Raw genomic sequence first — 72089 nt, 5'->3', positions numbered from 1 at the left:
AGCTGTAGGTTACTTCTGTGAGGACTAAGAGGGTTGAAATAAAGGCTGCGATATTCAAATACTTAGTTTCTTTTTGCATTTTTGTTTTCTTGAGGGTTTGCACTTGGCACTCAGGTCAAAGAGAATAAATGTATTGGTTCAGCAGCCCTCCTTTTGGAGGGGGTGATGGTGGTATGGGGTTTTTTTAATTTCGTTTTGGGGTGAGGGTTTTTGCCTTTGAGGCCGGATTAACTGGACATCTGGTGCTGGAGATTGTTCTCCTTTACATTAAAGAGACATGAGTTGCTGCCATGCCAGTCTTCTGATGTTTGGCCAGAAGATTGTGTAATCACTGAGACACACTGAGTTGCGGGTTTAGTTATCCTGGCAGGTTGTTAAAGACAAAACAAAGACTGGAATTGCCACTCTGATAATGGAAGCCTGTACAGAAAATTCTCTAAGGAATATATAAAAATGTGAACTGCTTAGTAATACAACATCATTTCTACTCAGGAGTTGCCTAAATGTTTCCTGCATATTTCTGTGAATTCCAGGGTTGTGCTTATGTTTACTTTTGATGCTTAATAGATACTATTAAATGATTATTTATGAGGTGGAAATGAAATAAAGTATTTACATTTGATTATCTTTTTTTGTCTGAACAGCAGGGAATTGTTAACTGATGCCAATCAAATTTGTCACTGGTGTCTACTGGGTTTGATACATTGTCATTTGCCATAAATATGTTGTATTATATATTTTATGTGTCAACTGAACACTAACATTTAAATAATGCTGTATTTAGAATATAGTTCATGTTATTAACTACTGTTAAACCTTTCATATATAACATGTCAGTGTTAAAGCAGGCTGTAGAGCTTAGTATGTTTCCTGGTTCCAGCAGTAAAATCTCTTATCTCAAGGTCTGACTTTAGGCTAACGATCTCAGTCTATCCCAAACAAAACAAAGGCAACTAGTCTTAGTACTAGGTTTCAGTCTACTTTGTGGACCTTTTCTTAAGGGTGTTTTTAGGTCTGTGCTCATGATAGCAGTTTGTTGTTGGTTGATTTTTTTTTTTTTCTTTCTCTTCAGACCAAAGTTTAAGAATTTGTCTGGAACTGGTGGAAGCAAATGTTAGCTTTTTTGCTACAGTTAAATCTAGAGGAAGGTCAGTGCTTTAGAAAGTAGGTCTGAAGAGTAGGATTGACTGCTGGATTGCAAGTCTGTAGGCCTAAGACTGATATTTGAAGGGATGAGTGTCTGTTATGTTAAGGTGGAAGTTAAAGTAAATTTTCAAAAATTACAAGATTTTTGTAAGACTGACTTGGGATCTGCAGGTCCTCAGGACTGGAATTAATGCCAGATTGAATTGCTTCTTGTTAATTCAAGTGAATATTGTCCCTTGGGTGTGTTTATGACAAGGAATGGCTATAAAGTTTGGGATAATTTGGCTCAAAAAGATAAGCTTTTGATAAAGACCTATGGGACAGTAATGAGGGCTTGAGCTACTCTGGCAAAGGGGTTTAAATTCTTTTGAGATTAGTTTTAGAAAAAAAAAGGAAGCTTAAAATATAGAGCTGAAATCATTCAGAAACAAAACCAATCCAGCAGGGATGCTGGTAGGGTGCAGGCCTTATTGCAGAAAAGTAAAATGGTAAAGAAATGCAAATTGTAACATGTTACTAGGAGGCATGAATGAAGATTTTGAAATGTAAATAAGAAAATTTGCATACTAGAATACTCTAAAAGAACAAGTTTGACTAGAAAGTCCAAATACTGTTGCACTTCAATCTTGAATTTTGGATTGAGCTGATTTTTCTCGTAGAAAGTGTAATTTCTCTGAAGTTGAAAAGAAGAAAAAAATTCCACATAAGACCAAGAAATTTTTGCTGCGTACATATTTATATGTGCTGTGTGCTCCTGTTCTGTACATTGGTCATAAAGTTCCTGACTTTAGTCTTACAAAATTATGCTTCAGGATTGTCCAAAACTTCAAACTATTGAATTTGGAGGACTTGTAGGTTATGTTCGATATTTTATTAATGATTTTTTCAAGATTAATTAACTTGCCATGCAGTCAAAAAGTAAATGTGTTTTATGGAATTGGGCCATTTTTTACAGGGAGCTGTCTGATACCATAAAGGAGATGCTGTAGTACAGCCCCTAGTAGTAACTCATACTGACTTCAGTTTGCCTCTCAAATTATGTGCAGATGTTAGTATTAGCTATAGTGGCTTGGAAGGCGTTTTCACTGAGATGTAAAACCATGAGTAAAGAATAACTGCTTTTGTTAGCCTTATATTTCATTCAGAACAGAATTACTCTCCCAGTAAGAAAAAAGTATGATGAATGTATTTACTATGAAATGCTGGCAAATGCACCTGCAAAGTACAGTTGAAGTCTGACAGACAATGATGCTAAAATTATGTGACTAAGTAAACCATTGCAGTTTCCCCCATATTCATTCCATGTATCCTGGATAGCCCTAGCTTTACAAATGATAGGTTCTAAACAAGATCTTGGCACTTCTCATGGCTTATTGCAATTACGGAGAACAGTGCTTTAAAAAAATCCAGAAAGACAGACATAACATTAAGATTTATTAGGAGTTTAATAGAGACTGGAAAATTAAAAACATCATTATGTACCTCTCTAAATCCATACTGTGTAGGCTTCTCATGTTGTCTGTTGGTTGGATTTTTCTTGTCCCAGGTTTTAGTAGAACTGGAGGAGATCTAGAGGAGAATGTTAAAGGATAATCAACAGAATGGAACTTTGTTTTTAAGAACAACAACTCAGTTACGCTGCGAGCTTAGGCTGGAAAAGAGATGACAGAAGTATGAAAGACATGGAAAAGGAGAAGAGGAGGTAGTTGTCTCTTCCAGTATGAGAATTAAGGGCTATTAAATTCAGTAAGTGGTTGTCTCAGTGTGATTAAAGAAAACAGTTCCTCACACAGCATGAAGTTGAGCTGCGGAAGTCATTGATCCAGTGCATTGTATGTAGATACTGAAATTTGTGGGGGTTCAAAAGCGATTGGACAAGTAGGTAACAAATTCAAATTATTAGAACTTCTTGTATGCAAAGAAATTACTATTTTTCAATAAATTCTTGACCCACAATTTTTTTGGCTTGTAGAACATTCCCACAGAACACTGTGTAGTCTATCCCTATATAATTGTCATGATCTGACAAGCTTACTCAGTCATCTGTTGGCTGCTGCTGGGAGACAGAGTATTGAACTAGATGGATCTTTGATTTGACCTTTTATTTCTGTTCTTACAAATTAGATTACTCATATGTATCTGTTTTAAATAAATAACTTTAAAAATCTGAAAGTGAAAAGGGCTAATGTCTACTTCCAAGAATAAATTAACAACTAAAAAACTTAATACATCTTATGACTCCTTGATTCTGACATCATTTCTTGGACAAAAATCAAAGCTGTACTCAGACTGAGATGCCACATTAGATTAACTGGGAGTGCTAACCCAACTTAAACGATTTTGTTTTTCTGAAAGAACCTGGAAACTCTGCATTAATTTTTAATCGAGATCAACAGAGGAATTCAGGCAGCAACTCTTCAGTGACATCAACCTGTTGATAATTTATGGGCAGGGATTTGACAGAATCGCTGATGTGGGAAGGGACCTCTGAAGACCATTGAGTCCTGCCCTTACTCAAAGCAAGGTCAGTCAGAGCAAGATGCTCAGGACATTGTCAGGTTTTGACCTGACTCAGGTTTTGAATACCTAGAAAGATGGAGAGTCCACAACCTATTCCAGCCTCACTTAAATTAAAGTTTTAAAAAAAAAAAAGAGTGGTGGCATGTTTTTGTGGTGCTGTTGGGTTTTGGTAGTGGTTTGGGGGTTTTTTTGTTAAGGATAAATTGAATTTCTTGTATTTCAATCTTTGCCTATTGCCTTTTGTCCTCTGACTGGTTACTACTGAGAATAGTCAGGTTCCAACTTCTTACATCCTCACACTAGATATTTACACACTGTGATAAGATCTCCCTGAGATTTGACTTCTCAAAGCTGCACTGTCCCAGCCCTCATGACCTCTGGTTGTAAGACAGGTGCTCCAATCCTTTAATCATCTTCACAGCCCTAAATTATAGCTCTGAACGTTAATGGGATTTGTTTAAAGACAAGATCAGAGGGAGCTGATTGGTCCTTTTTTTTTTTTCTTTTACTAAACATTTTTACTGGATTTGTATCTGATTTGACTAAATGGCCATGTGAAGGAGATAAGAGATTTCTTGGTATTGTGCTTCTTGTAGATAATGTGACACATTTAACAGGTGCCTTTATTTACGAAGATAGAATTGTGGTATATCATGTGGGCAAGCAATACTAAATGTTCTGAATAGGAACATGATCTATTTCACTTAAACTGATAAATGCATGTATCTTACAAATCAGTCTTTTTGATTGACATAGATTTGAGCTCTTGTATAAAATTTGAGTTTGCAGTTGTCAGACCTGTGAAAGATGTTTTTTCCTCTGTGGAACAGTTCTGAGTATAACAATGTCTGTAGCACTGTTTAGTGTTTAATTATATATTCAACACTTGGTAAGAGAAAGGTCTCTTACTATCTGTAGAGGTATGCAGAAGGCTTTCTTTCAGTATACCTCTTCTTCAGAAGACCTTTAGACTACTATGACATGTTTGACTTGTTTTAGGCAATTCAGTTTAAATGCAAGCTATTGCATGCTGTGTATCTAAGCTTCTGTACAGTTTTGATCAAATACAGTATAACCTTAATTTTCTTCGGGTGGCATATTTTTCCTGTACTCCTTGAACTGTTTTAATATTCCTCTTCAGCAGTACTTGCTTTCATGAAAAATCAATGTCTATTTCTATAAAAGTAGCGAAATTGCTAAAATCTATTGCACTGGTTAAAGATTTTTCACTTATTCTTGCCAAATATTAGCTGACTAATTTCAGAAAGCTAAAAACCAATAAATATAGTTCCAGCTAAAGAAAAAATGTCAACTCAAAAAAGGAACTAATAATTATTTTTAAAGGAATATGTATTTCTTTAAATTCAGCTGAAATTATCCATTAAGTAGGCAGATATCTCAAAGATCTGAGTGTTAAATTAGAGGAAGGGAGTCTTGAAAAGGAAAACATTAACTTTTTTGAAAGATGGAGAGGTGTCACTTGCCCATTCTTCACTTCAGTACTACTTAATAATTTGATTCTATACAGTTTAAGATCAGGCTGCAGTTATATATTGGAAGTTAGGGATGGGGACGCTCCAGAGTGGAGACCTTTGGGTGCACTTGTAGGCTGTGGTGCTCCAGAAGTTAGGATAAGGGCTGCTATCCCTTCAGTCATGGATGTCGTGATCATTCTCTGAGCTCTGTGGAGTGATCCTTCCTCTGTTCAGTCAGAGGTTATAGAGTGGAGTTTAAGATTGGAGAAAAAAACAGACAACTTTGAAGGCTTTTATAAGTTGTTACATTTTCTAAGTTTGAGAGTTGTTCTTCCTTTGACAGCGGGCATTGTCTGGGTGCAAGTGAGTGCTGACGGTATCTCCAGCATCTGTTCTACCTTTTCTGTTACTGTTTTATAACAAGTATTCCCATATTTGAGGAATTATTATAATTACAGTACAGTCTGAGTTTGGCAGTATGGTAGGTTTGATTGTTATGGCTTCCAACAGGACTCTGTCAGTTCTTACTTCAAGGGCTGTCTCCTCTCAATGCAGTGTATTTTGAAATGCATAGAAATAGTCAGTGTCTATGAAAGAGACAGCTTTGAAGCCTCATGATTGTATTGCCTGGCATCAGGAATTTAAGTCAGGATTACGTATGATTCACAAGAGAATTCTTATTACATCTATTTTATTTGGTTTCTTTAGTTATATATCTGAAAATTGTTGGGAGGCACATATAAGATTAGTTACAAGACATGTTTGGGAAACATGCCCGTACAACTGGCTGGTATTACTATATCAGTAATATTTCTGATGGCTGTTCAAACTTAAGAAATTTTAGTTAAAAACTTCTGCAACAGGAACCTCAATTTGTGAATTTACTACTTTCTAATTAATGTGTTTCTTTAGCAATTAATGACACTGTCACACTCTGGTCTATGTTGAGCTTGACCACCTTAAATGGGTCATTCCCGTTGAGTTACACATGCTCTCATTTAGGTATTTGCCGTTACGTTACTGTCCACAAAATTATATTCAGCGATGACATATGCTTTTTTTCAGAACCGAATGTGTTATTACCATTGTAGTGATTAAGGGACACTTATTTCTTTTGAGATAGTATTTCTGAAAATAGATCATCTGGAGTAATTGTCACAGTATTTAATTGATTCATCACAATCATTACACCTTTGTCTGTGTTCAGGATTTACTGGTCATTCTGATCTCCATATCTTCCAGTAGTTCTCACTAATCAACGTGACTGAGTTTTAACTTGCGTGTCCATTGTTCTTAACATCTGGGTTTAAAGTACACATTTACTATCCCCAAAATGTATTTTAACTCTTGTCATACAAGTGTAGATTATCAGTCCTCTAAGTAATTGAAACAAAGCTAAGTACAACAAACAGGAGAGCTTTGCACCTTTAAATAATAATTTCGGTGGCTATAGTCTGTTTGGAACCATTTATTGACTGTTCTCTTTCATGTCAATGAAAATCAATGCAAGTTTTACAAAGCTGAAATCATCCTTGCCCTTCTATCTCTGTTACTATGCAGTAATAGCAAAACCTATCTCTGGAAGTTCATGAAGCAGAGTTTTGAGAAGGTGGGTAGGAGTGGGGAACTTACCTGTTGGTGCATTTTATTTAGTTATGTCCCTGTAGCAAATGGCCTTTAAAATTTAGGTTTTAGGACCCTACAGATTAGCAGCAACTCCTCCTCTAATTCTACCCATGCAGTGCATGTTGAAGGTGAAAGGGTCAGGTATAAAGGTTGCATTGTGTAGCTACATGGTTCCGCCTTCATTCTCAGCATGGTTGGATTCATGCCACCCCACACAGCAGTTGTGTACTGTACAGTTTTGATTGGTGGCAAGAGTGAGGTGAATCCCTGAAGCTTACCTATCTGGAAGCACTTGGACTTGGTGAAGAGAAAATTGATAGTGTTGCATGATCTCACTAAGCTTTTGTTGCAAATATCTATTCTGCTTGAGATGTTTCTGAGGAAAAGTACCTTTTAAATTAAGGGAATTGGTATTGCTATTTCTAGTTATTTTTAGTTCTCCATGACATTGATTTGTGGTTAACTCTGTCGTTAGGAAGAACAAAAACCAACCAACCAAAGACAACCTCCAGAACCCCAAACCAAACCCTTCCCCTCTCCATGCAGAACCAGCCCGTCAATATGTTAGAAGACCTTTGGGACAAAATCATATTCCCAGAAACGTTTTCAGATTTGTTTTTCTAATTTTCATTGGGTTTTTTCCCTTTGTCTTACATTTAACCTTATGTGGTAATTCTTTTCTTGGTCCATTTTTTAAATGCAGTTTCTGCCACCATTGGCTCTTAACAAGGTGCTACATAATTTGTTCTATTCTACATTACAAAAAATGTGCAGAGCCAAAGGCTGTGAGAGTTTTGTGATGCCACTAATGGAACATATAGCTAATTTTGAAATCATAGAATATTTTAACTGGAACTATTGGGAACTGTTTTGTTAGGTTTTTTAACAGCTTCTTACTTAACAAATATTTAGATAATTGTTAGTTCATATATATTGAATTTGGAGCTGTTGATCATATTACTTCACCCTTTTGTACTTTAATTCACTAGAAAACTTTTTATTTTTTTCAGAAAACTGCATAGTAATCAATATGATACTTGTTACTAAGTCTAGTTAGTATATTTTGCAAGTTTCATTAATTTTACTTTAATGAAGTCACAGAGGAATGGCCTTTTTTGAATTACATAATGCTTCATGGACTTTTTCTAACTAACTGAAACCTAAGAAATAAAAACCCCCATAGTTACATTGTTGTTAGTGTGTACTTTTGAAAGGTGTTAAACCCATTCTTTGAATGGTACTAAATTTCTGTAATGTAACCTGATGATAAAAGAAATACACAACTTTACAACACACAGGTTGTTTCTAAGGATTGGCAGCATTTGCAAATTGCCAGAACAAGTTGAAAGACCTCTGAAATAAGAAATGAGTTAAAGAAATTTTCAGGCACATTTGATGAATGTGAGTGGTATCATCATTATATATGAGAAGTTTTTTATGAAAGGAGAACCAAGAAGTTTAATACCCTTAAGTTATTCTATTTTAACAAGTAGACCAAAATGATACAGCAACCACGAAAATATAAGACAAAGGTATGTAGGTCTTCTACCTTGTAGCATAAATTCAATTAATGTATTCTGAATTAAAATAACTTGATTTTTTTCATCCAGATTGTCTTTTCTATTCAACAGTCTTAAACAAAGCATCCAGTAAAGATGATTAGTTGTCATTAACCATCCGTAGCTGCTCTAAATGGACTAAAACTCTATTGCTTTTTAGTTTAACTCTTAATTTGCATCTTTAATAAACTGATCTCATACAGGTTTATGGCTTTTCTGTTGGAGTCTGCAAGAGCAATTTTCATTATTACACGGTGTAAAGCATATTGGTTTAGGTATATTTTTCTATCATATATTAAATGCTGAAACAATAAGCTTCTTTTTCAAGAATTTCTTTTGTCTTTGTGACTACATCCTGTTGGATTGTTGGCATTTTTCTGGGTGAGAAAAGACTGATTTGTCCTCTTGCTCATAGAAAGAACATTCAAGGCTTTTATTATACTTGGTGACTGGGGATTAATCCTGCTTGTCTGCTCTGTAAGCAGTGTTATTTTTAGAGAAGTTCTGTCTACCCACTTCACAATGAGTGGTGACTGCTTATTTAAGGACTAAACATTTCCTCTCTTCCTCAGTGCTGTGGGGCTGGTTTTTTTGGTTGGGGGGATGGTGGCGTGGTGGTGGTGGTGATTCTTGAGTAGATGAATGAAACAAGTGGATTTCTGGTTGTTTTTCCTTTCTATTTTGGTGAGAATTTTATGGACCATAATATACTGAAGTAGGATACAATCCATACATAGAGTAGGAAATATATTAATAGGCTATAAAGACCTTTCTGGACATGCAGACTGACAAATCTGTGTACTTATCCTTACTTAGAAAATGCTATTGAATAGCTATTGCTTGAATTGAATTGGTTTTCTATGGAAAAGCAAATTGTTATAATAGTTTTGCAGTGAAAATTGCTGGTTGAAGGCTAATTTGTAAAAAGGATTGAAGTCTATTGAATTACTTTTCTAGCATAGTATGTGGAAAGTATTCTGGCTCTTCAGAAACTGTGAGGTAGAGCTGTAAATATGATAGCTGCATACAAATTAGTGCAGCAAGCTGCTTGTTTAGCTTCCTCAATATCAAGTGTGTAATCAGCATGTCTTTGAAAAAGGAGAGATTTCTGGTGATGTGAACTGGTGAGCACAGAGGAACCGATACTGAGCAAGAGGACAAAGCTTTATGATTTAACAGCGGCTTGAAGATGCTGACTGTTAATTTGACCGCGTGTATAGCAAGCTATCAGATACTTCACATTTGAGCCTTTTTTTTGTGCTGTCATTGTCAGACATACTAATTTACGACTTGGACTTTTTGGAATTCGTGGCAACAGGAAGTTGGGAAGGTTGTTTTCTGCTTATTCTGCTTTTATGTAGCCTCTGAAATTAAGCTTTTTGCTATCTCATTTATTTCAACAAGTAGGTGTGTCATGTGAAGTAATTCTTGATTTTCTTAGTGTTGGGTGGTGTGGAAAACCTTTCACTACTCTTGAATGAAAGTCACTATAGTGAGGTAATCCTCTTGGATACCTGGTAAGAGACTGATTCTAGATATGAGTGTGGGGAATCATAGTACCTGTTTTCAAGGTGAAAACCTTTCTCTTTGAAATTCTTTATGTTCTGCTTCATCCATTGTTTTATTTCCTTCATGCACGGGGAACAAGTTGTCATGAAGCCTTTTGGAAATGGTTCTATCAACTCTGAGTACCACAGCCCTGAGAAATAGGGTTCAGCCAGCAACTCACACATGCTTTCTCTAACCAGCTGAAGTACTAATGAGTAATCAGCAGAAGTGGACAAATTTACAGCAGGTCTGTGTTATACACTCAGCGTGGTGAGCAATATTTTGCTGCTGCTAGGTGTCTCTCAGCTTGACATCTGGTGATATATCTCAGATGTTTGAGACAAGCTGAGAGTAGAGAGATGGGCATCTGGGGTGCAATTTGCTAGTTTAGAAGCATGGTGTGAGGAAACCTTGACACCTGGAAGGGAAAATTTCCATTTTCTTCAAAGCACAATGTGAACCCTGGTGTTTTACTGTGATGGCAGATGACACCAATTTTATTTCATGTTATAAATTCAAGTTTGGGGAGCTGATGTATGGCTGAGAATATGGCTGCAGGGGTAGAAGGAATAAAAAGGCTTTCCTGTAAACGTTTAGCCTTAATTTATGCTTCCTACTGTAAACAATGAACCGGTTCTTCTCTTAGTAAATATTTTCAGTAAATATTGTTGCAGACTGCAATCATCTGAAATAGTTCTGGTACTGATACGGCTAGAAGACCACCAGCTCCTAAGCTTAGAGAAAGTGCAGTAAATGTTTCAGCATCCAAGAATGTGAGTTTTAGCAGGAAATGAAGAACTCAGAAGTGTGTGTTTTAGCTTTCATGTAGCTAAATATGTTGAACCACAGAGACTTGAAAGAATTTGATAAATAAGAGAAAATCAACTTCCCCCCAGCAGTCTAGCAAATCCCACTCCCTCTTAACTTGTTTTGCAGAGGGGTTGAATAGAAAGGCTGCTACCAAAACTTTAAACTTCAAAGTGAGCCAAAAAAATCCATCCAAATTTGAAGTGTTCTCACAGAGAGATGGAAGATTCTAGACATAATCTGTTCCCTTAATAATCTACACACCTAATGTCTTTCCTGCTGCCATCACAATGCTTCAGCATTGGGAGTGTAGCACTGTATGATTTATCAGGATGTCATGGCAGAAACAGTTGTACGGGATTAGAGCATATATCAGTTACCAGGATTTCCATATTTAAACCATTGCTTTTTGTGATTTTTTTTTTTAAAAATGTTGCCAGTTTGAGCATGTGTGATGACAGATTAAGCCAGCCAGGTTGTATACTGTGGACTTAGTTTCAACACCAGAAGCTACACTATCACAGAAGCAGTTTTAACAAAGACAGTATGTATGGAGAAGTCAGTAGGGGTACAAAATAATATAAGAGTACATACACTGATTGCTGAATGTAGACACAGTGGATAAAAATCAGAGTATACTAGGTATGTATTTACATGACTGTTTTTTTTCATTCTTGAAACGCAGAAAATGGAAAAGTATTTTGTGCAAGTTTTTGTGTCAGCTTCCCTAACATTATGGATCATTAAAGTGGTTGGCCTCTGTTCCCCACTGTTTTAGTTATTCTTGCTGCTGACACTTCAGACATTTGCTGTTTAGAGGGAAATTAAAATTGTAGAAATGTAGTAGGTACCACAACAAGACAGCAGAAAAAGCTAGCTCAGGATTAGGAGCGAGTGCTCTTAATGCATCTCTTGGCCAAACAATTGCATGTACTACTAGAGCAAACATGTTTCTGCTCTGATTGAATGTTGACTTTATGGGAAAGTAATCTCTTCTGTAACTGAAAGAGGTTTACTTGAGAACTTGCACAAAGCCCAAACATTGTTCAGCATTGTGTCATTATGAATGACAGCATGGAAACATTTATGTATTTCAAAAACTGAGATCATAGCTGACATTAAAGTTGACTTTCACATTAATTCAGTACAGTAGAAGAGGATTTAGTGTCAAAATTTATGGTGCTGAGAACGTGATGTCCATGCTCTGCACACTTCACAGGATCCAGTTTGTGAACTGGGTGTCTGTTAGTGGTTTTGTAGCATTAAATATGATGTTGGAGTTCACCTTTTGGTTTAGATATGTCTGAAAGGAATTCAGTTTGGGCATTCTTACACCACTGTACAATGCCAACCAGTGTATAAAAGGAGGCTACAAATGTGAGAGGTTGTTTTGTTTGTTTGTTTTTTTTTTTCTGAAGTCCTAGAATGCTGGTACAGACACACTTTTGAATCCACGTGTCAAATCTACTATAAGACTTTAAAAATGCTGAGTTAGAAATTGACATTGTGGTCCTTCATACCTTCTATTCAGAGTTCTGTAGAATTTTGTTCTGTGATGTATCAGAGAGGAATATTTGAATTGCTGACCATTAGAGACAGAAGAACAGCTCTAACGATTCTGTGGTTATCTATAACAAGGTGCATGATTTTCTTGTGTTTAGCTACCTAGTCGTCTTTCCTGACTGTTCTATGGTTAACTTTTGGCTTGGGTACTGCTCACAGAAAACTTACTATGTGCACTTGAAGCAACAAATGAGACATCAGGACAAAGGAAAGACTTCATTGTATATGTTCAGAGAGAATTAAATCAGAATACAGCCCAAGGGTGAATGTTTTCTGGTACTAGAGTATCATGAGCAGATAACATAAAGGCTGGAAAATACACCTAATAACAAATACTTAATATTATATAAACTTCTAGTTATCATCTTTGAAATCTGTCTCTCTTAATGGTTGGGAGCAGTAGGTTTGGGACCTTTGATGGACTTCTACAGACTGTAGTAGCACCACAAAGTGAAAATAAATTTGAGTGAATATTCTCGAGGTAGAGAGAGGTGCAAAGCCTTCATTGGATCTGATCAGTTATCTTCATGCGAATAATTTTTAGGGATTTAGGTATGAGTGGCTCTCATTTCCAGAATTCTTGCATATTACTGTCAGATTTAGATTTTAGAAAAACTCAGAAGTTTCTAAAGCCAAAAGGCTCACTACCTGTCCAGAACAAATTATAAATACTTAACACTTTTAATTCAGTAGTAACACATACACTTCAGAATTATAGTTAACATATGTAGTGATTGTCATATAAAAAGGCTTATTTGGGCATAGAAATAATTACTAATGATGGATGTCAATGGCTTTAAGTTTCAGTGCATAGAATTTAGCTCTGCTTATAGGATTTTGTTAACACCTATCACTGAAGATTAACCTGATCTTCATAGCACAGAATATTAAAATCTTTTGACAGTCATTTTAAGATTATGAGTAGGAAGGCACGATGAAGAGTCTTAGCCCCTTAGCATGCACCTTTCTCTTCTATTTCCTAGAGAGAGGTAGGAAAAGTTGTAGGGATTTAAAAAAAAAAAAAAAAAAGCCAGTGGTACTGACAAACAGCACATCTTTCATCTGGGTTATGGTATTTTTCACTTCTCTGTATGTTATTCGAGTAGCTGAAAGTGCTTTTATGTTGATAATTCAGCTTTCAAAGATTGTACCTGGGAGTAGGTAAATTATTTTAATTTTTCAAGAGTGTCTTAATCCTGGGGTAGTGCCCATAAATATTTAACAGTGGTTACTACAATGTGGTCTTAATCTTACTGATACCCACAGGCATTACTGCAATGCAGGTAAGAAGTGCAACACTGATGGGAATAGAAAATCTGGCCCTCAATAACTTTCTTCCTAATTTACTCTCTGTTAAAATTAGGTTTTGTGGTGCTTAGCTCCATCACAACAAAACTATTACGTTTCTTCTCTTTCTGAAGGTTCTCTTAAAATATCATCCAGCTTTTCTACTTTCTACTCCATTCTAAAAGAAAGAAGGCTGGGATAAAGAGTACCCCATGCTGTCATTGGTTACTGAAATGGTACTGTAGTCTTCTGTACCAGTGACACCCTTCTACTGCATAGCTTTAACCAAGAGCCAGTTTATCTCTGTTATTTTCAAGAATTAAAAGGAACTTGGTTTTTATGATTGTTGATGGGAAGCCTCTTTCTCCTGTTTTGTATGTAAATTTCTTGGAAATAATTCTGCAAATCATTATGTTATAAAGTTCTGCATTTTTATAACATTTTTATATTTTTGACATAGCCCGTGCCATTAAATAATGCTTGGATCTGAATTCTTGACAAATTAGGAAACTGAAAAGCTAGATTTGTCTTGTATTTGTAGGTCCCTTGCTTGTGTCTAGTATTGCAGTTGGAATTGCATTCCAGATGGAAACTGGAAATAGTTAAATTCTCCTTAGTAGTAATGCAAAGTGGGCAGTTAAAGGCACTTACTTATACCTGATGTGTCCTCTGTGTTTATGCTTGCAGAGTTATTCATCTGCTTCTCATGTAAAGAACTGCTCTTTCAATGACTATTTGTCCAGTTTCATGACAGTAAGTTGCTATAATTCATCATGGGCCTGGTTTATGTCTTCTTGATTCAACATGTAAAAAAATATCCAACCACCAAAATTACTAACAGCAGAAAAGATGCCATTCCCTTGCTCCTAAATTCTACAACTCTTCCCCCTACACATTAGGTGCAATTAAGTGGAATGAGGCATGGTGAGTATTGCTTTAAAAGCTTAGCTATGCCAAATTCAGTTCTCATCAGCTGCTATGAAATCACAGAAGGCAGAGCAAACAGTCAGAGTTTGAGAGATAACAGGTGCTGGTTAACAATAAATAAATATGGAAAAATTTTATTAACTTTAAAAAATTTTGTTTAAACATCACCTCAAATCAGATGAATCAGATGAGATGAAAACTTGAAGTAGAACAAATGGAGAAAAATAAAGTAAGGTCTATGTTACGGTAATTCTCTACTTTGATGTACAGTGTGTGCTTATGAGGTACTTAATAGCTGTTAAACAAGAAGGAGCAGGAAAAAAATCGGCCTCAAAAGGAAATTAATTTTGAAGGTCACATTCTTGAATGTCAGAAATTTAGATATATAAGGAAAAAATTCTAGTGTCAACTCTTAGGGGGTTTTGTACATGATCTACCTGCAGATTTCTTTGGTTGACAATAAAAATCCTGTATTTGTCATTTAGTGCTATTTTTCAAATCATCTGCCACTTCATTTTGTGCCACAGAAAGAAAAAGTATGATAAGAGGAAGAAAATAATTCTGATGAATGAGACGGGAGCAAGTTTAACCTTTCCTTCGACATTTCTATAAGAAATCCAGTTAAGTTTATTTTTTCACAAAAGTTTTAGAGGAGGAGATTGAATCTTTGAGGGGGGAGTGAGGGGAGCGAAACAGTTTTGAGGCACGAAAATTAGCCCACATCTTCTCTTAAACAAGCAGACTTTCTCCTCCTTAACTGGGTAAATTAGAAGCAACTCAAATCCCATTTACACCACTCAGCGACCAAGTGAGTGCCAAGAACCCTGTGCCTGCAGGCTCTGGAAATGGGAGTAGCAAGGCGGTGTCAGCAAGACAGAGTTTACTAGACCAGGCCTAACAGTTTATTAACACAAACGTTCTGCTCCCTGGACCCAGACTGGTGTTCTGCATCATGCCTTGGAATTTTAGCTCTGCCCTTTAGAGACCTCGCACAATTTATTTTTTTCTAAACAGAAGTGGACTTGAGCAAATAACCACTTTTTGAATAGCTTACAGCAACAAATATTTGAAACCTGAATTTCGGTTCATTATGCTAGCAAGTAGTCTGACAATTATAGAACACAGAATTTATAGCTGACCCAAACTGTTATTAAATTAAGAATCTGGGTAACTATCTAAGATGTATAAAAATCAGATTGAGACACTTCCACTTGGGACTGACTTTCTGGTTTTGAACAGATTGGAGCTTTAATGACCTCACAGATGGAAGCTGGAAATATGTTAATTCTCATAGATATTCTTATCTAGAATTTTGAGAGGCCTGGTTTCTATCCTAAGTTTCAGATAAATATGATGAAGTGGGAAAATGTGTTTAACTACTGAAGGTAATCTTTCTTGTTTGTCTCTTACAATTTAAAAAAAATATAAATGTTGGTCGTGCTGTCAGTCTCTCTGGTACTTTAGGACTATTCCTTAGTATGATAATTCATATCTAATTTGCATTGTCTATGAGTTTACCATCAAAGGTAGTTCTTGGCTTGACCAGATATGTTTAAGGATTTCTTCATTAGTTACAGATTTTCTTAGGCTGCAGCGTGGTTTTTTGAAAGAACTTTCTGTGTTAAGAACAAATCAACTTTCTGAAACTGATGTACCACAAATATTAAGCTTCAAAATAAACTCTCTCAAGTATTTATAAATATTCAAGTGCAAGACAGTCAATTATTTCATCAAAGAATTTATAAACTCAGTTATGTGATCTTGCTAATATAAACACATTTTGGTGTTAAAACCATGGAAAACTGTAACACAATCCAAACCCTGTACAGGTGATTCTGAGATGAGAATCAGAACCCCCCGTTCTGAGCCGCTGGAAGAAATGTCACAGCCTCAGTTCTGAGCCAGACGCTGTCTACATAGAAAATTCTCAGTGTTAAACATCTGTCTTTTCTTCACACTGAGGAAAGCAATCCTTGCTCATCCATGTGTTGGCAAGGCCTTTCAGCTAAGGACGATGACATTGAGAACTTATTTCCTCCTTTTGCTCTTTATCTGGCTTGCAGCTAATAGGGGATGTCAGAAGGAGGGAAGAGACTTACATTATGCAAAATCTGAGTTAGAAGGGAAAGAAACCAGTTCCATGGAAATTTTTTTTTTTTTTTTTTGGTGACCTATCTTGTCCAATTTTATTCAGGTATTCTACAATAGAATTCTATGGAAAACTTCAGAAAAATCTATCAATCCTAGTATAATTCTGGCATTTCTGTAGAAATTGATGTAGTTATTATTACAATAGCATTCAAGATGTACTGTATTAACTCAGCTTCAGGTTTAATTAGTTGAAATATGGGCCTGTGAAGCTGGAGTCAGGTTATATAACATTTCTGGCAAATGTCCTCTTTGTTATCAAAATCAAGGATTCCCACTTAAATTGCCACTTTTTAATGTCCTTTATAATAGTCTCAAAGCAAATGATACAGGCTGACTTTTTCAACTGTGCCTACAAATGATATGATTTTTCAGTGTGTACTGAGGAATATAAGTAGGGCAGATTGGGCCAGGGGAAGTCTTTGCTCCTATTGCTTCTGCTCTGCTTGTTCAGTAACTATTTAAGAGTTTGATTCCATTTGTGTTTGAATCAATATTGTTAATGAGTGTATGTGATGAGATGGTTAAGAAAATAAAAAAGAAGAGAAGCATTGAGGGGAAAAAAACCATACAAGTTAAGAGAATTTCATTCATGTCAAAGTAATATCAGATTTCATGCATGTCTCAAGGCTCCAGAGAATCTTACAATTCTTTAATTCTTTTAACAAGTAAAAAAAATAGAAGTATTTCAATTGGTGCATGCAAAGTGCAAGCTTCTTTACTAATCGAAAGAGCAAATGAGAACTGATAGAAATAACCTCTTCACATGAGTTCATTTTATCTATGAAATTAGTGAAAGCAGGTTAAAGCCCTGTCTAACATTCAGGAACAGTTAACCTTCTAGTACTTGTTTGAAACTTAGGCATTCACCACTTCAGTTGTATGGAAAAATATGAGGGAGGGGGTGGGGGGAAAGAAGAAGTTCAAATAGGAATCTGAACAACTGAAAGAAATTTGAAAATACTCCTCAAGTTATTTTTGCAGAGTCAGAAGTGTCATTAGCTTCTCAAATAGAACTGGTTTTCCATCTTTTGTCATCCTTTGATGGCAAAATGAACAGGTGAGACATGATGCATGTTGTATTCTGTTTTGCCCATCTTTTTAGTCTTACCTCCACCTGGATTCGTGCAGTATGCCAGATTAATGTTTGCTGTAATTAATTTTAATTTTGTTATGTTGATTTACAGTAATAGAGAGTTTGGCCTAGATTTTTAAAAGGATGGCTAACTGAAGGGGAAAAATGAATGATTATTCAAAGGCTTTTTTATAACCACCATGGAGTAATTGTAATATTTTGGTAGATTCAAAAGAATAGCAACTCACTAAGGGAATTAAACTAAGCTAATGAAAGAAAGCCTTTTATTTAGAACCAATAAAACATATTAGACTTTGTAATAATCTGTCTGAAGTGGTTTTGAAGCCCTGTGGCTTGATTTTATTCAAAGCTGAATTGGACAGTATACAACATACTGTGGGAAACTACCTTGAACTGGTGTGGGGAATTATTAAACTGTATGTCAGATATTTTTTCACTCAGCTCTTGCAACTTTGTATGTTCTCTAAGGGTGTTTGTTATCACTGTAATAATCTGCTTTGCATATTCAGAAGTCCTGGTCATTATTGGGAAGATATTGATCTAGATGGGTCATTGACCTTACTCTTTGCAGGATATCTCCTCTGGTCTGTGTGTTTTCTTCTCTTTTCTTCTTCCCTTCAAAAGATTTTAATGTAGAACAACACTGAAATTGTCCTGTTCAAGTAGTAATGAATGTTTCTATAGAGAACTGTGATGCTGCTTGACTTCAGGTTTCCTTTCTTGTTCCTCTGTTTCTTTTCCTCTGCTTACAGATAACCTGTCAATCAAAATAAGAAACGAATGATACAAAAATGTTCATTAGAACACCACATTTTGATCCATTTCTATTGTTGGGATCACATTTAATTTCAAAAATGACCACAAAAGTTTTTAAAACTTTATGAGCATTTTTTTTAAAGCATTTATTTTCTTTTTGGGTTTAAGATACTATTTTGTTTCATCATGACTTATTGACAGAAACTCCTGTAGAAAAATGACATCCATTATTAAGAATTCCCCCAGGAAACCTCTAACAGGCAAAAACCCTACTAGCTACAGCTATTCCTCCTTTGTGCTTGTCACAATACAAAATTTAATTCTTCATAATTGGAATAACCATAATGTATATCCAATAGCTTAATGTAAAATATTATCTAAATGCATTTATTTCATCACCTCTCTTAAAGTATTCTGCCTGCCTAAAGGTTGTTTCTGCCATGTCCTTTCTATAAGTAGAAGACAGAAGATTGGGTTTTGCATTGTCGGAATACCTGCTTTTCATATATTATGTCATACAGCTTTTTCTCGTGGTCACAATGCACTCAGAAGACAATTTGCCTTGAATATTGCATGGTTTTGCACTGTTTTACAGAGATTGTCATCAAACCCAAGAAGCCTTCTCCTAACTTTCCTGGCTTCTTAAGAAAAAATACTAATCTAATGAATTTTGTTTAGCATTGTTTGATGCTTATACTTGTATTTGCAGATTTCTGAAAAAAAAAAATTAGAAACAGAAAGTTTCCTAGTAACCACCACCTCCTTCAACTTTTATCTAACAGATAAAGTAAGGGATGTTTCTTCTAGTGTGCCTGTGGCTTATCAATGCTGTTGTCAGAAAGCAGGCACATTTTCAGGCAGGCTACAGGTGGTGTTGACATTTATGGATCCCATTTTCTCTAAATAGGCTGCTTTTGAATCAAGATCGTATTCAAAAGCTGCCTTTCAAAACAGTTTTATTTCTCTTTGAAGGAAGAATTTTGTGAATTCAGATAATTAGCATTTTTAACAGCTTGCACTTTAGAAAGAGGGTATGAAAGTCAGCACCCACAGTCCTACCATGAGGGATTAAGTAATTTTTAAACTGGAGGCATTCTCAGCTTGCTGTAATTAGCTCTCTGATAAAACTTTGCTCCAAAACTCAGTTAAAATAGCATTAACTTCGGCTAGTTCTTTTGAAAAATCCAGACCCCAGTGCAATGCTCCACTGTTCTGGCCTTGTGAGGAACATCATTAAATAAGAAAGATGACATTGCTTTTAAAAAATATTTTTAGTGAAAATTATTACATGCCAAAACAGACAAAACTTTTCTCTCTAATTCTAAAGGCCTCATTTTCCTGCCAGTCATCCCTGTACAGCTGTGCCTTTACCAGCAGCCGCCTTAGCACTGCAGCATAACCCATTCACTTGTTTCTGAAACACAGATTTTGTTCAGCATGTTTGTATGTGAGCATTGATGGAGCAATAGAATTTGCAGATGGTTTTAGCATATGGGGATGAAGGTGATGGGATGATAATACCTTTTAAAAAGAACTGACTTTTAAAAATAGACATGTAAAAATTCAGGTTTTTTCTTAACTGCTCTGGCCTGCATATTTTCTACTGCTAGGGTGGATGAACGAAGGAAATGAGGTTGGACACAGGATTAGTAAACACAGAAATCACATTAGTACAGCATGAATAGAGTACTTGCTATTTAATTAACAGAGGTAACTGGTTTACCTAACCTAGTTATGTGGGGCTAATCTTGCTAGACTGGTCGGGAATATTTGAAGGAGCAAGAGTAGTTTCCTTAGGTTGTTCTCCAGGGACAGCAAGACTGGTACCTTGTGTCTGCCATGTGGAAGTCAGAAACCTGTGAACATAAAGCACACTAAACCAGTACCTTTGTGGTATTTATGTCAGTAAAGGTAGCAATTTACTGTGCCTTTGCTGCCCTGCAGGAGCTGCCAGGCCCACGGTATTCTGTGGCAAATGCAATGGGCGTGGCGCAATATGTCCTTACACCTTCTTTTTAAGGATAGCTGAGAACTTAATTGCAATGAAGCACTATGTTTGTGAGACAGATGAGAACTTTTTTTAGCTGTGCTGTAGGAGAATGACCATTAATTCCCTTTATTTTGGACCTTTTCTTTCCTCTTGGCAAGGTGCACTTTCCCTAGTTGTTTTTTCTGCACTGGTTATAAAAGAACAGATTTGCTATGAGGACCAGGGCACCCAAAAGAATCTGAACATCGTCTTCTTGTGGAAGTCATTCAACTCGAAATACTGCACTGACCTTACATTTTATTTCCACATCATTAGATCTCTGTTTAAAAAGCACTTCTTTTCACTATGCCAGGTGTGTGTTGCTATTTCAAACATCCTTTTAAGGCATATTAATTTGGAGAACACATCTGAGGCACAGTTTTAATAGCTGAAACATTTTATTTACTTATGTTTTTGATACCTGGGTAACTCCAAGAATTGCGTAGGTTTTTTCCACCCCATTTAAAAATAAATTACATCTGGGTCAGAGTAAAATCTGAAGAGATTTTAGCCTAGCTGGTGTGTTGTGGTTTTTGTTTGTTCCCCACCCCCGGCAAAGTAATAAGTGAAGAATCATCTTGAGAATTGCTGAAGTCCTTTCCCATATGATATAGCTTAACATATTTAAAAATCATGGTATCTTGCTCAGTAGTAAATCCTAACATGAACAAAAGAAAGACAAAACTCATCTATGGTGTTATCACATGCCTCAAGCAGCATAAGAAGAAAGGGATTTTTCCTTTAATAAAGAAATTACTTGTTTACAAGTAATAAAAACATAAGACATTTCACATTGTAATGGGAATAGTAGCTGAAGTTATATTCTTTAAACCTGAAAATCCAGTTTTGAGAAGAGGAAGTCTCCAGAATTCTCCCTGGACGATCAAAGAAGGCTTATTTAAATTCCAGTTGTTTGAAATGCATTGCAATTTGTAAATTTGCAATATGAATTTGCACTTCTATTAAAAAATATCAAAGTTACATCCCAAGGCTCTTCAGGTGAGAGTATGTTTCTTTTAGATGGGCAGACTAAGACATGGAATAATTAATTAGTTGTTCCAGGTCAGTTAACTTAGGCCAAAACTATAATAAAAAAAAGAGAAAATCTCAAATGTCTAAATACAGCGTAAATCAGTAAAAAATGGTTTCTTACATTTTTTTGTTTTAAAACCATGCTGTACTACTTTTTCTACTTTTTTTGAGCTCTTTGTGCAGAAAACAAAATTTCTGCATTTCACTTCTGGCTCATGTTAAATGTTAAAATTTTAAATGGATGCTTGACTGTTTTTCCTTTCTCTTTCTTTCCTTGTACATGAACTAAAACACAGTAATCGTATGTGGTTTTGTCAGAGAGGCTGTTTAACCTCTGTGGGGTGAGAGAACTATACAGGAAATCAAAATTGTCTGCACCAACACCCCAACAATATGACTGTGTAACCTCAGCTATAAGAATTTTTGGTGTCCCAGTCCTTCATATGAAGGAGGACATTGGTGCGGGCTGTTTTCAGTTCATTACCAGGAGCAGTATCATGTTGGTAGCTTCTCACTCCTGGGTCTACTTTGGGACTCAACATTGTGTGGTTGCTGTTTATATGCTTAAGTATGTTTTATGCTGTGTTCTTCTGACACTGGTCTGCAAATCTGTCACGTCTGAATTTATTACACGTGTTTTACACATTGAATAGTTTATCTTTGTTCATTTTATTCCTGAAACTAGACATCTTTTTCCTAAGGTTATGTTGCATTTGACCAATAATTGGCCTAGTGCTTGCGTAGTCTGATTATCATCTTGTTCCTGTACTTTCAGGGCCTCTTCTATTATCCTATGGCTCTACTCTTTTACATTGCATTATTAGACTAGGTTCGTAGATAATTCATTCTGCATAGAATAATTATTTGTTGTTACTAATAGTCACAGAAATGTGTGTATATATAGCTATAGATGTAACGCCACAGTCATACAAAGCCTAAAACAAATTAGGCAGTGGTCATCAGACAATTGCTGTGGTTTAACAGGTAAAATCAATTCTTTTTTTTCAGGCAGTCCAAGAACAACCAGACAAAAACTGAGACCTGTGTTAACACGGAGCCTGTTGCCTGTTACAAGGAACAGCTATGCTAATGTCATTGGGCTACAAAGTTGCAGGCTCTGCAGTTTAGGTCATACTGTGACTGCTAAAAACTTTCTCTGATTTAAATTAAGTCAATAGTTCATTTACGTCAGTGTAAGCGTTCAACAGCAAGTAAATAGAAAATGAACAAAGGAATCGTAAAAAGCAACATCAGAATTACATAATTTTTTTTAATGTGTCCCAATTGATCACTTTAAACTGCTTTTTGTGTCTAGAAGTGATATGAAGAATATACTAGCTCCAGTTCAACTATATCACCTCACTATATCCTTGTCTGTAATAAAAAAGCAGAAGGTATTAATGTCAGATCTGTTGTAGCCTTCAGAGCAATTGCAACTCTACCGTTTTCGCCAAATGCTTCCAAAGGTATAAAGAGTGCTTAGAAATGCCTTTCATGATGTCTTTTATAGGCATTGCTGCGTAGCAGGTTTTGACCACCTTTACTAGTAGGGTTCTGAACTGCTTCAACTCTGGTCATTCTTCTATATTAAATACTTTGCCCTATACCAGGTCACAGTTGCTTTATCTTCTGTTTATATCTGTACCATCACAGCTGTGCTTCACAGGAAGGCACAAGATGAAGGAGGAGGGTTTTTTGTGCTTTCTCCCTACTCTCTACATACCTGCTCTGGGGTGGCTGTAAGGTTGCCCCTCCTTTTAAAGTCCTTACTTTCATGCGGAAAATGCACTTCCGTATGTTCCGTTGAATTTCTGTACTGTTGCCTAAAAAACAAACAATACAGCCTGTTTCAGAATTGCAAGGAAATAATTAAAAAATAATATAATTTTTTTCTACTATGTCTTAGTTTTGCTTCAAACAAGCAAACCAGATAAATCCAGGAAAAAGGTGGAATAGATCTGAAATCTCATTACTTTTAATTCTTTCCCCAAAATCTCCAGTACAGAGACAGCCTATGATAAAAGTTCATACATTTCCTAGAGAAATAGACATAATTGTTTCATTAATTTCAAGATTATAATTAAGTCATCTTCAGTGCTTTCAATCCTTTTCTCACAATATCTCTATGAATAAAACATCTCCCAATGGTATATTGTCTATTTTTTAAACATCCTTCTGGATTCCTCTCTAAACTAATTCTAAATAAAGATACCATCTTGAACAGTACAGTAGGTCAATTTGCTTTTTACAAATTAGGATTTCTGCTATTAATTGGACAGTTTCTAAAATATGGCAAATCAAGGATTCATAATTGTGTCATAAAAGACTTGTACAAATACATGAATGAATTTTTCATGCATTCTTGATTTGTTCAAATGTGTTAATTTCTAAGTGGATAGAGAATAATAGGCAGGATACTAAAAAAGGCCTTCATTTGTGGGCATAGGAGTGAGAAAAAGTTTAGAAGGTATTATTAAAGGCAGAAGGGAATCTTCAGGTGAGAGGAAGAAAGCTTGGGTGTAGTACAGAAGTATTTAAAGATGAGGGACTTTATGGAGTTGGAGTGGGGAGACTTTCTCAGATGTGGGTTGTGAGGGAAAAGACTTCTAAAGAGGTGAAAGGGTGACCACAGCGAGCAATGACTGTAGTGGGTGTCAGTAGAGGAGGGTGAAAGGGAGAAGGGGAAGCAAAAAGGAAAGTATTTTGTAGCTCAGTCAGTACTCTGTTTGGCACTAATCAACTCCAGCTGCATTTAGAAAGGTAACCAGCCCCAGAATCAAGAGACCTTACTAGGGATTAAGGTCAAGCAGTTTAACACTTCTGGGTGTCATATTATCGAGTAACTAAGCTAAGTGTCCTTAATTAGATGCACAGCCTCCATATGTAGCGTATAGAAAGAGTGAAGCGCTTACTGAATGTGAGTTTTACTGGAACCAAGAAGGTGGTCTAGGGTCTGTATAATTTGACAGCAGGAAATTGCTGTGAAAAGAGAAATTTAGTTTGAAAAAAGAGAGCTGGAAAATCTTGTACTGAGAAATACACTATTTGATATTTTACAGCTTTGGGAGCCTGAGGAGCTAATGCCCGTGCTCTCTGCAGATTTTTTTTCATCTGTATAACCCCTGCTTCTTGGCTACCTACATGTTGTTAAAACCCCCAGTTTATTACCAGAAACAAAGTCATTTGCTGTCCATATATATCTGGCAGTTGGGTTTTCTTTTCCATTCCAGAAGACAGATTTGCATTTACAATGATCTGAAAAAGCTTCAAATTCTTAGTAACCGTGTGGACAACTTCAACACTTATTTTTAATTCAAAAGATGACAACTAATCAATAATGCATGTTTTTTCTGTTATTGGTGGGCTGCAAAAAACAGAAGTGTGTTTTTGCATATAAAGTACATCATCATCATTAAATAATTGCCTTTCTACTTTATAATACAAAACAGTATCAAAATCAAGGAAGAATTTTTTTTCAGTTAAAATACATTTGCATTATTGTTAATGGCAATTCAGACTTGGGCTATGGAATTTTATTTTATGCACTTTGAATCAAGGTTCTGTTTGTTGAAAGTCTGTCACTTTCTGTTGCAACAGAATTGCCATTCTTGATTTTTTTTTTTTTTTTTTTATTTATGTTTTGGAAAGGGCCTATCTGGGGAAAAAAAAACCAACCCACAAAACAAAAAAACAACAAATAACTTTGTTTCCTTAATTTGCATTTAGTTCCAATAATAAATGTCTTAGGAACTCTGAAATAGATCTTTAGTTGGGCTGCTAGAAATTAATATAGAAATTTTAAAGTACTAATGTAGCTTTTATCCCCTTCCAGTAATGTTACCAAAGGAAACCATCTAACTACAGATTATTTTGGCACAGTTATTCCCCTCCTGCCCCATTAAAAAAATGAGAGCAAACCAAAGGTTTAGTCTTTCAAATCTTTGAGTCTTCAGACTAATTCCAAGTTGGAAGTTTTTGCACATGTATAAGCTGTTAAGGAAGCTGTGTTGAAAGTATTATTGTTCAAGTTGCTCTGCCTTGACAATGACTGATTTTAGCAAGCTGCCTTCATAGGAGGCCGTTTCAGTCTGTTTAAGGCTGTTTGCTTTTATCTTATCTTGGAGAGCTAGCTTCCAGGTCCATTCATACTCAGAGTATGCGTGTGTCCTAACATGCACAGGTGAAGAGACTTCTAATACTTTTATTGCCTACAGAGGGCATGCTCATGTTGTCAGCACCTCAACGTGGAGGGCAGGATGCAGTTGCTATAATTTCATTTTTTCTCAGTATTGGTTATTATAATACCCCTGCCTTCTCATGTAGTAATAGAGTGTAGCAGGTAGCCACCAGGATTGACCTGGAAATGAATTGTTTATGTAAAGTAATGATTGAAGTTGATTTTTCTTCTTTTTTAGTTTGTCTCCCTTTTCATAGTTTCCACCCCCCAATGTGATAGTGAAGTAACGTTAGTGTTTCTGTGCCTCCTTCCTGTGTTTCTCTTCTGGCAAGGGGTGGTAAAACTGGCAACAGGTAGTTGGAGCTGTGTGTAAGTGTGCTGGTTGGGCAGCCTGCTGCTGACAAGCACAGTGTGTGCTTTTACTGAACCAACGGATGTTGGGTCTCTTGTACCCAGCAGCCAAATTTCATCAAACTTGTAAGAATAAAATAATCTCTGAAAACTTTGTCAACATTAAATTACTAATTGCAAAATTGCATTGGGACATGAAATACTGGCAGGCAGACAAATGGAGAGCATGATTACTTAATTGGCATTTTCTCTGGAAACCAAACTTAAAAAATGCATGTATGTATTTGATCACACCAAACGTTTGTCTAGTAGAGTGTGCTGTTATAGTGACCAGCAGTGGATGGCAAAAGAGTACTGTAAGGATGAGATGGACAGCAACAATACTTCCCCATAATACTTTTTGCTTTTGGTAACTTTCTGATTCAGGATTTCCTGAGCTAGAGGTTTTGCATTTGTATTTAATAGCCCTTTATGGAAGGAAAAGGCAGTGGATCCCATGTAAACTTCTTAGCAGCTACAAAACTATGTGCTGAAATATTTTACATTTTATTTTAAAAGTGTGTGGAGGATCAAATATTTCAATTATTTTGAACGTGGCTGCCTGTCTGTTTTGAACTTACTTCTTTGACAAGTAGGAAGAGAAAAGTTACCTATAAGGACTAAATTTTAGATGGAAGTAGGGACTCATAGGCACAGGACATGCTAGATTACTTGGTAGAGAGGGATTCTGGAAGATGAGAAAATAGGATATTTGAATGAAATTGAGGTAGAGGAAGACTGGGAAAAAAACAACTGTTTGCAGGAGGGAACAGTGTAAGGAAGACACAGATACTTCTGTTCAGAGTGGAAGAGAAGAATGGTGAAAATCTCGCAGGGGAAGAGAAAGAAAAGGAGAGATTGTGGCTGAAAGGAGGAATTAAAAGGAATATGGGGCTATTGGCATGGGAGAACAACATTTCAGGGGGTAAATCAGAGGGCTGTCTGCTAGCGTGTGAGAGTATATGGATGGTCTAATAGGAAAATCTTAAAATAGGGATGCAGGCGTGACTCACAGATAACTGGAGCTGAGATGGAACAAACGCAAGTACCTTTGGTAACTTCTACTCGACGCTTTCTGGAAATGGAGACCAGTAGGTATTTAAGGACTTTTTTTGTTTTGTTTTGTTTATACATATGAAGGTGAGATAAATAACATAGTTGCTTGCTTGATATTTTCACTTAATTTCCTTATTATTTCTCCACTGATTCTGTACAGGTTTGATGATGCACTCTGAAGTAATATTTGTGTGCATACTAGCTAGTGACCTTTTTCTAACATCCTTTTCTTACAAACACAGTTTATTGCAGTCATGAAGTTGTGAATGCTGATAGACTTTTAATAAAAGGAGACTTCATATTGCATTCTTACTGTAGCTGGTGATTTATGATAAAAGACTTGCTATGCTGGGGGTTCTCTTTATTTCCATTTCATGCTTTAACTTGAATGGCCTACGTGTTTCCCTGTTGGAGATATCGTTTGAACCTGGGTATAAATCTCGGAGTGCTAGTGTTGGCAGAGGGAGGTGTTTTTCTCTGAGATGTTTTCTGTGTAAATGTGCAGTGTTGTATTCTGCAAAAGTCCTGGGAGTGCAGTTTTTAACTGATGTTTTACAAAGTCAAAGAGCAAATCCATACCAAAGAAGAAAATTAAAATATGCTACTCAAAAGCCATACCCTAATGTACTTGGTATTATGTCTGTATGAGCATTAAAAGAAAACAGCAAACTCGAGATCACCTGCTTATATTTGTGTGCTAAAAGAAACTTAATTTCACATCTGAAATGCAACAATGATTTCAGTGGGGAAAAAATATTTTTAGCCTTTTCTACTTTTATTCAGTATCCCTCAGAGTAGGAGACAGACAGGAAATTAAACACTTCAGCCTTCTGAAGTTTGACAGGGCAAATACTAATACCCATTGTTGGGATATTGGTCATTTGTTACAGTATGCCACATATTGGGCTACCTCTTTTCACTGTGCCGGGCGGCTACTTCAGGATGTATGGAATGACCATTACCTTGCATTCAGTGCTTTTACGTGGGGTGGATTTTGTAGAGCTGTGGAGTACTGCTCTGGTAACATGTCATCTATGTTGGGGGAGGAGAATCCTAAAAGTTTTGATCCCTATCTACCTCTATTACTAAAAGGAAGACTCTATTCATAGCTTATTTATTAATTTAAAAAATAAAATAAAAAAATCTAGTGCTTGCAATTTTTAGAAAGTCTTTTTTGTTTTCATTAGAAATTTCATTTAGGAGACAAGCACTGTGAAGGCTTCAGGTTTTAATTAAATCATGTCCATTTTTACCAATTTATCTTAACTACATGGGAAATATGAACTGAGATTAGTGTTGCATGAAGTGAGAAATCCATCTCTTGAGTTGCTGAGCTTTCTAGGAGTTAAATTTTTCCTAACATAAATCTGGCTATTCTTGCTAAAGCTAATTATTCACTTGTCCATGGTGCTCAGATGCTATGAAACAGACATGATAGACTGCAGTTACTTAATGTGGATGGGGACAGCCAAAAAAATGTACATTTTTAAGATTCTCAGGCCAGTTATAATGTATTGCAGTACTTGCAAAAGCATGAGAGGTGCCTTCAAAGTCCCCAAAAAAGTGCAGTTCAAATACTCCAAGGAGTATACAATAAGTTATATGTATGGTGGGCAGAGATATTCAATTGGAAATGTTACAAATTCTTTTGAATGTGGGAGAATACCAAGGACTCCCTACACTTAAATTGCCTGTGTGTGCCAGTATGACTTTGTTCTCTTGCCTGTGGACTGAAAGATGGTCACTTTCAAGCTCTGTACTGAGACTTTTTCTAATAATTGTTATAGAATTGTTCCAAGGTGGTATTGTTTTAAGTAGCACAATAGTCTTGTGCTCAGGGGATTAGTGGAAGCTGTCAATGTTTCTTAAAAGTTGTTAATACATTCAGTGTTTGGGCCACTATCGCTTCTGTTATTTTATTATGTTTTCTTATCTGCAAAATCAGTGAACTCTTCTTGCTGGACTTGCTACTCATTTTGCTTTGCATTGTTTTGGGAAATGTGGAAAACTATACAAAGCTACTTTTTCTGTACAGCAGTAAATTTCTATTTGATCTATTCTGATTACTTCTGATGACTTGGTTATGCAAGTAGCTTACAGAACCACAAATGTCGTTATAGTAATAAAAAGAGCTTTTTTTTTTTTCTTGAAGAAGAACCAGGCTTTTCTCTCTATGATCTGCAGATGATAGTTTAAAAGGAGAAAAAGGAAAAAGAATGAGGCATGCATGTGAGAACTGTTAAATGCCCCTAATAAAATTAATAGTTATTTCTTTATATTAGTCAGGGTTTGGATTAACTCTGTTTCTGACATTACTGGCATCTAGGAGTAATTAGACTGTTAAATTAGAAACTATCATTTCAGTAAGTGACATAAAGATGCTTTTTCTAAGAAAGGAGCATATTAAGCAAGATCCATGATATGGCTATAGTATGGTGAGAATTTGAAGTGCTTCCAAGTGTGAGTCTCATTTAGGCACTAACCATAGCCAGTAGGGAATGGAAAACTTCCATTGTAGTACTTTCTTCTGGGTCAAGACTCTTTTCCATTAAGGCCTAGGGAAGCCTGGAAAGATTCAGGGGCATCAGCAAGGCAGTGTTCTATGGAAAGGCTTTATACACACCGGTTCCACAGAAGTATTTTTTGTTACTAGTGTTTTTTGTATGTTGCTACTGCTTCAGAAGTCAAAGCTCAGTATATCTGCAGGTCACATTGCCAATATCCTGCTAGATTAGTATCTGTGTCAACTGATGATAGCCTCACAAGATAGCTGTTGGTACCACAATAAGCACAGCTGTGACTCATCTGTGGGGCGGTATTCTATTGTGTTACTGACGAATGTAATTGGAAAGCAAAAGACATCGTACTGGCAGAACTGACTGAAGATTGTCTACAGAAATTCTGTGATAAGAGAAATACAGGACAAGAAAGAATTTTGTGCATCTTGGCAACAATATTGGAACAGTGCTTCAAGGGCAGAATTGAAGTCAGCCTTGCAAAAGCATGCGGACAGGTTATAGAAAAGTCAGCCTTGTAAGATTGACAATGCTTTTTCCTAGATATTGCATATGAAAGTGAATCCTGGGAATGCTAAAGTATGTCTGATGCAGAGCCTATGAACCAGTGGATGTTCTGCTCTTCTGTTAAATTTTTTACACTGAAGTTTGCAGTCTTTAAATGCTGCTCTTCAGAACAGAAGATTCTGCAATAGCTAGTACTATTGAAATGACAGACCATAACAGTCAAGTTTTCGTTATTGAAAATCTCTTCAAGGTAAATGCTGCAATATAAGTCGTAATATTGCCATACTTAACCAAATGACTGCATTAATCCAATTTCTTGACTGTGACCTCTTCGTGAAGCGATAGTGTGCTCAAAAACTACAAAATGGATATTTGAATTCTCTTCTTACTGAAAGAGTAAATAGAATCCAAAAGTGTAACATATTTAGCAGGCTTCAATCTAAACTTTTCCATAGGTAGTTACAGTGGTTGAGATATTTGCTCTAAGAAGTCCGGTGGATAACCATGTGCAAGTGATTGAGTGGTGCAAACACCCAGGAAAGTTAGAGATTGTTTTCAGTGATCTAAAATCTAAATCCTGAGAGCAGCAAGAAAAAAAATAGAGAAGACTTAATATTGTATTTTAGGACAAAAAATACTTTGAATGAATTTCAGCGAATGATGAAACTTCTTCCAAAAGGGAAATGATGAAAGCCTCATCTCATTATAACTGAACTAAGCAGGCCAATGCGCTGTAATCAGAATTTCTGCATCATCTTTTGACAGACATGCTAATGACATGATAGATCTTTGATGTTTTACAGTTTTCTGATTCCAGAAATATATTCTTAAAATGAAATCTGTTTTCATTAGAAACAGTAAAATTTGGGGGGCATACGAGCATACGTCAGGTATTATTAGAAAAGAATATCTAAAAGGACAAACTTGAATCTATGTTTTCTGCACATACCATATGTGCATTGGTGAGCTTGTTAAAACATTACAGAATTTAATAGTTTTTTTTCCTTTTTGAATGTTGATTTATTTGTGCATTAACATGTTACTTTTCTTTAAAGTAAACTGGTATTCCATCAGGTTAATGAAGGGAGAAGCCTGCTGTTATTAGAAAAATTTGATAGTGGATCTTATGCTAAATACCTTCAGAAATGTTTAAAAGAAATGTAATACACAGATTTTCTTTTTACAGTAGTTAGAAGGTATGGGATGGACATAGATCTGTGCAGTATTCTTTATTTACCTGTTGACTTACTTGCTCATGGACATTCTCCAGGTCTTGTGTCTTTAGCTGATAGAAGACTCTGTTGCTTTAGAGAAGTCTATGAGCTAAGTGTGGATCTGGTATGAGTGGCTTAAAAGATACTGCTCTGCAAAGAATTCATGCATGAATACTACTTCATTTTTTTGTAGTTGACATATGGTATGGGATTGAAGGGAAAAAGTTTGACTTGGTCAAGTTAGGTCCTGGAAATGGTTTGTGAGTGTTTCTGGTATGTCCCCTAGGTGGAAAATGAGGAGATTCAATGAAACAGCCAATTCCTGTCTCTACTATAAGATGAGAATAGTCTCACTCTGTGTGGTATATAGAAGAAATTAGGAGCTCAGTTTGTGAATCAAGAAGGCAACAGAGAAGACAGTGATGGCAAATGCATAGCTATAATTTAGAGACAAGTAGGTACTATTGTCACACTTGAATAAGATTGCAATGTCTTCCATAGACTAAGATATTTTAAAGCTTAATTAGCTTGCTTATTATCTCTTTAGTTGTTTGTTGTTTTTTTTTTTTTTTTCTTTAAGGAGACTGAAATTATATTTTTCAGGGTTTAAAGATGTTAATGTTGTTGTTCAACCACACAGGTATGGGGTTTTCTTTGTTATCTTAACATGGTTAAAGTCTACTGATACAATATTGTTGTTTCTATGTAAATTATTTGAATCTGAAGCTCTATACTCCCATTTGAACTTGTATTTGCAAAGCACCACTTTATAAAGGCAAGGATACAAATGGCTTTTATATTCCTTTTATTCAAATAAACAGACTGAAGGACGTAACTCATGTTAAGACTGCTATAGGTATGAGCATGTGTGTATTATACTATTTAAATCAAGCATGTTTCCACAATGGTGAAATTACAAGGCTCTTTTGTTTCTGGTAGGGAGTTGGTGCAATAGGTAAAGACTGTGCATAAATTATGATAAAAAACTAATGTGTGAAATAGAGCTTCTGTATGTACTGGATGTAGAAAGTGTTTGAATTCTTTTAATGAAAAAAATTTATCAGTGTCTCTAGAATATAAGACAGATTGTCTTGAATTTTATGAGTAAGTATTTTCCTTATGGAAATTTCACCTGCACAGGAGAAACAAAGGAATAATTAGGGCTTTGAGGAAGAGTAATTTTAATTGCCAAATACCATTAAAAAAAAAAAAAAAGTAACATAGGTTTCTTGTTTTAGAATAAATGGAGAATATTTTGCTAAATTAATACAAAATATTTTTGTTTTTTACAAAGAAATAGTATCAGGATTTGTATCTTTGTTCTTTTCTATTTAGCATGCTAAAAGTCAAGGGACATTTGGAGAAAAGATCAAATTAAGCCTTGATTTTTATTTTATTCTTTTTCGTAGCTTTGTTGTTTGAAAATAATCTAGGTACGGTTACAAAATCAGTTATCCTGGAAATTGAATTTATTAAATACTATTTGTATCATTTGGGACTGTATAAAGTGTAAGGAACTTCAATTCTGTAACTTTTGCTTATACACCATCATATGTGATTTTTCATACATTCAGTGGTTGGTAGCTGTTGTAGTGTTTGTATTGTTATTAGAGACAGGCATTTTTTCAACTAGTGCAAAATCAAATATTTAAGCTGTTGCCAGTCTGTTCACTGTGGATTTTAAGCAACAATCTCTTTGAAATGCAAGCTTGCAACTTCAAGTCCTTTGTGCATCTCCTGACCCCTGCATGTCTTAAATCCTTTAAAATAAATGGAGGTAGCCATTTCTAACTCAAGATAATCCTGTTGTAATAGCCTGTTTACTGTTCAGACACTAAGAGGCTACATCTATATTTGTAAATAAAGAAGGGCAGCACTCATTCCCTGGACTTGAGGGTGACTGCCATGCAAAAACTCAGTTCTGTAAAGCTAAATGCTCCACAATAATGTTGTCTTGTCTATATTTCCAATTGGACACAGCTCCTGCTTCCTTGAACTGTTCTCAGTTGTGTTACTCGCCATAAGTAGTGACATAAGTGCAAGCTAGTTGACATAAGTGTAGCTGAACCATTAAACAGTGCTTGTACCCACATCAAGTCCCCTTTTAGTTTACTGGATCGAAAAAGCCCTGAGGGGCTGTGGTTTGTGGTTTGGTTTGGGAAAGGAAGGGAAAGAGTGAAGTGGTGGGCATAGTTGACCGGCATGCTGGTGGGGTGATGCTGGAGCTCTCCAGAAGAGTGGCTTGGCCCTGAGAAGGAGAAATGCTGAAACTACGCGAAATAGTGAGTGGCAGAAAATCAGTGTAGCTTTGAGGTGAGCTGTTAGTGGTTTAAAAACCAGATCTACTAAAGGTAAGAATAGGTGGGGTTGTGAATATAGTGTTCAGTCCTTCATCCCCAATTTTATCTCAAAACTTATTTCTTGTGCATGGTTTCCCATGCTTATCCGTTGAACAAGTGTAATAAGAAAAATTCAGAACAAACAAACAGAACTCATGAGACTAGCTTGAGTAATCCTTACCTTCATTTCCTAGCATAAGGGAACAGGGAATGTTAAACAACAGGGTGCTCTGCCTTGGAGCTCTTGGGAGCTTGTATGGCTGCCCCCACTAGCCAGGAAAACAGGCTTTGTAACTGTGGTTTGAAGGCTGCATGAGTGGCAGGTGGGTGGGGAGTGAAACTGAGGGTAACAATATCCTGAGTTTTCAGTTGTTCTGTTTCTTTTAATCTTGTTTTGGGGGGATAAATAGAGAATTTACCACTTTAGGACTCAGGAGTGTTACAAACATCTGCAAAAAGCATTTGTATTTCCTTTCCCTGAATTGACTGTAAAAAGCTGCTCTGAGATCCCACAGGGCCTGTGCAATGTATTATAAATTGACTGACTAAAAGAAGTGTACACTATTCATGTACTACTGCTGCCCGAGGCTAATCTCTTAAAACATTGTGTGTTCACTATATCATATTGCCATTCCTTAATTTTTATTAATAAATAAGCACTATGTAGCTATTTGCATACTTTTTGGTAGCCCCTTCTCATTTTGGTGTCAGAATAATGGAGGGGCAAATAAAAATGTATACATTGTGTGAAGGGTGCAGAAAAGAGAGGAGTACAGGGATACTTAAATTATGTAGAAAAATAATTTTAAGGTATCACTAATTTCAACAACTAAAGTTACAGGGATTATTTTTTCTCTAAATAGAGTAGGTGCACTGTATATCAACGAAGATGCACATAACATAACGCTGGGTTTTTTCCAGTTTAGTATTTGTTTCTACTCAGTTGCCTTCTCTGACCCTTTCTTGCACTGCATGGTACCTTTCTCTGCTCCTTTCAGTTGGATTTCTTGCAGAGTAAGATGCTACTGAAGGGTTACAAAGGTAGTAAAACACAGCTTTTGGTTATCAGTGAGAGTTGATGGGGTTTTTTTATGTCATGTATGGCTTTTAAGTCTTTATCTATTACAGTGGACAAGTAGCTTGTTGAATTTTATATTTCTATCACTGATGACCTCTTTATTTTCCATAGTGATATTTTATCACTGCTAGACAAGGTAGCCATTTAATTTGTGAGCCCTCTAACTACAGGCTGTGTGCAGAGTACATTTTTAGAGCAGCATGTGATAGAGTAACTGATAATAAAAAACCTTGCATCTACATCAAAAAAACCCCTGTTAGAGTTCTCATATGAAAGAGGTTAATGGATTCCAAGGAAGAAATGAACTGGAGTGTGTTGTCATTCAATCGTACTGAGGTTTGATTTCTTTTATCAGGCTGAGTAATGACTGTAGGCACTTGCCCTTTCCATATCATTATAATTTGCAATAAAATGAAATGCTGAGGACTTTCCATGTTAACTGAGGAATAGTAGTTGACCATTTGCTTGCAGATTCATGGCCTGTTGCTTGTTTCGGAATAAAGGAATACAAAAGATTGATTTTTACCTGTTTTTAAGAGATCAGGTGTATGTAAAATGGAGTATCAGCTTGTCCATGCAAGTGCACTTGCTGATTCTTTCAGCATCATTTGAAAAATCTGAAGTACTCCTATAAGCTGCTTTGAGTGATGGATAAGTAGGGAGAATTCAGTAGTTGGATCCTGAGAAATGACTGAATATAATTTACATATATATATATATATATATAAAATCTTAAATTTAAAAAAAAAAAAGTGATTTAGTGGACTGTGTTTCAAGAAAACAGAACATCCAGTGACAACTCTTGAAAATTGTGAGAATTGTAGTACTTAAAATGGGAATTTAAGTTCATGGCTTTTCATATCTAATTTTCATAAACATGTCACTGAACATGTTCAGAAAAAAAACCCCAAACAGTTTGTCTCCTACTGGGAAAAAAAAATTGTGTCTTTCTGTCTCAGAGATTGTTACTTATTTGCTTTGGAATTTTACTTTTAGATTTTTGGTTAGCAAAACAGTCCAGAATGGCAGGCACTTGTATTTTATTGGCACCAATATAGTTTAGAAATCCCTGAAGCAGTGAGATTAAGGATAAAATGAGGAAACAAACCTGAGTGTCTCAAGCCAACTCAATGCTTTTGTTTGTATGTTGGTGATAGGAAGCCTTTCTCTAGGTTTGATGTTATTCAATGCATAGAGTAAATGGATTAGAATTGAATTGTGCATAGGGAAGCATAATCTTCAGCAAACGTTATAAGAAATACATATTTACTATTTGCAGAAAAGGTTTTTTTTTTTCCCTGGCTTTTATATATAATCTCCACATCATTAATTTAAAAATAAAAGCAGCTCCACCACATACTGTCTATTTCTACAATCAAGGTTTGTTACTTTGACAGGATATCAGACTATTGTCCGCATTTATAGATACTTAAATTTTTGTGTGTAATGATATACACAATATTGCTTGCTGTTGTACATTTTAGATATTCTTTCTGTCAAGATAAAGATAACGCACACATTAGGTTTACTTACTATTCCCTTTCTGTATTCTAAAAAAAAAAAAAGTGGTTGCCTTTTCAGAAAAGCTGTCTTTATACATTTTCTAGTTGATGCATTGAATTACAATGCTCATGTCAGATTGTATCAGTCGTACAACAGAACTGAATGATGCACCTCCAAGAAAGGAAGCAATTAGATGCCCTTTTTTTTCTACAGAGAGTTTTCATTTTATACAGTCTATAGCAGGGTGTGTGTGTGTTAGGACAATGGAGGAATCTAACAAGTAGCCAGAAGGAAAATGCTAACAAAGGAACTGCTGTATGCGATCCCTCGATAAGGAAGAGATGAGATGATGGTGGAATTTTTTTTTTTTCCTTCCTTTTGGTCTGGGAAATGTGAAAGTGGTCATTCTAGTTCTCTTCTTAATTGTCTGTGATTCTTGTGTGCGTCTTGTGTGCATGAGTTCTTTCACTTATGAACTCAGAAAAGGAAGCTTCAGAACAGATCATGTTAAGGAAACTTAATATTATGTTAAACAATCTTCCCTGTGTTTCTCAAAATAGATTAATACCAATTATTTCCCTTGTATTAAGGCCAGTTTATATTAAACTGATCTGGCAGTTCTTCAAGTAGCTGCTATAGATATCTTGCTGGTAAACTTAAGAGAGTGCCAAACATTTGTAAGCATCATAACCTGCAGGTTACAGGAATTATACCTACTAAAGCTAAAACTTAAGCATCTTCTAAGCAGTTCTAGTAGTGTCAGCAAGTAGCTATTACAGCAACATTTGGAGTCCCCAGGCAAGATTAGAATTCAGCTGTGTTAGACACAGTGCTGTAATATGGTGAGTCAGTCTTCTATTCCAAAACTTTACAGCTTCAGTACAACCTTTAAAAAAGAAATAATTAAGACAACTTAGTGAAAAAGCTAGCTCTGTCAATGAACCTCCACAATGCCAGTGAAGTGTTCTTCCTGCTGAAGACAGAAAGACCAATGAAACTTTTTTTGGTTAGCTTAGTTCTACATAGATGTCTTGCAAGTCTTCCACAAAAATGTGCCCACAAGTGGACATAGGCCAGTTCACATGGAGTGATTACCAACATGTACAGGTGTTTCTTACAGCTGAAATACTGGTTGCATTTATAAATTTCCTGATTACACTGTATGGTCTATTTTCTTTAGTTTCAAGGTGTCTGAAAGCATAATATATGGATCCACTTTGCTAATGTATGTGTTAATTGTGAGAGTAAGTAGAAATGCATCACCAAGGCAAAACACTACATTTAGTATGTTTAATCTTGGCAGCTGACCAGAGCTTGCTTTTTTTTTTTTTTTTTTTTTTTTTACCTCCCCAAATGCCATGATTTATCAGTTATGACAGTAGCTGGAATATGGACCACCATAATACTTAAATACTGATTTTCATCAGATGACTTGGGTAATGCTGGGAAATCGGTAGCAAAGCAGTCATTTCATAACCTAAGTACAACTTCATTCACATAAATCCTACTTGGGGTGAAATGCAGGTAGCTTTGTCAAGGTGCATTTTGATGTTTTGAAGGTATTGGGTTCTAACAGAGTTGTGAGAAATGCTAATAAATAGTAATATTAGAATACATGTAATCTCCCTTTAAATCATAAATCAAACTATGTTTTTTTCTTTATTGTGCCTCTGTTTAACCAAAATATTTTATCCTCAGTCTGGAATCTAAATAGGGGAAAAATAAGCAGTCTGCTCTCAGGCTTCCAATATTAATATAGGTTGTCTCCCAATTTACTTATCCTGCTGTTGTGCTAGGGAAATGTGTTTTTTGAATTACATGCTGCATTCTGTCATTTTGGAATCGGTGTTGGATTTGTGATGTAGTGAATCCAGAATTTCAGCAGTAAGAATTCTGCCCTTCCGTTCCTCCTTGCTGTCATGAGAGTGGAACTGACAGGTCTGGCCCTACCTGCATAAATCATGGCACAGCTCAGCTTGACTTTCTTCTGTTGACAGCTTTGAGCGCGTCTGCCTTTCAGTCGATGGGTGTGGAAGCCAGACTCAAAGCCAAGTTATACAAAAATACTCATAAAATAGGTTTGCTTCCTTTTATGATGGGTTAGAGAAATGCAAAGGCAATTTTAGAATTGGGAAAATACACTCAGTGCACTGTAGGAGACAGGAAGTATTAAAAATATATTGGGGGGTGAATTGTCCATTGTGATGGTTGGTTGTAGGGTATGAGAAGTGGGAGAAACATTGTTTAATTTGAAAGAATGATAGAAAAGCTGCCTGGAAAAGGAAAATATTGAAGTAGGAGTCCAGGCTGTTAAGCAGGGGACTGAAGTTGATAGATACTGTCCCAGGCTGAATACAAATGATTGAGGCCTTTTTTAATATATTAAGTATGTCAGACTATTTTAATAAAACCAGGAAAGTTCCTTTTATGAGGTCACTTGCCAAAAGAGACAGGGGTAAATCTTACAGATTGGATATTTTATAGGCTTTGGAGGTCTACTTTTAATGTCTGGATCTTTGTGGATTTCCTATGGATGCTTTTTTTGTGCCTTTGTTTCTCACAATTAAAAAAGCATGGTAACAATACCTTGCTTAATCACAAAGGTCTTGAGAGAGTAGGTTGTGTACTGTAAGGTGTTCAGTTTGTTGATAGGAACTACCTACTGTCATGGCTGTTTGCAAGGTAAATAATTGCTATCTGATCTGCAGTATAATTGTTGCTGTTATTTTTTTTATGTAAACGGACTTGTTGACAGTGACCCGTCAACAAAAGGAGTGAGCCGGATCAGGACCCTGAGATCTGATCACAATATCCTACTGGTAGGAATTAATACAGTTTAAACTCATGCCAGCATAGTTCCATTATCACCTCAAAAGCTGCGGACAAAGAAACAATGCAGTTGCTAATATCAGATGCAGAAAAATTTTTCTCAAGAAAAAGCTGGGAGACGGTTTCTTCAGGGAAGAGTATAGAGTAGGGGAATCATTCAGGAAAAAGATTCAGTCTAAACAAATGAGTGTAGGCAGAGCCATAGGACTCAGCTCTCATTGTACTTACGGGTAAGAGCTGTAGGAGTTTTTTGTTGGTGGTGTTGGTTGTTTTTTTTCCTTCTGAGTAAATAATCATTTAAGGAGATCACGTTCCATATCCTTGTTACTTGGTAGTGCTTTAGTATTCTCATGCAAGTAGAATCTCGAAAGTTATTACATACAATGTATAGAAAAGGGTACCGGCTTTAGTTATATATTAGTTAAATACATTGAGAGAATTTTCACTGAACAACATGTGTTGACCAGAATTCTGTACTCAGTTAAATCTGGACTATTTGCCTTGTCACTAGAATTGAAATTTCTTGGCTTTCTTCCTGACCTCCATAAGTTTCCTCATCTCATTTTGCTTGATAAACTGCCTTACCAATGATCTTTAACTATCTTTACAGAAAGCTTTTGTGTTTTGAGTTTTTTTAGGTGAAAGTTATTATATAAACACACTTTGCAATTAAGTACTTTCAGCAGGACCAGTTAGGAGTTCATAGTTACCATCTTTGTCCATAATTTCCCCATGCACATGCTTTTTTCTTTCTTTTTTTTTCTTTCACAGTAGGAACATGTCTATTTTCAATGCAGCCATTTATAATAAACAACAGGTGTTGTGGGTGTTTCCAGGCTTATACTTGCCAAGAGAAAAGTACATAATCCAGTACTTGACTGCGGGGACAGCCATTTTTGCCATTAGCAGAGCGTGAAGCCTTGGCTCACACACTGAAATCTGGCAAACTTTGCTCTGTTAAGTGCAAATGGGATTTTATTCATTGTGTAGTCTCCAAATAAATATATGTGCCTGTCCAAATGTATTGTTAAATTCTTCAGAGAGAAAGAGCTTAGAATGGGAGACTTGCCATTTTTTCTCTAATTAGGAAACAAACAGAACAAGCAGGGACCTGTATAATTAAAACCTTTGTTTATCCAAAAGAAATTTTTTTTAAAAAGCTATGATTAATGTACATGTACTTTGGAGTTCAGTCTAGATTTGGAGCTTTTTCTTCCCTCAAACTAAACCATGAAGGTTTCAGTGTAAGATGATTAAATCTAATCAGTTACCAGTGACATTGCTGCCTAGTGTCCTCAAACTGATGCAAGTGTCAGCATCTGTTAAATGCTAGAAAATTTTTAATACTTAGGGTTCCTTGTGTAAATCAGGGAGGAATAACTTTTGGATTAAATATTTCATGTGGTGAGAATGGATAGCTCAGGAAACTAGTTATGAGTTAGTTAAAATACCTCAAATGGTACTTTAGAAGATGTAGTACATTAAATCATCCTACCTCTTTCTCTACAACCTAAACATATTTTAATATTTTGTCCAATATAATTGTCAGAAAATAGTGTTTCCACTGCTGAATATAGGGGTTGGTTCTGACTTGACTGAAAATTAGCATAGGCCAAAAATGATGAGAAATGACTCTACACTTCTACTGGGGTAGCTGTGTATTGTCCTTTCACTGCAGTTACTATATTATTCAGTCCTGTTAGACTGGATTACAAATGCCCAGATTCTAATTCTCATTGCCTTATGCACTGCACTTTCCACAAGGCACACTTTTAACTAGGGTTGTTGAAGCTTTACATTGTTTAGATTAGCATATGTATATGTTGAAGATGTGGTGTTCCTTGTTTCTCCCCTCTTCCCATCAGTTTCTCAGTATGTGCCAAAAGATGCTTAATGTGTTTATTCGAACCAGATATGTTTTCAAATGGGACTTTTTTCCTCCTTCAGTTTTCTTCACGAATAAAGGAAATTCTCATTACATTCTTCTTGTGGTATGTGTCTCCAAAAAAAAAAAAAAGTCTTTGAAAGGTGAGTGGAACACTTTCTTCATAACTGTTTTCACTTGTAAATTTATGTAAATCTCATCAGAGATTCTGAGGACTTTGCTTGTGTCTGGCATCTTACAAGTGACCTGTTTAGATGGCAGGAATTCCTGTTTTCATTAAAGAGATTTTTTCAGGAGCCTAGAGGGTCAAAAAGATGCAAGGTACTATTATGAACTGGCATCTTTTGAATGGTATATAGGGCCAACATATAACTAAATTAATGACGTTTTGTGTGTATCTTCTATATCTGATTAAACAGGAAAATTTCTCATTTACCATGTAACTTGCTTGAACTTGGGATAATATAGTTCATATAAAGCACTAGAATCACATGCCACTCCTTCTAACTACCTCAGCAAGTCAGCTTTTTTCTTCCTTGAAAGGAGAAACTAATCACAAATAATTAGCATTCAGTTTTCTTCATTTCCCTGTTGCTTTTGATTATAGTGATATCTCTGCTTTCATTACTACTTTTGACAGTTGGCCATGGTTACTCAACCTGAATTTTGGAACTCTGTAATACAGTCTTAATCAACTGTCATCTTGTATACAGAGAACGTCTAGTGATCAAACATATTTTGTATTTGCTATTGTGGAAATGTGTATCAGGGCTGAAAGTGGGTGGTGTTTCTCTTTTAAGCTGTGCATGAAATCAAGGTGTATTTTTTTTTTTTTTTTTTTTTTTTTTTGTAATGGGTTACAATAAATCCCACCTCCTTCTTTCTCAACTTCTGTATTGCCTTTGCTTCTCTCCATGCTGAGAATTGGAGCCACAAGACTACACAAATTATTAGTAAGGATTTGATTTAAAGAAGTAGGAAAGTGTGCTTGCTTCTTAATTGTTAACATTTCACTGCTGTTCTTCAAATGAACTTTTCTAGGGTAAAAGTTACTCTTAAGCTGCCAACTACACAGCCCCTCTTGGTTATGAAGATAAGTCTGATTCAGAACCTTTTGTTGAATTTGAAACTTCTTGAGGTCACTAACTCTGTTGTCTTTTTCTCAACTTTTAATTTTTTTAAGGTTACCCTGAGGTTTAGTTCAGCAATAGGGCAAGCCTGACTTAGCAGGCTTTTAATGAAATCATTGTTAAAAAAAATTGATGTGACTGTTTTTTCTGTTCAATTAGAGTAACTTTGCTCATTCTAAAGGTGCTAACACTTTACTCTCTATGCATGTATCCATGAGTGACGACTGTTTAGAGGATTGTTAATTCTCTTAAGGCTTGATCGAAAGCTAATTGAGGTCAGTGTAGAATCTCCTGTTACCTTGATTGAAGCTTGGATCAATTTTTAGTAGTTGTCAAATCTATGAAACACTCCATGAATTTTGAACACTTTTGCGGTGCTAAGTTAAAAAAAATTAGGTTAATTAATCTATCTTTTGAAAACCACAGTGTTAATATGGGTTAACTAAAATGTTAATATGGATTATTTAATAGGAATTATTTTGAAAACACAGGAACATGTACATTCTGTTGTTTACCCCTTGATAATTTTGGTGGTGTTTTTTTCCTTTTAAAATCTGATTCTGAATATTTTTAGAGGTTTGTTGGTTTGTGCCTGTATTAGTTTGCTCAGATTTCTACTGACCAGCAGATAACACCCTGTAATTTTTATGGACTTTTGACAGAATTGTCTGTTGTGCAGAAACTTTGTTACTACTGCTAATAAAACAACACAAGTCTTAATTCCTTGACACACAATCTTCTTCAAGAGTAAATTCCAGTTTATCTTGTACCCTGATAATCTTGCATATTTTCTGAGCCGTTGAGACCTTTCATTCTGGTTCCAGAGGTTAACACTGGGGAATGAAATTATAATTTTCTTATTTCTTGTTTTATCTGTAAAATATCTTTGCAGACTCTAGCTATATTGTGTAAAATCTTGATTAAAATGGGGTTATGGTACCAGTTATTTGCCCAAATATATAGAGGTCTATAACTGTTTCTTTCTAGATTTGTAAAATGTTCTACTCTGTGTTGAAGAACTATATCTTATTATTTTACTACTGTTACATTGCTACAAAAAAGAATGCTGTATTTTGGAAGCCAACTTAAATGCATTTTCTTTGAATTCCTTAGTATTTTCTTTTTCATATTCTGCCAGTTTAGTGGCATATAGCTGGATGAATAGCTCTTGCAATTCTGTGATGTGCTGGTCTGCAACAAATTGGTTTGAAATGTTTGAGGAATGAAATACATTTCTCCATTCAAAAAAAACCTACTACTACAACAAACCCACAACCCAACCCAAAAACCACCAAAAAACCCTCGGAAACACAACAGCTTTTCAGTCAGGTGATAAAACTCTGCATGTAACTAACTAGAAGGAGATAAGGTTCTTATTTGTAACTGATTTATTTTGTGATATTTTAATGAGATACTATCCTGGTACACTACATGCCAAAGAAATTGTAGAATTTTTTTTTGATAATTGAATATGTGTAATACTTTGGAATATAAAATTATTTTTAGAAGTCCAGTTTTAATGGGGAAATTCTTTTTCACCTTGTAACTGTGAACATGTCCTCCACAGGATTACTAGTATTGTTACTGGGGGGGGGGGGGGGAAAGCAGCAGAATAGAATTATTCTGCATGTTTATCAGGCTAATGTTTTTTAATGTTTTTCAGCCTGAGGTTCACTATCTTTCATTAACCCTCTCTTTCACATGAAATAGGAGTTATAAATATTCTGTGTATATCTAGGTAAATGCCACACTTACAGAACCTCATTATAATTTATTCGGTAATAAAAAGGACTAGTAGATGCAAAACCAGTATGTGCCCTCACTGCCACAAAAATACTAGAATCCTCTGTAATGTCTCAACATTAGATGCTACATACATGCATGTGGAAGAGCGCAAGTGTGTGGTGCTTTTCTTTGTTTCATTTCTCTTAAATCCCCCATACCCTACAATAATCTCAAGTTGGCATTAAAAGACTACAGGTTTGTTACTTCTGTACAGTATCAGAAAACTTCCTCACAGTGCAGCTACCTTTTAAGACATCTTGATTCTTCAAAGAGATTGCCAGTTGATTTGTAATGATTTTTTAAATCCCATATCAGCTTTCCTAAAAGCCTGACATTTGTAGATACCTTTTTTCAAAAAGGCACATGACCAACAAGTTAGTATCTCTAAAGAACTTCTCTATACTAATATTGTAAAAGATTTTATTTGCTACATCATGCTCACTTTGAGCCCCTCTCCCTTGTTGTCTGTCCTTTGTGCTCTTCCATGGGTGCCTATGACATTGTGCGTTACCCCATTCTTCATCACACTGTTTCTCTGAGTAATCTTCCTTAGTTTCACTAAATGTGGAAACTGTTATACCATGAGTAGGTAAATCTGGTTTCCTTATATCCTCTCCAAGGACTGAGGAATATACCTTACTGGCCAAAGCTTGCAACTCTGCCTTAATGTCTTGCTGCTATCATCTCGCTGTGTACTACCTCTCATTGCTTGTTGACTACAAAATGTGTTTGGAGCTGATTTGGCACATCTTTAATTTACAGCAGGAATATGCTCAAGGATACGCTATAAAGCAAACTTTCTGTATGTTTATAAAATTAAAAGAAGAAAATAATTCTGAACATATTGCATCTGCTGCTGTTTTATGGGTATGTTGTAACAATTTTATGCAGCTCCATTTAACACAGAACTAAAACTGAAAACAGAGTTTATTAATTTAGCAAGTTGAACTTTAAAGAGATTTTTGTCCTGCTGCAGAAGGGGCATTGCAAATAAGAATTAGATAGCAAAACAATAAAATTAAACAAAACAATCATAAGTTATCCCTATTCAGGAGGAACAAGTTCAGTGTTGTCTTTTAGGAAAAAATAGAGACACACAAGAAAAGGTAGAGTTAGATGTTTTGAAAACTAATAGCAACACATTAATATTTGCAGTTCGCTTTGGGAACAGGATTTTTTTTTTCCTTAACTCATTTCTGTGTTTGAATACAACTGTCTCAAACTTGTAACATGAAGCACTTTAATAAGTTCAAGATGATTTGGTGCTGTATTAAAAATTAAGCTGTTAACAGAAATGTATTGATTATCTGCACTGGAGGAAAACTCCTTTGTACCTAGGCAGTATCTCTAAACAGTTTTTTTGATCTGTCAGCTGCTGTTATTGGATCCAGAAACAGATCATAACTAAAGAAGGTTTCAGTAAGCTGCAGCGCATAAAGTAAGTGGGTTTTTTCTAAGTTATCTCACAGATGAAACTGCATAATGTCTACATGTGTTGCATTTACGGTGTAACGGTGTGAAATTATGGTGTAAAAGAAAAAAATGTATAGAAGCAGAAATTTTGCACTTGAGTTATTACCTTTAAATTCCCTGCTATTTATGTCAGTGATCATGTGACTGTGTGCACGATAGGTAGGATGCTTACGCTGTCAGTCAAGTATGGTCTGAAAACTTTCCAAGCCAGACTTGTCTACTCTTAATGAAATGCCATTTTTGTTACAGAAGTGCTTACAACTTTCCCACTTGTAAAACAAACACTTCAGAAGTGTTTTGTAGCAATCAGTGCTTTAGGGAGTGACTACATCAAATGACACTAATTGAAACCACATATGTGCCTAATGCATGCGCATGCATACACACAAATAGTTAAGATCATTTCTCACAAAAGCTATGCTCATCACTGGGGTATCAGGATAGAATATTGACGCAAGATGTATGTTGTAATGAAGAGTCTGTTGCAGATCGGCATGTCATTCCTTCCATGAGGTGTCAAGAAAGGACTGAAAGAGGGGAAATATAACCCATAGCAGGTCAAAGAAAAGAAATGGGAAAGTATTCACTGGCCTGATCCTGCCTTGAACTGATAGGAAGAGAATGAGTGAAAGTATTGCTGGAAAGAGAGCCTGATCCTAATGTACATATGAACTATGTGCAAGAGGATGGATTTTGTGATTATCAGTGGACTGAAAGGATAACACTTTAGAAGTAAAGTTTAGAAGTCAGATTTAAATGAAAGAAGGATATATAAAGAGTATTTGTACTAATGTAATCATAGGGCCCAAGTCACGTGTTAAATTGTACATAGTCCTGTGTTGTAAGCAGAAATTAAACCATTTAACCATGAAACCAGCAGAAACAGAACCATTTTATGTGATGGATAATCTTCATAACTCTAATCTGTGTCAGGAGACAAAAGACAATAGTACAGGATTTGGGAATATATTTCATTTTGAAGCACTATCCATTTTGCAACACCGTTTCTGCAGTTAATTTGCATTCTTCGTTACTGAAACATATTTAGATATATCAGACCATAAGTTGTGCTGTGGACAGCTGTAGATTTCTACATGCATAGTTAATCTAAAACATTTTACTATGAAAAAGAGTAATCTCTCTAACAGAGTTTACAAAATGGGGCAGATCCTATCAAAAGCCAAAACTGTCTTCTGAAAAAGAGCAGTATCTCATGTTTTTCATCTGTGAAGTTGGAGAGTCTTATTTTTTGCCTTTTTCCTTCACTCCATATCTCTGTTCTAAAGATCCAACAAAAATACTAATACTCCCTGGCAGCATAAGCAGGTCACAACTCAAATGAGCTCTGAATATTGTTCCCAAGGGAACCAAGAACTATGTCACACTTGCTCAATTTCAACATACATATATTCAGAAATTTTGGAAGTGAGGATATACATCGAAAGTTATATTCTTAATATAGTAAAATATGATGAAATATATTATTATGTGACAGCTCAGCTTGAAATACTTGCTTGAAAGGGAAAGTAATACTTTTTTCTTCCCATGACTTATTTACAGATGATGAGGAGCAGAAATAAAAAAAAAAACCAAACTATAAAAAAATGTAACACTACTAACATCTGAGTATTCAATACTGGATGGAGATAAGGATGGAGTATAAACTTTAATTATAAGCACAGATTGGACAGTTTCTAAAATATGATTGTAGGTTCTGCAGATGAGGGTCTGTAGAAATGAATTATGTCTGTAAGCATAACAGGGTCTTGTGATCTTTATGTTAAGTAGATGCTAGTGAGAAATACTGTCTAATGCTGGGATTCTATCTGCACTTTGTAATATGCACAAACAGAAAAGAGCATTACAGAAAGTTTCATGTTTACGAAAAAAAAAAAAGTCATGCATGCAGTTGCCTAGGGCAACAGAATGGTTTTTCTGAGTAATTTGGCTGCATTAGAGTTCTAGAGAGCTGAGCTGCTGCTGCTGTAGAGGGAAAGGTCAACATACAGGAGAGTGGCCTTCTTCCAGTGCTGGGATGGCTGCTCCTCTGAGGAGCAGGAGTGATGCTTAAATCCTCTGCTTGCCTTGGTGATGGTAAGAACAAGTCAGACTCTGCAGTTCTCTTCCAGTCTGACCTGTTCACTCACGTCCTTTCCTATAACAGGAGGTGCCCTTCCCTAGCTAAGCCCATGCACTGGAAAGATTTTAACCAGCACCAGGAACTACTTATTCAAGTGGATAGTTGTTATAAAATTTAAGTTACTTAACTGCATGTACTCAAGAGTCAATGTCGTGTCTATGAACGCATTAATTACCAGAGAATATCTGTAAAAGTGCTTTGACCACCTTAAGACTGAAGCAGTGCCTTCAATAGGTGGTTGTGTTGGTTTTGCACTGCACAATTCAAAACTCAGTAGTGTTTCCCTGCTCCTTAGCAAAGACCACTTGAGGGCTGGGGAGAGAAGCGAGGAGGGAATGAATGATTCTGATGGCTGAATAACTGGTACTGAAGTATGTGGAGATTTTAGTTATTGAAAAAAAAAATTATGTTTCCTAATACAGTCCTCTGCATATGTAAGAAGGAAAAAATGATTTGGTAAATAATAGCAAACCAATTTGAGTGGCAAAGTGAATTACTGGTTCTTATAAGTCTGCATGTTACACAGAAGGATATACGACTCAGTACTGTGCGTGCCCATTCCCACTGGAGTAGTAGAGCAGATACAGGTATAAACTGGTCCACGATATTGTACATCTAGATCTCAATGATAAGTAACATCTGTGGTGACATTTCTATTTTATTTTCATCGAGGTGAAAATCTTCCAGTCTCAAAATGCCTTCTGAATTAAATCATAGTACCAACAGAACATAAAGTTATCCATTAAAAAGCAGCATGTTAGACATGGGCCCAGATAGATACATGTGATTTTTTTGAGGTAATAGTGAAAAAAAAAAAATGTTTCCCATATTTTTGATAAAATTTCTTGAAGTATATTTACAGTTCAAAACAGAGTGAAGGTAAGGGCGTATCTTGCTAAAATTAGGGAAGCAGAAAGATTTGTGACATGCCATTTACTACATGTGAAAAGTGTTTCACTGACAAAGCTACGGCATGACAGCAAGGGCACTCAAAGATAGACATTAAAAGGAAGAATCAAGTAATTACACCTTGCCCAAAATGAAGATATAAACAGGAAGACCTGAATCTAGTTTAACCCTACTGTCTTACCACTTTTGATCTCCTGCCACAATTCCTTTCTATTTACAGTGTTTGAAGAAGCTTAGTGTTTTTCCTGCTGAAGTTGCACCCTAGAGTAGAGAATATGAAAAGGGAATTCCCATTTCCTGTTACACCAAATCTTTTCTGGTTTTAGACTTTTTAAAATAGGCAATTTCTAAACTTCATTTGGCTTATTTGGGTTGAGGGGAGGTGTTTGGGTTTCTGTGGGGGTTTTTCTGTGTGCTTTTTTTTTTTTGTAACAGAGTATGAGAGATCAGTTCTTAGATTTTTAAGTAAATATTTAGTTAATGCTTTCTAGAATTATTTTAACTTGGAAATATGTATTCACTGCCCTTTTAAAAGAGGTTCAGCAAGCTTTTGTAGAACTTAAAGGAAAGGAAAACATGTATTTTCACATATGCCCTTATCTTGCTCTTACTGAAATCAATGTCATCTTTCATGGGAGTACACCTTAACCATAAAGCAAGGATGAGAGTATGCTGTAAACAGAGCTTTTGAGTTCATTATGTTTTAATTTTTTTTTTTTACCCATATTACAAAATATGCATGCAAACACGTATTTCTGCCCACTGAATGAAATATCATTGACACTATTTCAAAAAAATATTAGCTCTTTTGTTCAACTGGTCCTAAAGATCATGTTTGTAATCCCTGCTCTGGTTTACAACCGTGAATAAACTAATATCAGCTTTTATTTGATTATTGCCTGTGCCCGTGAAAAAGGTTTTGAAAGGAATGTAGCTAACTTATATAGCAGATCCACGCTGTCTCCTATTTGAGATTCTATGCATATACTGTTATATTCAACCAGTGTTTGATGAATGGTACTAGGGATACTTTCCAAGTGGGTCATTACTTGCCTTCTTTTTAGACGAGTTTTAGACTGCAGCTCTAGACAGCTTTTTTGGCCCTTTTTATGGAGCTCCTTAGGATGAATTTTCTACTGCCAGTTAAGAAGATCTGTAAAATTGCCCAGAATTGTGAAGGATTGAATAAATAAAATACACTGTAATTTTCATTTTGATCTAATGAGAATGAAGCCATTAAACAAAGTGATTTCCAAATATTACATGCCTGTGAAATTCTAACTTCCATCTTAAGGTCAAGATGTAGGAGTATTATTATTAAGCTGAAGCAATTATAAATATATACAATGCTTTGCATTACATAGAAAGCGGGGTGGGGAGGGGGTGAGGAAAGAAATTGGCTCTTGTTCTTCCACCCATCAAGTAACTCATACCAATATAAAAGAAAGTCTTTCAGGAAGCACAAATTAATACTGCTGGCAATCAAAAGTGAAGTGATAAGATACGGTAAAGCATACACGTCAGAACTGAATTTTCTCACTCTCACCTCTGCATCTCAACAATAGTTTGTAAGTAGTGGATTGTGTTAGTAGGAGAGAAGGATTTGCCTGCCTTGTGCTATAAAGATTAGTGTGGAGATTTTACAGCTGAAGTGGGATTCTTTGAATTTAAAGTGAACAGGGGACAATGACTAATAAGATGTGGAATATGCCTTTAAGAATAAAACAACAGGAAGAAGTCTTTGTCAGAAGTCAAAAATGTTGGATAGAAAGAACCAGGTAAGAAAGAGATGTAAAAATGAATGTAAGTGAAAATGGAGGTGAGTCACGGCTAAATTCTATGGAAATGTTATGTGAAGTGTTTTAGTTCACAGCAGTTACAGGAATAAACTGGCTGAGGGTCATTGAAACTGGCTCTATTAGAATGAGGGAAGTCCTAGTTGCTTTGATGCTGCATTACATTTCTTGTGGTTTTTTTATAATTTTTTAGAAGCATTGAGTATTAAGATAATTTTTTTAAGAAATCATTTAACAGTAAATGTTTCTGGAAATGGTATTTCCAAAGAAAGCTTGAGAACATGATCCAACTGCAGTCTTCATGTTCAGAAAAGCAGAGGTTAAAGAAACCTGTTGAAATTTTCTCGCTGGAGTTGAAACAAATTTGGTCTTTTTTTCTGGTGTAATATTACAAATGACAAAAAGTATACTTGAGAAGGAGAGGGGAATATCTGGGAAGGTTAAGGTACAGAGTGCTCTTCTGTGTGTACAATTAAGGAAATACTAGAGATAAATATGATTATTCAGCTACAGATGGAAAAAAAATGTTCACTTTTTGTTCTTCCATCTCCAAGAGCTTTTTTCATTGTGAGTATTCCTTGGAATATGCTACTTTGGTGAACAGGGTAATATTTTTTTGTCATTTACTTACCTGCTGAAGGTGTTAACTGTTTGCTTTCTGTATCTCCTCCTGCTGGGCTCTATCTTGCATCTCCCATGCTAGGCAGGAGAGGCTGTTGCTGGCGAGGCATACTGACATTTATGGAATCTCAGAGCAAGTTGTCTGTCTGCCTTAGGTGCTTTCAAACATGCCAGACAGCGGTTCTCAACAGGGAAGAACCTAAGAGCAAATAAAGCAAACGTTATGTTGGGGCAAAAAACCCCAACTCACACATGTTTGCAGAAGAACATGCAGTGACAGGACCCAGTGGCTCCAGTGTCAACATTGCTTTGTGAACTAGGGTCACCTCACAGCACACTGTGAATCCCAGCTCTTGCTCTCTTATCTCATGTTTCAATTGTCCATGTCAAGAGGACAGAACATATTCGTAAACAGAGCAGCTTGTTATCTACAGTGGGAAAGATAAATCAGTAGCGTTGCAATACAAGCGGCTAAAGTCTGCTTAACATCAATAGTCACAAACAATATCTGTCAAACAGAAATCATATGCAGAAGTGGTGTGCTACCTGCTGTAAGAACAATGATGCACTGTCCCCATCACAAATGTAAATGCGGTACTGGATACAGAATGGCACAGACGGAGATAAATGAGAGGAGGTATTGCAGTATGAACATCCTCGCACAAGACTGCTGTTATGCTTTGCTTTGTTAGGGACTGATCCAGCTCCTGCCGCAGGCAAGAACAGCACTATAAGGTAGCCTGAGCTTTAGTAACCCTGTGCATTGTTGCAGAGGTTGGGACTGCAGTTTACAATTGTAGAAACATTCTTATTGCCTCCCCTCCCCATCCCACTATGCACGTATGTGTCGCTTTGTTAGTGCTGTTACATCCACAACCAGAACCTGTGACTACTGAGTAAAAATACATGCAGGGAAAATATTAATTTAAATAATATCAAAAGTTGCTAAATACCTACACTTGCTATGTTATCAATATAGAAATGAACAATAGAAATATTTTGTTGAGTACTTGAGGGTAGGTACTATATGAGTGCTTTTATTGGTTAAAACTCTATACATGAAAAATGTTTTCTTCTCATACCTTTCATTAATCTGGCTCTATATTTTTGCAGACAACACTGAACATCAGAGAAGCAAGATGCCTACTAAGATCATACTATAAATTCTCATCATATTTCTTCTTTGTTTTTTATTGCTTCCTTACTTGGCTTGACATTTTCATGTGAATAAAGTACAGTACCAACATAAAGTTGTTCTCTCACAGCTTTACAAAGGAAAAAAAAAAAAGTCATTCGATAAACATGATGAAAAGGTGAAAGAAAATACTGGAAGCCAAGCTACAGATGGAATGGATTTTGCATTTTTCACCCCCTCTTGTTCCTATTTAAAAACAGATGTATTGGTCAGTTCAAAGAAAACTAAGCTGCAGTTTTGCTGATGCCTCCAAGAGCTGCTAATGTAATGCACTGTTTCCCAGTGTATGAGATTATTTTGCTGCCCATGCTAACGTGAAATGAAGAAAATATGAATGCATGTATTAATGTTCTTTAAATAGTGATTTATTTTTTTTGTTCTTGATGTTTCTAGACTGAGAGGAGGCATCAGTTCTGAATTTGACTTGGATCACAAGACAAGCTCACTAAGTGTTCTGTCCTTGAATATAAGAGAGCAAATCAAATACAGTGAATAAATATTAGAGTACATCGTTATTCCCATATAAGTATAGTTAGTTTGCATTAACTTAATTTGCAAAAGTTATCTTGGACTTAATCTGCTATGAATTTGTGTTTTCTTACCGTCTCTGTGTTTCATTCTTGTCTTCCCTTCAATTCTCTCAGTCAGTTCTCTTACAAATGTTAATGTATGATGGAGAAACCAAGATTACATTATCTAATGCTCATCTGTATCCTGTGGATCTTCAGAACAGGATTATAAAGATTTTGATACAGTAAATTTGTATAGATTGTAAGAGTGGGATGCAACTCTGGTGAGGATTTGTGTAAGAAGAGCCTAGGGGGTAATATGAATAATCCAAAGTACTAATTGAAATGTCATTTATTATAGAATATATGGTTGAGGTTCTTTTTGTACTTTGGATAAGAGATGTTTTATTTTGGCTTAGGTTGTTCTAATTTTGTGGAGTTCTTCCTTTGCATGGTTGGGGTTTTTTTGTGTGTGTGTGTGTGTAAGCAACATGGAAAAGATATTCCAGAATATCTAACAGGCTCAGCATTACTGTCAGTTTGCTCTTGAAATGAATATAGGCTACAACATACTTCGTGCTCTAAGCTTTCAAGGGTTCAGAGTTTTAAATTGGTCCAATTGCTAATTGATGATGCATAAAATTGTGCTATAAAACACAATATGACTTTTCTTGCAAACATTCAATTAGGATACAATGTATTTCAGAATTTTGCTGCATTATGAATCTTATGCTGGATCTTTTTTAATCTTCTTAACAGATCTGAATAACTGTTTTCTCAGTTGGATAATATTTTCTGGAAAGTCACAGTTAGATACAGGAGTACTTTCACACTTGCCTTTTTAAAGGAGGTGTTTAGTCCTGTATGAGGATATTTTTCTTTGTTATGTCTTCCTCTGTTACAGGTGAAAGAAAAGTATATACCATGACTCTGAGGTGTCTCCTCAACTACAAATATTCCTAGCCAGAGTCAAATCTACTGTTTTGTTGGCTTATAGAGCAAGGCAGACCAAAAATCAGATCTACGTTCAGACCTCCCCAATGTTCAGAAATGTTGGGTTATGCAGTGGTTGTTTTCATCTCTAATCTCTATAGACTCCATAGCATATCAGGTTTTGTGTTAGCACTGACAAGAAACAAACCTGGAAGGAACTTGTTTCATTATAATGTACAGAAAGAGAATAAACAAACCCTTAAATAATTTGTTTTAGTATAAAATATAAAAGTCCCTCATTAAATTATATTTGTTTTGGAGGCTCTGGGTTTCTTTTTAACTCAATTTTATGTTGCAGAATGCTAACTGATAGTGTTCTAAACAGTTTTATTTTAAATTTACCAATTTCTGTTGTCCTTAGGACGTAATGGTTTTACCAAAGGGGAGATCTTGCTAAAAATAGGAACATAGGTGGGTTGATGTAACTGAGCAGAGGACAATTCTTTGTTTGCAGAAAAATGTTGAACACCTTCAAGAAATCTGCACGCTTTTGGAAAAATAATTGAATTTAAAAGCTCTGTTTGAAATGTTCCTGGTCAAATAATTATTTTTTTTATTCCCTCTTACCACCACAAGGAGTGTTTCTAAAACCAAATCAATTCGCAAAAGTATCACATTGATGGCAGTGGAGGTTATGACCCCATTCAGTTTTTATTAATAAGTTATAATTGCTAAAACCCTTGAATGGCTTCTGCAATGGAAGTCAATATACATAGTTTTAAAAAAAGAAGAAAAGGAAACCCTGCTGAGGAAGCCATGCAGAGATGTTTGAATGGGGAGAGCAAGAAGAGTTATCTTTTTGAGCAGAGATTTTATTGACTTCCAGGATCATATAAGCAGAAAAAGAAAATAATATTTGAGAGCTCCCAAAAATCTTTGCGTAAAAATGGAAAGCTTCTGTAAGGAAAGGTAACTTCAACCTGTTCTCAAATGTGGTCATTTCAGTGTTGTTCCTAACACTAAACACCAGCAAATTGGGCCAAATGGCAAGCACAGTTAACAAGATAAAATCTAATCAAAATCCAACATTCCCCTAATAGAGCTGGGATATAAATGTTTGTCCAAAAAGTATGTGATTTAATTGTCTATTTATTATTTCAATATATACCTTAAAAATCCGTACAGAAAGAGAAATGGAATACCAACTTTCCTTCACAGTCTTTTCTACTTTATTGGAGTATCTTGTTTAACTTCCAGAAATAGCAAGTATCTTCAAGAATAAAATACTCCTTCTGTTAACATAGGGCTCATGACAACCTGCTAACCCTGGAGATTTAAGATATGTTATCTAACAGTTGTAAGTGGTGGCAGAAGAATGTTTCTATTCTGTTGTTCATCATATGCCAACTACCTCTGAAAGAAAGGGGTATTTCAGTCTTTAGAGCTAAAATCTCTCATTGGAATTTCTGCTGGAACTTCTGTCAAAGGTTTTAGAAACTATTTCTTTTATCTATGTGTAGAGTGGTTTTGGGTTTCGTTTTTGCCTTTTTTTTTTTTTTTTTTTTTTTTTTTTTTACCAGAACAAAATAACTTTAGAGTTGTAGTCTAAATGCCTCCTTTGGCATGATTATAATTGTTTTTCTTACCATTTCATGTGTATCTGCACAAATATCTAAAACATGATCTTCCATTTGTGGATACTCAGACATTCAGTGTATCAACTTCACGTATTGTTACTGACCCCTTTTCTTTTCCTAGCTGTGCGAGGTATCCTGCTCAAAGTATTCTTGTTTTTTCAGTAAGAATTTACTGATTATTGATCATCTGTTCATACTTTACTCCTAGCTTTTTTATCATTTGTTATTGTTTTCAGTTTTCTACTGACTGTATTGCCTTAGTAAATATATTTGATGAATTTTTTTCTGCACTTGTTTGTGTTAAGATTATATGCTTGTTCTAATTCCTTTGAATCTCCTTATCAGTCTTTATAATTGTTACATTTTTATTAGCATCATGTGTATAACTCCATTTTTGTTTTCATTCTTCCCTACACTTTATTTTTTTCTTGCTTTCTTCCCTAGCCTTTACCAGGGTATATGATTTTTCTTTTTCAAAATTTTTCATTTCGGAAGTAAATGTTCTTGTCCTGCATAGTTTTGTCTCTTTTTAATGTCATAATATTGTCAAGCTATTGTTACTGATGTTTCATAATTTACATTTTAAGTTTTTTCAATACTGTGCATGTGGATCAGTTCATAAGTATTCACAAATCATCACCACTGAGACACATGCGTGCCTACCTCCATAACACAGGAAAATATGTCAGCTGAAACATTAGCAATATGTTTAATCAGCAGTACAGCCAGAGCTCATCTGAGTGGCAGAAATTGAAGGTCTTCGGTTGAGCAGTAAATTCTGCAAAGCAGAACACTTCTAAAGAATACAAAATGTAGCAAATTAAGGGCACCAAACTAAATTTATGGTCAGTATTAACAAATGGGCTGAGTGAAAACTGCCTCGAAATTTATACTCATAAAAAGGACTTAAAAAAGGTTCTGTCTGAACATGAGGCAAGACATCAACACTGTCTGGTTGATGAGGCTGGCTGACTTCGGTGGCTAGCTGGTTTTCATATACTCACTATCCATTTTGTACAGTGAATTGGCTACTCATTATTAAAGTGACCATGGTAAAAGAGGGGGAATAGTCCTGAATGTTAATTTACTTGCTTTTGCTACAAATGATCACTAAACTGGAAATTATTGTGGTGCATTTAGACTCTCCCAAGACTGGCAGTATTGCTATCATATGGATGTCATAGGCAATCAGTGTAATCACAGGTACACAAATGATTCACTGGTAATCTTATTCTCATGTGAACACAGATTTCAATAAACCAGAGAACTGGGAAAAAGCAAAAACAAAAACCAGAGCTAATTCTATAAACCATTCTCTAATTAAAGATCCAACTCGGACTGCTTCCCTGTCTACTTCATTGGTTTGACCTAATTTGTTCCTGAAAGACAGACAAACAACTTCCTTCAGGGTGTTGTTTCTTTGGTGACAAAGGCTCTCAGAATTATATGTGTTCCTCAAAAAGCTGCGACAACCAAGAGACGCTTTGTGTATGCCATACCCTCATATCTTTTCTCTAGGACTTTTCGGGGGACTGAGACAGATGCAGATTCCTAAATAGATTTAGAAAATAGAAAAGATACACACCACAGTTTGATGCAGTTTTGGGCATAGTTTAGCAGACAGGTCTTGGAAGTTTAAGTGCCGTAATGTGTCTTGTTTGTGGTGCCAAAAGCACTTCCATTGCACGTTGATTTAGAGGTTTAGCTGTTGAAATAACATCATCGTGCTGGGCTTGGGAATTTTCTTCGTATTAGATGTTACTGATCTTTCAAAATGCAAATAACACACGAAATAACCTGTCCCATGGATTTATTGTACTTTGTCATATGCAGTCGCTAAAACAGTGCTTTCTGAAGTCTTTTGGAAGAGCACTTTCATTTTTGCTCATGCTGAGTCAGCAACAGTTCAACTTCTCTAGGGTGTGAGAATGACAACTAAATTATTTATTGGTTACAGGTGTTTATACTTACTCACTTTACCCTAAAGCATATGAATTCCTACTAGCAATTAAAGGTAGTTAGCAGTTTTCACACTAATGTAAACATTTGTATGCAGTAATTAGAGCTTCTTCCCATTCTCCCATAATGAGGAAATGAAAATGTTACTGATAGCTGCAATCTAGTACTTCATAACTTTAACCTGAACAGTGATTGTTAATTGTTGTAGAAATGCTACACTGATAAAATAAAGTTGTTTTGATTTCATACTAAGAATTCAGCTTTGTTCTTGTGAACTAGTAATGATTTTACTGCAAATGCATGCTCTCATGGTCTGCACAGCTCTGGGATATTTCTGAGATATATAAATTTCTTTTATTGTTGTTCTTGTTTCAAGAATAGGGTCCTCTCTGCATTTTGCCCAGAAATTTTTGTCATCTTTTTTTGAAACAGTTTGCAAAGAGTTTCATAATCATCAGTGGCTAGAAAAATCTTTATGTGGATTTTTTACTGTATTCCACTAATATAAAAGCATCAAAGGAGAAATAGGAGCAGCAGAATCCAATTATTTATAGGAAAAATAGTCATCGGTTGCTATGGAAAATTATTTCAAGAGCCATTTCTAAACACTAAACGTGTATGGTTCTTTATCATAAATATCTGTGTATAATACCTTTGGTTTCATTTAATGTAGTTTATTCTTTAGTGGCTGATATAAAGGGCAGCAAATTCATATTATCTGTTCTTGTCAACTAAATTTTTGGTGTAACTTTAATAATCATTTAATGTAAAACAGGAGAGTTTCTGTCTATGCTAAATTTAAGGCTGCGTATAAAACCTTTTTGTACCCAAATGATACATTCTGTCTCTTCTAACTATTTTCTAAATAATTTATGTCTAGATTTTACCCAAAATTTTTCCTTATCTTGAAATGAGTACAGCATATCCTTACTGTCTACTCATCAGAAAACTTTTATCATTTAGGTACAATGGGTTTCAGGTTTCCAAAACAATATTTCTTGGATCCTAATCATTAATAATATCTTAGCAATCTTCCTGAAACATTGTCTGCCAAACAACAATGAAAATTCTGTGCAAAAGGCGGATTATCTCTTAACAACCCCCAGACAATAGAGAATTTTGAGAATACTCAAGTTGGTTGGTTTATTCTTGTTTCTTTGTGACAGGTCCATTAGCTAGATTTTTATATGTGTGCTTACATTTTTTTAATATTCATTTTAATTCAAGACCCAGGCTATTAGGATGTGAATATAAAATTTTATTAAACTGAAGTGTGCATAACTTAGAGGCAAGTTACATTGATGATTAAGTGAATTTGCAAATGGAAGGAGTTACATGCTTAATGCAGATTAGATAATACAGCACAAAGAAAGGGTAAAAGGATAAGAGAAAGAAGATCAGAGGTCAGCTTGTGCAAAAAAATGAATGAACGTTTCCCAAGTTGACTAGTGCAGAAAGGAAAAAAAAAAAAAAAAAAGATTTTTTAATTTCATGTGGAAGATGGTCTTTAGTAAGAACGAAGTATTTCAGAATCTATTGTTTAACTGGTGTGAGGTAGTCTGAGTTTTGACTTGCATATTTTACAGTTACAACACTGTTGGAATTTGCCAGTCAAGTCTAGAACAAGGGTGACTTTGTAGAGGTTTGCAGATAAGTTTTTTGTGTGGCTGAGCAGTCTGTGTCTATAGCCTGTATGGAAGCTCCACTGAGTAAGAACATTTCAGTGATGCGAATGCTTCCAAAATGAATGTGAAGAAAACTTCCCATTAAACCTGGAGAAGAGAAAGCTGTAGCAAAACCTTACTGCAGCCTTTCACTGTGCAAAGGAGTCTTAAAAGAAAGATGGAGAATGACTTTTTACAAGGACCTGTAGCGACAGGCAAGGGGAAAAGGTTTTAAACTGAATGAGGGTAGGTTGAGATTGGACAAGGAAGAAATTTTTTTACAGTGAGGATGGTGAGGCCCTGGAACAGGTTGTGGCTGCCCCATCATCTGAAGTGTTCAAGATCAGGTTGGATGGGGCTTTGAGCAACCTCATCTAGTGCAAGGTATTCCTGCCCATGGCCTCTAAAGGTCCCTTTCAACCCAAATCATTCTGGGAAAGTTTGTCTTTTGTGATATGATCAAATGGGTCTGGCATTAGTGTTAGTTGCTGACGTTTACTTGGTTTATTTTGGTATGGTTTATATTGAGCACATGTGAAAAGGGCTGTCTCATTGCATGGTAGCAATGACGTGATTTCCTAAGTGCATCTAGGTCAGCTGCTGCTGTGGAAATGAATGACTGGAATTCTGAAAGTTACCAAGTACATAACAACTTGCATTGCGTCCTAAGAAAACAATTACAATTTGATTTACTTAGCTTGAAATTTGATAAGAAAGCAACTAGAAATGGTATAATACTCTTCCATTTAAAATATTAGGTTAGCAACCTATGTAGGTGCAAAAACAAAACAAAAAAAAATTGTGAGTCAAAAAACATTTAACAGGTCTAATTGGGAAGTGCTGTATCAAAATGGATTTTTTCTAACATGTTAGTGTTTATCACAAACAGCAGAGGAGACAGTCTACCGGGCATTGATTCTGTCCCACTTTAGCTATGCTAAGATAATGACTAGTCGATGTTCTAGTAAAAAAAGTTTGAAAATAAAATGCAAGTGATTACGAAAGCCGTAAGCATTTAAAATTGTTCTTAATGATGTAGCTACAGTTTCTGTTATTGGAATAGCTTTTGCTGATTTATATTGGTTTCTACTCAGATGGTTGTCTGGTTACAAATGATGTTTTCATCTACACTAAATTAAGGATTTAGAAATAACTTTTAGAATTAGCCTAATTAAATGCTTATTAATTTTTTAATAACTATCAGAACATCTTAGTTGTTGCCTGATGTTCTATTCAACAAAAAAGTGCTTCACCCTCTTAAAAAGGTTAGGAAATTGAGGTAAGGAAAGGGTAACTTGTTTGAAGTCATTGAATCCAGACAACAATCACCATCTCAATTTGCTGAGCCATGCATTGCTTCATTTTAGCACACACATTAGATATAACACAATCCTCGATTACAATTTTTCATTCAGCTGGAGGCTGACTAAAGTCTCAGGGGAAAAAAGGTTTTATTTATCTGGGGCAGTTCATATCCATTTAGCAGCTTCTCTTCTTGCTGTCGCAGTAAAACAGGGTGAGAAGAACATGGGTTATTACAGAGGAGGCTGTACTGTTCACTTACATCACGGTTACATTTTCTCCAGACTTTTTTTATCTCATACTTAATTGTCTTTGCTTTTTATCCAGTGTTGTAGGAGAAGTAAATGACCTTACTGGCCTTTCACAGCAATCTCCAGGTCTTTATTTTCTAAGTTTGGAAAAAATTCAGATTTTTTTAAATTAAATTTTTAGATTTAAAAATCTTTTCTCTGGTTGAGAATCTAACATTATATGCAAGCAGGTAAAATTTCTGCATTACCTTGCATTTGTAAATGTTGCATATCAACTTGTGTCATGATACTTGATTAACCATCTTCTTACAGGTCCCTTCAAATTTGCTCAACTATATTTTAATCTAGTGAAATTTTATACCACTTAAATCTTTAGTCACTTCATTTACTCCTTCCTAAAAAGCCCTTTCTCTGCCCTATTCTCTGCACTTTCAGGGAGCAGAGGTGTCTTACCTCTCATCTGTAACTGTATTTTCCTGAGCAAACTTTTGGGATGGACTTCATTACAGGCTTTTTTTCATGCTGTTTTGGAGGAAGGAACCTGTGTGAGTAGAGGAGCAAAATTCCCTCAGAATCTAGAGAATCGCTACTGCTTTCCTCCATGTAAAATATCTAGAAATACTTAGGACTAAATGAAGGTTGAGATCAATCTGTTAATTTATTTTTCAGACCAGGAAGCTATTAAATTGCAGTTCTTAGAGTTCATTTGAATATTTTATTAGTACCTTGACAATTTATTTGAATCCTGAATGAAACAGGCAAACCACTGTCAGTGGGGTCTAGCCTGTCTCTGGAGCCTTGCTGATTATTCTTGCATGACTTCGTTCCAGTGTTACTGTTTTTAATATTTCTGTCGTCCCTGTACCATGGAATGGGAGCTGAAATAGCATTTATCTTGTGCTCTTTACAAAAAAAGGTTAAAACTTTCATTTTTAAGTAGCTTCCCTAGGTGCTTTCTTATTTTCATTTTTTCCTGGAGACTTTGATTCTGTCACAGACTCTGAACTTCTATATGCTTAGAAACATTGTTTTGTTCCTTGGTTAATTGCTTTCTCATGCTTTTTAAACTATTAATTTCCATCATTCTTTAATCTGCTGTCACTTTGCATATTGTCCCTTCTCCAAGTTACTTTGCCTTAAAAGACAAATCCTTTGGGACTAGTGGGCCTTACTAGGACATGCAATTATTGCCTGGATATGGTGCTAGTTGCAGACAGATTAGTTCAGGGATAGGTTCAGAAGCTGTGAAACTATGCCTTAGAAAAAGTGGCCTCAGAAAACTGCAGCTTGAGGCATTTGGAACTTAAAAACATTTACCTTCCCAGAGAAAAGGGCTTTGCGATTTAAAACTGAACAAGCAAACAAACACACACCCAAAAAACCCAACCAACTAATAAAACAAACCAAAAAAAATCTCCTTTGGTTGAAGTGAAAAACCTGCAGACAAGAAATATGTGGACAAGAACTCGTGTGGAGAAGTTAGCTGCATTCAGAGAACAAGGAGCATGGCATGGACCGCTAGCATCTAGCAATAAGTGATGGCAGAACTCTGCTTCGTATCTCCTTAGCACTCTGCCACCCTGCTGCTTCATCATTCAGCTGTACTCTGGCCCGTGCTTACAGGAATCGCATTTTGCTTCAAAAGGATTTAAAATAATTTTGTTAGAAATATCATATCGCATATACTCTTTATATTACATTAGAACCTGTTGGTAATTCTTTATAAAAGAGGAAGAAAAGTCTTTACCAGAGAGGTGGGATTTCACACAGAAGTTTTACATACAGACTTTCCATGCATAAATGAAAATATATTCTCTAATCATGTAGACTGTCTTTAAAGTTAGAAGTTCTTTACCTGCTGCAGCAACATCTGCTTACTTTTATTCAGTTAAACAGCTGTGATATGTTAGAAGAGTTAGTGCTGACTTTCCTCGTCACTGTGATTTATCCAAATATCATCTACAACAGAATTTGTTACCCTGATACTAGGCACTTAGCCATCTGAAGATGGAAGTGTCCCCACTTCTGTATATAAAATCTTATTTTGCAATTATTCTTTTCAAACAGAACAGAATGTAGTCTGTGAGTGTTTCTCTCTTGCATTAGCTTCTGTCATAATTAAAAGGAACATAAGTTATCTACTCCTGATTTCCCTGGCCTCAGACTGGCACAAGGATGTGGCTTTCTATTAATCCAGCCAGAGTTACTGCTGGTATACTGGTGACTCCAGATTTTCTGTCTAGCGTAGTTCTGTTCACTATCCATCATATTTGAGAAGTTGTGGCAGTCCAGTGAAGTTTCTTCTGACTAGAAAAGGGAAAATGTAACCCCCATTTTTAAAAAGGGAATAAAGAGGACATGGAGAACCGCAAGCCAGACAGTCTCATCCCCGTGCCTGACAAGATCATGTTGTGGAGGCTCCTGGAAACTAGACTAGGGCACATGGAAAATAGAGGTGATTTGTGACAGCCAACATGGCTTCACTAAGGGCAAATCATGCCTGACAAACTTGGTGGCTGCCTAGGATGGGGTTACAGTGTTGGTAAGGGAGGAGCAACTGACATTATCTACCTGGACTTGTCCAAAGCATTTGACGCTGTCCTGCATGACATCCTTGTCTCTAAATTGGATTTGATGGATGGAGCACTCACTGGTTAAAGAATTGGCTGGACAGTTACACTCTTAAGTCTTTGTGGTGAATGGCTCAATGTCCAAATGGACAGTGGTGACAAGTAGCGTTCCTCAGGGGTAAGTGTTGGGACCAGTGCTGTTTATCATCTTTGTTGGTGACACAGACAGTGGGATCGAGTGTACCCTCAGCAATTTTGCCAGTGATGCTGTGCGATCGACATGCTGGAGGGAAGGGATGTGCCATCCAGAGGGACCTGGACAGGCTGGAGAGGTGGGCCTGTGCAAACCTCATGGAGTCCAACAAGGGCAAGTGCAAGGTCCTGCACATGGGTCAGGGCAATCCCAAGCACAAATAGAGGCTGGACCATGAGTGGATTGAGAATAGCCCTGCAGGGAAGGACTTGGAGGTATCGGTGGATGAGCCAAGAAAGCCAACCGTGTCCCGGGCTGCGTCAAGAGCAGTGTGGCCAGTGTTTTATACAGGAAAGATCTTTATCAGGGAGTATAGGGATAAGACGAGGGGTAAAGGTTTTAAATGGAAAGATGGTATATTTAGATTAGATATATGAAAGTTCTTTCCTGTGAGGGTGGTGAGGCCCTGGCACAGGCTGCCCAGAGAAGCTGTGGCTGCCCCCTCCCTGGAAGGGTTCAAGGCCAGGTTGGACGGGGCTTTGGGCAACCTGGGCTAGTGGAAGGTGTCCCTGCTCATGGCAGGGGGGTTGGAACTAGATCATCTTTAAGGTCCCTTCCAACCAAAACATTTTATGATTTAAATTGTGTGATATCTTTTCCCTTTAATGAGTTAATGTTTTTATGTCTTAAAACACCAGCTCCTGGAATTAAGTGATTTAAGGTTGAACATCAAGTGATGAATTGGCTCATCACCTCTTTTATTATTAATCTCAGTTTTAGAGTAATTTCTTAGCTTTAGATGGCTGTCTCATGATTTTTAAAGTTTGGGTTTGGCAATACTTAACCTTACTGACTTGCAAGGGTAAACACTGATCTGCTCCTGTTTTCTTTCCATGGTAAAACTCACCTTGCTGAAGTGGTTGATGGCAGGCTTAGGGGAAAAATAGCGGACTGAATTGTACTTGCTGTATACTTGTATCATTCTTGATATGTTAGTAGTTAATATTTCCACTATATGTTAGCTTTTTGTGATAAGATTTTTGTCAGTGAAAGTGGTATATTTACAAACGGACTTTACAACTCTAGCTTTGGTGATTAATGATTATTTAAGTCCATATAAACTGTTTTCTAAAATGAAAAACTATTTTTGCTGTCCTTTAAATGAGGATGGCCTTATAGAATAGATCCAAAGAAAAAGGTTCTGGTAATTGAAATGCTAACAGATCCATAACTTTACCCTATTATTATCTAAATCATTTTGTAGATATTCAGTATAGTCTCTTTTCAAATTCCTTTGTGAGTTGGTTTTCCCAGTGCAGAGGATCTTGATGAAAAGAATCAATTAAGCCTGGGAAAGCTCTGATGGTATAAATATCCTCGGTAAATAAATTGTTATTGTATTAGATAAAACATGCTGATTTAAAACAGTTGATAAACCCTATCTCTAGTCTGTGGCATATTCTCTGGAAAAACTCCCAGATTTCATAGAATGAATAATGCATGAGCATCTCTTTATGCGATTGAGTTGACTGGTTGCGATGTATCCGAATATACTGTTGTTTGATTCTGATTTGTTCTCTATTGAGAGCTCCCTAACCAGTGCCTTCTGAGGCAGTGGAACAGCACTGAATTGCTGCTTTCAGATTAGTGCAGTGCATTGTCTTCACGTTAGACAGGATCAGTGATGAGAGCGATATTTAATTTTGAAGGTACAGACATTGTAAAATCAAAGAGGTGAAGTGATGAGATCAAGGATGTTCTGGGATGTTAGTGTAGTTATTACTGTCAACCACCTTGTCAAACAGTAGAGATAATCCACTCTGTTCAGTTTCCAACATGGAATGCTGGTTTTGCCATCATAATTTTCAAGTGTTGAGATGCTATTTAATTCTTGCCATGTGGATAGATTTCTGTCTTCTTAATTTATCTAGAATGAAATTGTAGTATTTTATGTTTTCAGTCTCTCCAGTGTATACATATAAAACTACATAAGCGTTGCATGTATATTTGTATTGTTAATAATAATACTTCTGCAGGAATGTGTACTTCCATGAAGATATTCTTAGGTGGTGGCCCTAAAATCCACATTTAGAGTATTTTAAAAAATTCAGGGTTAGTTCTAATGTTAAAATCAATGAGAATAAGGGTTAAAGGATCATTTTACCGGTTATGACACTGGCTTTTTAAAATTGTATAAAGCTCAAAGTCTAGATACCCAGGGGGTGGGGGGGATTTAAGAAAAGGAAATTTGGTGGACTAATCATGAAAAATAAGTTAAATAGTATAAGCATCAGTAGGTTATAAAGATAAAGAGAGAGGGAAATATAATGCACTGTAGATTGAGGGGATAAAATGAGTGAAAGTGCATGGATGAACAAAGGGACATTAGGGAAACATGATTAAAGAGGTGAAAAAGCGTATAGAATTACAAAACTAGGAGATTAATTCAGAGAAGATAAAATTGCTTATGACAAAAATGTAAGGAGAGTAACAGAAAACTAAAACTGGCTAAATACTGCAAAAATATGTCTGCAAATTAGTATTCAGCTTTCTAAAAAAAAAAAAAAAAAATCTTCTTGGTTTCACTCCCTTTCTCCCATTGCTTGTTTCTACAAATAGTCAAAATGCTGAGTTTATCTAGGGTGGATGTTCACAGAGAGTGAATGTGTTTGTGTGTTAGTGGTTATGTGTGATTCCATCGCGTACTTATTGCATGGGAGGTATGCACAAGTTATGCAGTGTAAAACTTATTTTGAACGTTATGTTTCATGGACTTGAGGACAACTCAGTTTTCCTTTAAAATATTTAAAATTCATCCAAGGGAATAAAAACCCCACATTTAGAGAATCTATGATATCGGTATAATCATAAGTATGCATATACCTGCAATATAGCATGTACATACCTCCCCTATTTTCCAATTATGCTTTATAAATTATTCAAAATGGTCTAATGAATAAGCTGGAAAACCTAAAACAAAATAATAGAAGACATCAGTAATACTGGAGATGCCAGAACTTTCTTGAAAGGTCAGACAGGAAAAACCTAACAAACAAAAAACCCCCCATCCTGTTCACCATATCTATGTAAGTAATTTCACTTCGGGGAGAAATTGTACAAAAGTCAGCCTGGCTATTCCCAGGAGTGAAATTATTCATGAGCATACAAGTTTATCAGGTCAGGCCCTGAATCAACAAGGCACTGACTGTGAAAGACAGTCCAGAGCTGGAGAGTGAAAAGGAAGGTTAATGAGAAGCACTGGAAAGACGTTCATTAAAGTAGAAATTGAAGTCACCTAGGCTGAGAGTAGTGAGCTTGAAAGGAGGAAAGTGAGCTTTGCTCTCAAAGTCAGGAAAAAGGTTAGAAGAGAAGTCATAGGAAGCAAATCCTGCACAGGCAGTAAAGGTGCTGTCAGATGCTGCCGAGTGACAGCTGACCAGCATGTTCTCTTTCAGATGCTGAATAATATGTGCTGACTCGAGTTTAACATCTGTCTGAACTGGGAGCTGAAATACAGACTCTGAAACCTGGTGCTTTGTGGATTGTTAGGCTCTATGCCTGTGAAGCAGATACTTGCAGTGAAAGGAAAAATATTGGAGATACAAGACTCACATAAATAAAAATTTGCCAGGATTTTTCTTACATTTTAGAGTTCTGAAGTTAAAATTGTAGTCTGACACATCAATTTTTATATCAAAAATTATGCAGAAATCTTGAATATTCAATTTGTAGCAACGTTTATTTTCAACTTTTGCAATCCTAGAGCCATAAAATTTCCTGGAAATGAAATTTGGTTTCTTTTCGCCCACAAAAGTCTGTGGGTTTCTTTTGTTTTGTTTTTTCTTCCCCCAAGATCTTTTACTAATACGTGGCAAACTGAGAAGACACTGGGATGATTCAGTCATGTTCAGTGCCTTTGTTCCTTACGCTGCTTCTTTAAATGATTGACTCTTTGTGATTCTTTAGTTCTGTATTTTTAGGAAGGCATGGACCAGACACCAAGCCTGGGTGTTCAGCAGCCCCTTTTCTGCACTGTCCCTATTCTCCTCAAGCGATTCACTGAGGAGTTAAAACTTCTTTTATCACAGCTTTTGAGTTTCTTGGAACACATAAGCCTCAGTGGGTCAAGAGGCTGTCTCCTGAAAAAGACAGTAACATCACCTGTTCTCAAACAGTTCTGTTCTCTGCCTTTGTGTTTGATTTGATAGCAACTCTCAAAAGTTGTAAGGGTACAAAGGGTTTGCTGGTTATTCCTGAGTGTGTGTGTCTGCAATGAAACCCATTCACTGCCCTTCTTCTTATAAGAAGTTGGGATGTCAGAACTGACAGCTTGGTATGTGCTGGGACAACGTGCCAAGAAAAGGAAATGTAGTGGAAGAAACAAGCTATAAATATTGTACAGCAGGTCATTCAGTGAGAACAAATGGCAGAGACTGAGAAAACATACAATGAATGCTTTTTTACATTAATGCTGTTGGTAATGTTAAATAAACAGTTCAGAGGTCCCATCTTTTGTTTCTGGTGGTGGCTAGTTACTGTTACAACTCTTTAACTTGCAGATGAATTCTGGTGTAAAATTTAACAGCTGAGATAAGCGTATTCAGTTTATTGTTATGTAGTGGCCTCTATAAAGCCTGCGGTTGTGTTGTAGTCAGAGGCTTATTCTTGGGAGTTTGGGATTTCCACACAGAGTGAGATCCCAGTGGACACTTCCCAGCAGAGACACAAAGCTGCTTCTTCCTTGGCAGTGGAGGCTGCCAGCTTGTTGCATGAAATAGAGAAAACTATGTTTTTTACTCTATAAAAGATGCATCTGTCCATGCTTGCTGACAAGCTGTCCAGGTATTTTAATGGACAAGCTGTAGGATTGCAGTTGTTAGAAAGAAGGGAGGAAAGATGTTGCCTCTGAAGAAAGAACCATTCAAGAGAAGTTGACGTGCTGACTGTAAATTGCAGGAGCCCTTCTTGTGATTAGCTGCACAATGGCTGTGCCCAGGTCTAGTCAATCCTCGTGACCCAATTGTGAATTGGTTTGCTGTAAAATACGTATATTTTCTCAGTTTGGTTGCTTTTTCCAAATTTTGTATTACTTTCAAGAGCTGTATTTTAGATTTTATTGTTGCATGTTCTCCGTCTTGTGTTGTATTTACTCCCTTTTTGCCCTCTGAGGCAAAAACTGTTGGATGCAAAAGAAAATATCACATATGTCAGGATGTTTCTAGAAAGAAATGCCAAATGTCATCCAAATACTGAAGAGTGCATGTATTTCTTCGATGACTGTTTTCATTGCATGTAGTTGCATCCTGCCTTGTACAGCTGGTTTGTCTGTCCTCTGGTGATATGCTTTTAGAAAATAAAACCATTTGCCCACTTGGCACTAGAGAAAATAACTTTTTAAACGTATTTTTCTTTTTTTCAGTCAGTATCTCAGTGGGACATCTTTTCTCTGGTCCGACCATGTCAGTCTGGCAAAGGGGGTGAGGGCTGGCACAGGGAGAGGCTGATAGCCAGCACGTTTTGAATGTGAGTGCTGCAGTGATTTCCAGAAGCAGAGGAGAGCTGGTCTTTGTCCTCAACTTTCCTGTAGGTCCACCACTGTTTCCATGTTACACTTAAGTATCTCTAGTATAATTCCTTCCTTTGTGCTCTGCCTAGCCTTCAGTTTTCTCTGGGCCAGATTCTTACACCCGAAGTCAAAGGCAGATTTCAAAAGTGGGATATAATTGTATATATCATACCAGTTATACCAGTGCCTTGGGACCAGCTTCTTTTCCTGTATGGGTGAAGATCTGACATACAGCCATTATTTTGCAGCCCAGGTGCTGCTCCAGCTTTGTTAATCTCATTAGATGAAAATGCTTGATTTAAAGGTAAAAATAAATACGTACTTTTAAAAGGAGTGATTTATTGAACTATAAACAGAGATGTGTTGCTTGAGGGCAAATACTGAGAATTTTTTTTTATATTGAAATGCAACATTTTTGTGTCCTGTTTTTATCACTTAACTTACCCAACATCAGAAACAATTACAGCAATTATGAAAGACCTTGACTTTTCCTTTAGGGAAATGCCATCCAAGAAAACTCTAGTTATGTCTTGGTTTGTTGTTTTGGGTTTTTTGTCTCTCTTAAAGCTAATATTTACCATTTATCCTAGAGGAAAAAACTGACAAAAATGACTGGTAGTTCCCCAAAGCATGTATTTACTGTATCAACTGAAGTTAAATTTTGTGATTTTATATTCCTGAAGTCTTTCTTAGGATCAGCAGTTTAAAAATAATTCCTGATCCCAGTTTGTCACATAAAGAGCTATAAGAAGGATCATGGAAAGATAGAAAAAGAAGTCTCACACAAGAAGACATCTTTTCACTTAGAGCTGTTCTCTTCCAAGGATCCCTAGATAGCATGTTCATTGTTTGGACAAGAACTATAGCTGTCAGTCATCGTTTGTCAAATTTCATTCCTTCCGTGAAAGGGCCCACTGGTTCCTGTTTACTGCTGCAAAGTGGAACCTCATCTGTAGTGCACAAAAGATGTGATAATGAGATTCACTTGACTTGCCATGAATTGGGGTTGCTCTGCATGATTAGAAGGGAGTTTTCATTACTTTCCCGGGAATTCTGAAGCTTAGGATTTGCATGTTAATAGTAACATTTTCTAAAATATGCTTTATTTTTTGGTTTCATGTTTAAAATTGTGAAATATAAGCTACCATCTTTCAAGATCTCATGTTGTATCAGTGACTTCAGAGAAAATTCAGTTTACTTCACAGTTATAAATAAGATTTTGGTTTTGTGTGGTTTGGTTTTTTTTTTGCTTTTTTTTTTAAAGTTAGAAAGCTTGTGTTAAGATTGAAGTTGAGTTATATTACTTCCAGTTTTTGGATACCATTGCCAGAAGTATTCTGCCAGCCAAATCTATCCTTGGTTAGACTTCTGAATTTGCACCAAGGATGAAGAGTTGCATTGATGTTGCTTTGCAATTTGATTTTTGCCTAACAACTCTTTTAGTGTGGTATTCAGGACAGTCTGCCTTAGGCTCATAGAGCTTTATTGGATCCACATGGCCAATAGAGGAGATGGGGCAGAGAGTGAGTTAGGCAAATCTCTAGGAAAATGTTCTTGTTTCAAATAAACAGTTGTGAATTGGAATGTTCAGAGGGAGCAAATCCAAATTTTAAAAGTCTAGGCAAATATTTCTCATACTTATTTTTAAACCTTAACAACTTCTTATGAGCTGACAAATTAATGAGATTATAGAACTGGTTTAGTACCTGGAGTATTAATTTTAGGGCGTTTTCATGTCTTCCTTTAACTTTTGCTATTCATGCTCCTCCACCTTTGCAACATGCTTTTGCCTACCTGTGGTTTTTATGCAGTTACAAAAATATATCTCTCCCAATTCTTTCTAACTTTGGACCATATTTGGATCAGTTCTCAAACTCTTGTGGAGAGGATGAGGACAAGAATAAATGTTGGAGTATCCATAATGAACTTCCATTTTCAATATTCTTTTTGCCATCATTTGTTTATGTAAAACTCTAAATCCAAACTCTCAGTCCTCCTTGCCTCTTTTAGTGCTTGCTGAGAAACTCTGCTTTTCTGCTGCTGAGGTGTGAAAGCATGAAGCTGAATTCTTTTCTCCATTTCGAAAGCTTGGAGAATTTAATGTCAGACTTTTATGTTGAGCTTGTTTGCCTATAGTGCAAAAAATGCTAATGCCTCCTTTAAGATATGCCAGCTACATGGCTAATAGACAAACAGATGATAGACGTGGCTAATATGGTTAACTAATAAAGAATTTAAGAGCTTTTGCACTTAAAATTTGTGTGTGTAGCTACGAAAACTGTTTTTATGTCTACCAACTAGTTAATGTGTATGAAGTTTATGAGGTGTTGTTTTACCAAGTACTCAAGACCCCACTAACCAGACTTTGTAGAACATAGTCACTAGAAATCTTTACGAAGAAATGTAGGTGTACGATGATTCTGCAGTACAGAGATTCATGTTTTGGGTGAGTGTAATATATGTGCCTCAGACGAGCACATTTAGCAGATTGGTATGGAGAGTTAGGAATCACACACAAGTAATGCTTGTGCTTAGGCAATGTTTTTTTTAAGTAGAAAAAAAAAAAAGTCTTTGTGGGCTTCACACAATTTAAGGAGGATTCCTTCATCTCCATTTTCTTTTTCTCCTTCTGAAGAGACAGAATGATTTTCACATATCCACAAATGAAAGAAGCTAGTGAGCTGATTAACTGTCCTTTATACTCCTCATACTTCCAACAGTGTTGAGTTTTTGCTCTGAGATCTGCGAGTCCCTCTAACTAATTTCCAAAAGATCAACACTATTATGGGTAGTAAAAGGTATCTAAACTGTATATTAAGTACCTAATATTTTCATTTCTTCGAGTCTATTGCATTTGGTGTCACTAAACCTTACAAAATTTAGAGTAGCTGGATTAATTGTATGCTGTTTTATGATTTTTGGAGGTTTTAGTCAGTGTACTTGAGATACCATGGAAGCAGAACTGTGTGTTACAGATACATAAAACTAGACTTCATACCCATAAGAAGTCATGCTTACCATGCAAGAGAAGTAATGTATCAGGCCTGTAATAATTTTTAGTTCTATTAATAATCCAGCATCTGAGATGGGTACTTCTGTTATGCAGTTGAAATCCAAATAAATAAAATAACCTGTGCCATAAGTGTATAATTACAGAAGATTTGAGAGTTGATTAAAACTGCTACAGCTACAGAAGCTTCTCGCAACATTAATGATTTCTGGCCAATATATTTTGTACAGAATTAATGAGTGTCTAGGGTTATGGGTTTCTTCATTTTGGTGTGGGTCATTAACATGCTCATTAAGGCTTAAAAAGTGCTCTTGGCTGCCAGCTTTTTTTATTTATTTTTTTTTTTTTTTTAACCTGGAAGTCTCCTTTTGCTGAGACTCCCATGCACTAAATTTACTGGTTTGTGCCCACAGAGTACTTTGTAAGGTGTTGA

The sequence above is a fragment of the Athene noctua genome, chromosome 11 (assembly GCF_965140245.1).
Source record: "Athene noctua chromosome 11, bAthNoc1.hap1.1, whole genome shotgun sequence".
NCBI lineage: Eukaryota > Metazoa > Chordata > Aves > Strigiformes > Strigidae > Athene > Athene noctua.
The sequence above is the reverse complement of the archived record's forward strand: the minus strand, read 5'-3'. Positions refer to the sequence as shown.